At 35.5% G+C, this 60,948-nt stretch overlaps 1 protein-coding gene across 10 annotated transcripts; it reads left to right on the forward strand.

Annotated features, from left to right (window-relative positions):
* Positions 1-20,942: 20,942 nt before the first annotated feature.
* LOC148874738 (chromatin modification-related protein EAF1 B-like) lies at positions 20,943-56,097 on the forward strand. 10 transcript variants are annotated; one of them, XM_088964717.1, is made up of 24 exons: positions 20,943-21,147; positions 30,600-30,669; positions 31,335-31,549; positions 31,672-31,726; positions 31,828-31,925; positions 32,016-33,576; positions 33,656-33,775; positions 34,018-34,296; positions 37,213-37,404; positions 37,569-37,649; positions 38,549-38,609; positions 38,693-39,276; positions 39,357-39,410; positions 48,149-48,206; positions 48,328-48,524; positions 48,671-48,724; positions 48,815-48,895; positions 49,088-49,225; positions 49,382-49,498; positions 50,912-51,012; positions 51,181-51,396; positions 51,496-51,874; positions 53,623-55,520; positions 55,729-56,097. In XM_088964717.1, exons 3-23 carry the CDS (start codon positions 31,407-31,409, stop codon positions 55,435-55,437), a joined length of 6,384 nt encoding a protein of 2,127 aa, XP_088820843.1. In that variant the 5' UTR covers positions 20,943-21,147; positions 30,600-30,669; positions 31,335-31,406; the 3' UTR covers positions 55,438-55,520; positions 55,729-56,097. The 10 variants fall into 10 exon arrangements, with proteins under 10 accessions (XP_088820843.1, XP_088820839.1, XP_088820842.1 ...); XM_088964711.1 differs by having other exon boundaries at positions 21,014-21,147; positions 37,210-37,404; positions 51,481-51,874; XM_088964713.1 differs by lacking the exon at positions 30,600-30,669 and having other exon boundaries at positions 20,948-21,147; positions 51,481-51,874.
* Positions 56,098-60,948: the final 4,851 nt, after the last annotated feature.

The raw sequence follows: 60,948 nt of genomic DNA on the forward strand, positions 1-60,948 counted from the left end.
AGTCATCGATATCTTGGTGTTTAAATCATTACATAGATAAAATCAAGAAACTTTTCAAACAATTTCCATTTGTCAATTTTGTGATATATCTAAACATTTCACCAAAAGTAAAATAGTTTTCCATGCCCTCATTCATATTTTTAATAATTTAATTAAAGTTTGATCAAAATACAAATTTACCCCTTTGATAATTAAAGATGAAGGAGCAATTTTTTTTAGTGAAAACCATCCCCATTCACACTTTTATTAAAATAAATATAGAGTCTACACTAGGAACCTAATTTTCTATTTGGAATAGTTTCATCTTTTTGGTAGATACTGCTAACCCACCCTTATTAGTTATATCTAGGAAGATTCTTAAATGCTTCCAATGACTTTTTTATTGTGGAGAGAGAATATTAGGGCATCATCAAGGTATACAAGAATAAAGTTAGCATATGAGATGAATATTTCATTCATTGTCCTTCTTTTGGCGATGTTTTTTTCTGCCCAAATGGCATAATATTCTTCTCAAAATGTCCAAATGGAACAATGAAATTTGTTTTATATCTATCTTTTTTTGTGATTTGGATTTGCCAATATCCTAATTTCATATTAAACTTGGAAAATACTACTACATCATATAGTCTATTCAATAAATCATGTTTAAGTGGTATAGGGTGCCTTATCCATTTTAGTATCATGTTTAAAGGATTATAATTAATACTAATCTAAGGTCTCTTCTTTTTATCTCTACCAAAATTTCAATGTAAAATATTGCACAACTCGAGGGGATTTATTGGGTCGATTTAGGCTTTTACTTAATAATCTTTGAATTTCCTTTATACAAATCTCTAATTGCATGTCCGTCATCTAGAAAGGTCTAGCCTTGGTGAGCATTTGGCTTTCATTAAAGTTATTTTCATATGACAGGCATACTGAATGAGATTGCGTATACCAAAATGTGTTAGGGACTTTAATACATTTCTCTCTCTAACTTCTTTTGGAAATCTTATATTTCTTTCTTTACCTTGGATTCATTTAAGGTCCTTGATACTCATTCTAGTTGTATTTCTTTTTAAGAGTTCTAATATAAATTTGACCTTAGAGATGGAAATTTGACTTGTCCCTGTGGGGCTCTACCCAACCTCGCTTTAATCAGGGCGGTTTTAACCATTGATCGAGGTTCAGGGTGGATTTGAGGAAAACCTGAAACTCTGGGGTCGACGACAAGGCGGGGACGGTATCTGTCCACTCTGCCCCGATTATATAATATAATATAATATTGTATTGTATTGTATTGTATTGTATTGTATTGTATTATATGATATGATATTATATTATATTATATTATATTACATTACATTATATTATATTAATTATATTATAGTATTATATATTATATTAAATAATATAAAATAGTTCTAGGTAGGTTTCAAAAAAACTAAAAAAAAGAAATTAATAAGTATATAAGTAAGAATGATCAAGTCGGGCGGGGCGAAATCAGGGATCCCCGTTCCCTATGGGGATAGGGATAGGATTAGGAATTTAGCCCCTCCACGGTTCGAGCGGGTACGAAGTGGAAAATTTGAAGTTGGGGTCAGGTGTGGAGCAAGAAAAACCAAGCCCCACCCCGCCTCGTTGCCATTCCTATTTGACCTTATGTTTTATGTCTTATTTTAGCTAATTTAGTTCAAATACTTTGAATTTTTCACAAAATTCATATATCACTTATGTGCCTTCTATATAGGTATGTATTCCTTTGTTGGATGCATAAAAGGGTAGGATACATTGTATGAATGGTGTACTAGAATTACTTATTGTTTTAACCCTTTTTCCATAAAAGGGTAGGATACATTATTGATTACATACATGAGTAGAGGAGGTTTTATATTGAATGCTTAGTCTTCTACTATCTGCAATACTAACTTGTTGGTCTATTTTGCTAAAGTATTTTGTTGGAATTAGCCATTCTCTTATGTAGTTTATATCACCCCATAATCAATTAGACCAATAGATTTTTGAAAGAAAGGTATCCTTTTACGATATGAAATCAGATAAATTCTTGCATTTCAAATTTATAAGTTGTTATCTTATCTTTTATTTATATCCTTTGTTTAGTCTATGAAATGGTTGATTTTGTTTATGCACAACACCATGACAAAGTCTTCTAGGGTTTGTTTGTTTATTTGGGTAAGTTATGGCCAAATCCCACCATCCTCTAAATTGCCTTGTGCACGATGACACTACAATGGAAATTGTTGTTCTTTCAAAGTTTCTTATGATCTTACAAGCATTGGAGTACTGAACATATTGTTGATTAATTGTAGATTTTCTATTTGGTCATTCCATCTATATTCCATTGATATAGAGAGGCCCCATCATAATTATTGGCCTAGTATTGTGGTTCCTCAAATAATAAGTCTATAGGAGTGTGCCTAGGGTAATAAGACTTATATTTAAGCCTATGACTTTAGTGACTTTTATTCAATTGGAGAGATTCTCCTTCTATATCTATTTCTACAGAATCTTCATCTTAGCAATCTTTACTTTCTTCATTTAGAAAGTTGATTGAATTTACCAACTCAATTTTTTCATATTTAGATAGTAATGGTTTCCCCTTTTCTTATGTCCTTTCCTTCAAATTTAAATCAGCTAATCTAAAGTGAATTGGTCCACAAAGGTTTTATTTGAGATTCAAATTGTTCTTTTGAGAATTAAACATCTATTGGTATAGAGTGCGGAGATACTTGGGGTTTTTTCATCTTGCATTATTACAAGCTTTCCTGTTCCATTATTTCTTATTGTTAGCCTTTGAATTGGCTAATAAGGCTTCTATTCTACTTGCTTGTTTACCAATACTCTAGAGATAGATATTTGTATAGTTATTTTACTCAATTACTTAAGAAATGTACTTTGTTTTTATTACCTTCTCTACTTTAATTACGATAGAATTTTTTACTGGGATTGCTATCTTATCCTCTTTTCCTATTTTTAAGTGTTCCTTTAGTGAATGTATGGCTTCCATGATTTTTTTCTTGGGTAATCTATCTCCATGTTTTTGTTAATTTTTCGGTGGAATTAACCTCTAAGTCATTGTTTGGGATTTTAAGGCATCTAAAGATATTTTGATTGTAGAACCAATTCCAAAAGAATATGTTTTCTTATCCTTTCCACATGTCTCCATACCATTCTTCCCTCAACTTATCCCTTCCCTTTTCATCGAATTGTTCAAAAAACCATTTTTCCCTACTAACTCGAGAGTTGAAGTCTATTATATAAGGGTTTTGTCTACATTAAATTCTTTTTCTTCCTGTAATTTTAGAATATTTATTTCAGGTTCATCTTCTAAGGGTTCATAGGATCTAATTGATTGAATTCCTTTTTCTCCATGATGATCCAAGTTCTTCAAAAATGGCATATTTTACTCTAGATATCGCAAGATAGATAACCACTTATGATTGTGGTCTAGTTATCTCTACAAACCTTCTTGGCATTACATATATTTTTTGTGATGTCCTACTTTCACAAGTGTAACAAGTTCCACCATTTTCTTGGACAATAGATTTTAATTTTGTAGATTCTATAGGTGTTGGATTTTTCTTTGAATTTAGTGTCCATTATTCTAGTAGGACTACATACTTCCACATGATTGGCTTTGGTATGGTAACATTATTTTTTATGTTTGTTTGAAACAAAGTGGTTACTCCCTTTTTACTTTCATACTGAGTGTAAGGGCAAACTGTGGTCATTACCTTAAAATATGTCCTATACATTAAGTTTATATTCTCCAATACAGGTTTTATGTTGAAACCCTAGGTTTGTGTTCTTAAGGATAAGGTTGTATGTATGCTTGGGTCGATTCAGGATATTAAAATGTTAGGGAATGAATTAAAGTATATTGAGCCATCACTAAGAATTCCCTCTATTACTCCAATAGTTGCATCTTTAATGTTAATATGTTGATTTCCTTTTTGTATTAGCCTTGTTAAGGTTTAACTATTACTTGCAACAATCTAAGGTCTATGAAATTGCAACATTTCTTTCCCATATACCTTCCCAAGTTTTCTAGATCTAGGGGATAGAAGCATTCATCCCCTTTGGTGATTGCCACGGTCCGTTCTACCATTACATTATAGGCAGTTTTTAAGCTGAAATAACTAGTCCTATACCAAGGTTCAAAGTATCGATACGTATCATGTCAGTATCTTCCCGATATGCCCCTACAAGGGTTGCATCAAGACAACCACTGGTTCAGAGGTTAGTCGAGCCTTAAACCAGCCCCTCTGAATCAATTTCGAAAAAAAATTAAAACATAAAAAAAAAAAACACTATACCTTTATTTAGAACCTTGTCCTATACACTTCTCTATGTGGTGTTTTTGAAATTGACTAATTCTATAATGATCTCTCTAAATTTTTAAAATCAATCTCTTCTATATTTTTTAACATGGTTTTAGTAATGGAGTTCGAAGAGGTCATAGTATTATTGTCAAACTTATATAAGGATCTTAATAGTCTAGCCATTAGTTTTAATATCCCTGAAGGCAATCAACAAATCATTTCCCTTCAATCACTCAACTTGGGTTGTTAGAGCTTTTCCTAGTAGGAACAAGGGTTCTAACCTTGCTAAACCTAGCTAGAGAATTCTCCTTATCCAATAGGAATTTGGGCTCTGTGGATTGTGGCTCTCACAAGCAATAACTAGAACACTCTCTCCAAATGCATGCCCCTTCTAAGAGATTCTCTATTTATAGGAAGAGGGGGGATTCCTTCCCCTAGTCTTTAAGATAAGAGCAAATATATTCTCTCTACATTCTTTTGGCACTGATGTAGACTTTATGTCTTTCAATCAAAATCCTTTTATAACTTTCGAAGATAGTGTTGCCTTTATGTCTTTCAATCATAGTCCTTCGGGGACTTTTAGCGGTAGTGCTGCGCCTTTACAGCTTTATGTCAATAGTTTACCCTACTCAAGGTATTGTACTAAGTATTTTTCCATCTAGTTAAAGATGGATTAAGCATAAAATCAATTGGCTCACTAACATCATCACTAGACTCATTTGTTCTCACCCTACTTGGTATTCCTGTGCCAAATTAGGAATCACAATTAAAATGCAGTGTACCACTAGAAGTACACTTCAAATCGAACTGAATTTCTTTGCATTGATCCTCCCACCCTAGACCCCAATAGTTCTGTCAAGTGACACGAAAACCTTGGAATAATGCCCTACACTTATTAGCGCATTGGAGCCCTGAATGTCTACATTGTTTTGCAAAGGTATGGCTATATTTTTTGTATACAAGACAAGGAGTCAGAAGAAATGTTCAATGGGTTTTGAAATATAGAACATTTTGAATAATGAATGTCCATTACCTTCAATTAATCATCCCATTGTTCAGCAAACCAATTCATTGTACCGGTTATGGGGTCGAAACCTCCACTTGTCATAAATATCAAGGAAGACCATTCATGATACTGTTTCTTTAAATAAGCATATTGGTTCTTGAGTTGTCACTACTCTAAAACACCCTAATAAGCTCCTATATCTTTTGAGCTACGTGTGGTCAAAACTATGTCCTAAGTGACATACCTGATGGCCCTTAGCTAACTATTTGATGCAAGGTCCTAACTAAGAATACATTTACTAGTTCAGGGCCGTTATATTGGTTGACCTCATTTATACGAGCATCTAAGAATACCTTTACTAGTTCAACATCCTAACTTGCAAGTAGTTTATCATTTGATCCATTTATACACCCATGCAAGGAAATTCACTCACAACAATATATAACACAACTCAACTATCCATTTCAAATTTATACTATCCCTTATGATTTTTTTTTGAAAAGTTTCAATGACTAAGGTCATTGCATAGTTTCAAGTAATTATCATCCTAAGATCAACTAATTTCTAGGAATTTATTTTAATTTACTTTAACTTATTTTTATTAATTTTCATAAATATTGGTCATTTATGTTGAATAGTGGTAATTTACCATTGGTTATATTATATGATAATTCATGCTTTTTGATAATTATTGGTAATTTATGGTAAAAATGCTAATTTATTTTGGCTATATTATTTGAAGATTTAAGATTATTTATCAATAATTTTTGGACACTTATACCATTTCATGATAAATTTTGGTAAATAAGTGTAATTTATTTGGGTTTATATTATTTGATAATTTCAGGTAATTATCATCCTAAGTTATACTAATTTCGGCTAATTTATTGTATTTTATAGAAATTAGCGGTTAATTTTGGCTAAGTTCTATTAGTTTCTGGTAATTTCTATTATATATGCTTATTCTAGGTAAATATGCACAAATTTTTTAGAATTATTATATGATAGTTTATTGGTAAATTCTGGTAATTTATTGCATTTTATGAAATTTAGTATTTATTTTTGGACATTTCAACTAATTTATGATAACTTTGGCAAATTATTGTAATGTATTTAGGTTTATATTATTTGATAATTTCAAGTAATTATCATTCTAAGGTCTACTAAGTTGTGATAGATTTTTTTTTATTTTTTTTAGTAAGTTTATATATATATATATGCAATTTATGTTGAATAATGGTAATTTACTATTGGTTATATTATATGATAATTCGTGCTTTTTGATAATTATTGGTAATTTATTGTAAATAATAGTAATTTATTTTGGTTATATGATTTGAATGTTTAAGATTAATAAGTTTATTAATATTTTTGAATATTTCTACTGGCTACTTTTGGCTAAGTTCTACTAATTTCTGGTAATTTCTATTATATTATATCTATTATGTAATTTCTATTATATAATAATTTATGATAGTTATTGGTAAGTATACACTAATTCTTATAATTATTATATGATAGTGTATTGATAAATTCTGGTAATTTATCGCATTTCTTGGAATTTAGTGGTTATTTTTGCACATTTCTACTAATTTGTGATAATTTTTGGCAAATTATTGTAATGTATTTAGTTTTATATTATTTGATAATTTCAGGTAATTGTCATCCTAAGGTCTACTACTTTTTAATAGTTTTTTAATTTATTTTTAGTAAATTTTATAAATATTGGTAATTTATGTTGAATAATGGTAATTTCCGTTAATTTCTAATAATTTATTTTAATTATTTTTGATAACTTTTATGATTACATTACTTGACAATTTCAGGTGTAACAGTCATAAAATTAAAAAAAAAAAAATCAAATAACAATATTTTTAACTAACAATATGTAATAATCCTAAAAGCACAAAATCTATAAATTTAAACCATGGCAACTCATTAGGCAAAATTCAAATAACAACATTTTCAACTAACATTCCGTATCAAAGCAAAAACCCAGGAATTTAAACCAAAGCAATTCAATTTGCAAAACTCAAACATTATATTTGCTAATTTTTATTAACAATATTTACTAATAATAATACTATATTTAATTTTTCTATATAACATTAATTATTGAATTTATTAATAGAGTTTAAATTGTTAATTACCAAATAATGTTAATAAATTCTAATTACTCTCATATTAAAAAATTGTTAAATAGTTTACCAAAAATACTGTAATTATAAATCCAAATTGCTAATGATTAGTTTATTACTGATTATAAATCCTAACTAAATAATATTAAAGTTAATAATTTTTACATTAATAATAATGCTAATTGTAATTAACGACAATGATATAATAAAATGTTAATGAACACTAATAATGTTATAATCAATTAATTGATATTAATAATCTTATAACTAACACTAATAATTAGTAATTATTAATTATTGATATAAGTTTAATAGTTAATATTAATATTACTTAATTAGTAATTATTTATTCTAATAACAGTAATTAATATTTATTATCGTCATTAAAGAAACCAAACCGATGTAATAATTAAAACTGGTTTGGTTTAACCAAAACACAATTGAGTCGAGTCACCAGTACGTAAAAAATCATAACTTGGTCCTGGTATCAAAACCTGATCCAACCCGACCCGGTTACCCTCATCTTAACCCTACTACCCATACATCGTTCGCTCGACACAGCGATGACAATAGGGTAGCATTTTAGTTGCTTGAAATAGAGCAAAAAAAAAAAAGTCATTAAATCCATTGAACAATGATAGCGATTGGTGATAAAAGGGTGAAAAAATGTAAGTGTTATTGCTTGAAATAGAGCAAAAAAGAAAAAGAAAGAAAAACATTTTAGTTGCTTGAAATAGAGCAAAGGATTTGGAAGACAAAAACGGAGGATAAGCAATGTATGTGAGCCATATGAAAGAAAGAGGGAGGAGAAAAGTTATTTTGCTAAGTTTTGAAACCTTAAGATTTGGCTTGCTAATATGTTAGGTTTTGTTTGCAAATAGAGACCTTCCTTGAAAAGAAAAATCTCTTGCCACGTGGCCTAAAGAGCACCCACTTTTCTTTCATGAGCATTTGCCAACTACAAGAGTGCCACTATTTGTCAACTTGAATTCTTTACTGTCATGATACATTGTTCCAATTCTTTTATATATAGCAAGGAATCTCAAAGCATGGAACAAGGATAAGTTTGGAAATATCTTTTAGGAAAATCAAAACATTTTAAACCAATTAAAAATTTAAAATATATACAATAACAGCTATCAAAAGGTCATGATAAGACACTAGGTGTAAGACCATGGACATGAAGGTGGTCTATACCCTGAAATCTATGGAGTTGGCCAGTGGTTTCAACAATGGAATAAAGGAGAAGTGGTCGGACTCCTAAAGGGGCCACCTACATACCCTTTAGCAAGGGATTAGGCCAATGTAGTTCATCAAAGATGAAATTCCAAAAATGGAAGGTGAAGAAGGTTGTTGGCTGCAAAGGGAATGAAAGGAGGAAGAGAAGAGAGAGAGAGAGAGAGAGATAGAGAGAGAGAGAATGGGCCAACAAGGGAATAATGGATCAAAAAGGTCCAAAAGGTCCCCAAAATGGGCATGGAGACCCCTCCTCATGGAGTTTGGGTGGGTTGTAGTCTAGAAGATCTTTTCTCTCATTATTTTAGTATTTTCTAAATTTTCCTCTTCATCTAGAAAGTCCACAACTAACTTGGATGCGCACTTTCTCTCATGGAATGTCTACTTCTTTAATTAAGGCATATGCTGAATTTTAGTGTGCTAAAATATTCAACACTTAACTTTTAATTTATTTATGATTAAGTGGATCAGTCTCACCCAAGTTTACCCAAGCCAACCATGTCTACTTACTTTTCCAATTCCACCATCTTACACTAGGAAATAAGGAAAAGGCCCAAAGATTTGGAGTGAATTGAATTCTAAAATGGAGAAAAATAATACAAAATTCTTCCACATGACTTCAACCTTAGGAAATACAAAAATGAAATCACCAAAAATCCCTTCAAATTAAAAAGGTGTTGACACATGGAAAGAGACTAAAGGAATGATGTACACAAAATAAGGAATATTTCTTTGAGGTATTAGGTCCAACGTTTCAATGGAAGAAAATGAGAGATTAGGACACGGGATTTAAGAAGAGGAAATAAAGCAGTCCTAAAATCAATGGGAGACTTTAAAGCTCTAGGCCCATATGGATTAAACATAAACTTCTATAAAAATCATTAGGATGTAATTGGTAATAGTGTAAAAAAAAAATAATTCAAACATATTTTCACTCTAAAAAAAGCTTGGCATTTTGACCTATTAGTTTATTTAATGTAACTTACCAACTAATTGCAAAAATATTAGTAAATCAAATAAAACCTATTTTGGGTAATCTGGCTTCCCATTTCAAACTGGCCTTTGCCCATAGATATATTACAAATAATATATTGATTACCCATGAAAAACCTCATGCAATGAAGAACATGCAAGGAAATACGGGTCTAGTTGCTTGCAAAATAGATATTACAAAAACTATGATATGCAAGAATGGTCGTACATAAAGAAAATCAAAGGGTAGTTTGGGCCAAATCATAAATAGATAGATGTGGTATTGGAATGTATAACCTCGATAAGCTATCAAGTTCTAATCAGTGTTTTCAATTCGTCATCGACCTAGTCGGTTGAACCATTTGAATTGTCATCCATACAAGATCTTGAGTCCAGTTTGCAGGAAACCCATCATTTAGTTAAAAGTTGTACGACCAAGGCAGTTGAACTGTTAATCCATTCAACACTGAATCACGAGTTGCACACTTAATGTATGTGCAAACTTCCAAAGGCCATAGCTTTGAGCTTAGATGTCTGATTAGGGTGATCTTTTCTTTATTCTAGGTAACTTTTAGATATCTATGTGTCCCATCTTGCCTCACTATTTTTGCCAAAAACCATTTTTTGCCTCAAATCATAATTTTCACCATTGTTTTACAAATAGAAAATTTAAAAATTAAATTAAAAATATAAATTAAACATAAAATAATATTTTTTTCATACATATATTACATCTAAACAATAATTATACATTTTTATTGATAAAAATACATGTTTATATGCACCTACACACATGTTGATGTGGCATAGTCTATCCCCACTCAACCCAGACAGTCGAACCGGTAACCTGTAACCTAGACGCAAAAATAGTTTAGCCTCCAGGTTGGTTTTTAAAACACTTGCACCAAGGGGAATAAGGCAAGGAGATCCATTATCCCCTACTTATTAGTGCTTTGTAGTAAAGCTCTTACAAGACAAATGATCAAAGCTACTAGCAATAAAAAAAATTGGATATAGGTATCAAGATAACTAGAAATGCCCCCAATATGCTAATCTTGAAATTCACAAATGACTGTATGATTTTTTTTCAAGGGATTTCAATGACACCAGGCTAAAAGTTAAGGATATCCTAGATAACTATGCTAAGATATCCAATCATCTCTCGGTTACCAAAAATCTGTAGTGTACTTTTCTAGAAATATCCTTAAAAGATTAAAAAAAGTAATATTAGTATTAAAAAATCTCAAAAATGAATGGGGTGATATCTCGAAGAATAAGTGATTAATGAGAGTCATCAAAACTTCATTTAGTGAATGTGTAGAAAAGGTACAGTGGTGGAGAAGTATAACCTTATCGATTGGAGGAAGATTGGCCATGTTAAAGGAAATAATTGGAATATGGCACAATATGAAATGTGTTTGTTTCTCAAACAATCAATCAAAGAGATTGACAAGATGTCACGAGGGTAGTTCTACAGTGGAAAAAACCCATGTGGCGTTCAGGCCAAGGCAGGTCAGGACAAGCTTGATGTGTGTTTAGGGCTAGGGGTTACCCGATGAAATGGCTCCACCAAGGTCAGAAGCATTGGATCATGACCTCAAGGGTCATGGCTAGGGCACTGGCGCTTCTTACGTGTTAAAGGGGGAAGGCCATGATGTGAAGCGCTTGGCGCCGATGTGAAGGGTCTCCTGTATGCTGATGATGTAGGCACTCGATGTGCCGCTGATGATAGGCACCCGTTGGGTCGGAACACACCCGTGCGCTAGGGGCAACGGGATAGCTTGTTCAGCTTAGGCAAGGGGTTGGCATGGTGAAGGGTCATGCTTGAGCCAGGTCCGCATGCTAAGCCTCCCTTGAGTGTCGATGCTGCAGTGCTGGTCCATGCACTGTTCCCATGAGTATGTATGCGCCCATGAGGAACCCTGGTAGCCATGGTAGCCATTAACCAGGGCTGCCCTGCAAGCGATGTTGGTCTATGACTGCCAAGGTTAGGCACCCAAGGAGGTCAACCACCCCTCCTCAAAGAGTACATTAAGCTTTTGATGGTTTGCTTGAAGATGACATGAGATTTCCCAATAATCTTACTAGCAAAAATGACGGTGATGTCCCTTAATGTAATCCTACTAAGTGTAGGTAAGGCTAAGTCTATGTCAGACCGTGACAAAGATACAATGGAATTTTTTGTAAAGTAACAAAAAGATAAAAAAAAAAAAACATTATACTTAGAAAAATGAGGGAAAGTAACTATGCTTTAAGTCAAATGGAGGGCTTGGCATAAGAAACATGGAGTAGATAAACAATGCCAATCTAATGAAAGCAGGATAGAGAATTATGAGAAATGAGAACAACCTATAGATGGAGCTAGTTAAGAAAAAAATACTTTAAAAAAAAAGCTCAAATCTCCCTCAAGCAAATTTCCCAAAGAAAGCCTTATGGGCCAAGAGAGGATTTTTCAACCATAAAGAAAACTTAAGGAAAGGTCTAGCATGGAAAATTGGCAATGGGCGTAAATGTAGACTACAAATGGGCAATTGAGTCTGCAACCATCCAATCATGGAGGTTAAAACAAGACCTAATGGAATTTCCCTATATGAGAATGCAAAAGTTGAAGACATTATAGCATTGAATCTAAAACACAAACAAGCTAAGACAATTATTCTTGGAAGATCTAATTAATGAAAATAGTGTGAGGCTCAAGTCCTAATGGAAATTTTACTGTATGATAAGCCTATGTTTTACTAAATAAAGAAAAATAACCAAATGAACAAAAAAATGGCAATAAACTGCCTACAAAAGAAAAACTACATAATCGAGGATTCAATATTAACCTAGATTGCCAAATATGTGGTATAACAAAAAATGCACCCCCACTCCCACATTCTCCTCCACTATAAATTAGTAATTTAATATCTCAAGTATGAATGACAGCAAGGAACCAAACAAGGGCGTAGCCAAAAAATTTTCATAAGGGGGGGGGGGGGCGAAACCTACAAATGATTGGTGGAATAAATAAATATGAATGGCCATAGGGGGGCCAACTATTGGTGTGTGCAATAAATGGAGGGGGAATTTACAATCATAAGTAGGGATTTCTAAACCATAGGGGGGGCCATGGCTCCCCTAGCTCCACTCCTGTAACCAAATACTAATCCCTGCTAAAGACATATATCAAACCATTAGTGGTTGGTGTGAGGAGATTGTTTGTAAAATTTGTAAAGAGGTGGAATATTTATGTGAAAAGATGAGTTATATCCTATGGTAATTTTGGAAGAATAAGAACAAGAAAAAAAAAATCAATAACGAATGCTTTGGTCCCCGGTCTATCACAATCTTAGCTCTTCAATGTTGTCACGATTATATAGAAGCCCAAAATAAGTTGGGCATCAAAAGGGAAGGAAACTATTATGGGTAAAGTAGACTCCCTTAACATATGATGAAATCAAAGTAAATTTCAATGCTCTAGAAAGTCAAATAATCGGTGTGTTTTAGGTAATAATGTGAGGAATCAAAAGTAATGGGAGGTGATAATCGAGGAATGCAAAAGATTAGTTGAAGAGTTAAGAGCAAGAAGAGAACAAAGTTGTTGACTAGCTAGTTAATGAAGGTCATTGTGGATCCTTCTATGACTCAATAGTAGCCTTGTGGGAATTTTATTGTCTTCTATTAGCTAATGTGTTAGCCTGTTAGATTTTCTAGTTTTGCGCTTAGCGTAACTCCCCTATTTGCCAAGAAAAATCTTGAAAGGGCATTCTAGTAAATTAACTTTTCCATCAATCTAGTTAGCAAGGAGGGAGCAAAATGTTGGGATCTGAAAATTTAGGGGGATGTTTGTTGCAAGTGAAAGTTGAAGGGGTTAAATGTCACTACCCCCAAAGTATAGTGTGGTAATGTGTAATTTATCCTGAAATAATATAATAAAGTAATCATTTCATATGCAATAAGGCAAAATCAAGAACTCCAAATATTTATCTAGGACTCCTAATAAGAAATAATGAAATTTGGTAAATTAAATTATGCTTATTTCAAAATAAAAGATACAGTAAATTACAAAATAGCCACATGCTACTTAGAGGGTGGTAAAACTTAGCCCCTCTACCTTTGTTTTGTGACAAATACCCCCCAACTTCTAGATGTAACACTTTGCCCTTAACCCACTAATATGGTTCATAATGAAAGAAATTTACTAAATTGTCTAGTCCAGTGTTGAGAATCTATGGCCTCATGGTAACTAGTGTTAAAATGATGAAAATAACCATTCTTCAAACACAATTGATTAACTATTCATTCTTAGAGGTGGTAATTGAGTGGGTTAGGTTTAAGTTGAGTTTCAACCCAAATCAAATGGGTTGGGTTCAACCCAAACCCTTTAACCAAACCTCCACCAAAATTGTTATCTCTAAACCTATTATTCACTAAATGAAACATATATATGTTGTAAAAAAATACACAAGTTATAAAAACATAAAATTGTAGAAAAACAACATAAATTATAGAAAAAAGTAAAATGTAGAATGCTAACAAAAGTTTCAAAAAACAAAGAAAAACCGAATGTTACAAAAATAACAAAATTTGCAAAACAATATAACAAAAACCATATGAATGGAGAAAAACAATACATATTTCAAAGAAAACAACATTATAAAAATATAAAATTACAAAAAAAAACTATAGAATAATATAGCAAAAACTAAGGATAAATTTAGAATATGAAAATAGCTGAAATTACAAAAAAAAAGAACATAGAAAACCACGATTTACCCAAGTAACATAAATTGCAAAAAAAAAAAAAAAAGTTATAAAACACAAAAATGCAAGAAACAACAAAAAATAGGGAAAATAATTTATAGAAAAATCATAGCAAAACAAAAGCACTACAATTTTGTATTGGTATCACACTTCACATCCAACCATTCAACCTTGGAGAAAGATGTCAAGCAAATTGACTCTTAAATAAAGAAAAAAATGCAAGATTCCAAAATGAAATTGAATTCGGGGGTGAATTTCGATCATTCAAAATAGAAAAAACATAAGCAAGAGCTTCCAAATGAAATAGGAAACTTTCAATAGTCCCAAAACTGAAAAGTCGATGCAAGGGTGAAAATCGAGAGTGGCAACGAAAAAGAAAATCACATGAAGTTGAGAATAAATGTCAAGGCACTGACGAATGTGATACATTGTAATGAGCTAAGCTATACTTATCTCTTATCTAATACATTGTAATGAGCATTTCCTCTAAGTATCATTGACCATAGTTTTTGAAATTGATTATTACCTTTAGATTTCACCACTACAATTTTGCCATTAAAAGCCTATGGAAATTGCCATGAGAGAGAGAGAGAAAAAGAGGAGGGAAATGAATATGCAATGGCAAAGAGAGAAAGATGATTGAAAAGCACGAAATAGATACAGGGGGGAAATTAAAATATCAAAAGGTAATCAAGATGAACAAGAAATATTATAAAGTAGTTTTGGGGTTAAGAAAAAGTTCAATGGAATATTCTATGAATTAATTGACGTAATGGCAATAGAGGGGACAAATTGTTAGAATCCAAAAGTTCAAGGGGTCGTTATTACATAATAAAGTTTTAAGGGCAATTGTCACTACTTCATAAGTATAGGGTGGTTGTCTTAGGGGTACAAATGGATCGGATCATGTTCAGGTCTATTTTGTTGGATTTGGATTTGGATAACCCCTTAACAGATCAATTTTAAGATTGATTCAAATAATTGGATATGATTGAAACACACACACACATGTATATATTAATTATAAATATGTTCTACACTGTATTTTTTTATATTGTTTATCTTTAAAAAAAAATAAAAAAAAACATGTACATATATGATAAAAAATAGTTGAAATTGTTTATATTTTTATTTTCTTTATATAGACTACTATTTTTTTTCCTTTTTAATAGTTTGTCATGTTTTAAATAAATTAAATTGAATTAGAGTATATTCAAATATCCAACATCTTTAACAGATATGGATTCAAATCAACCTTTTTGAGATTCAATTATATCTTCATATAAGTTCATACATGAGATTTATATTATTGGCTCAGATTTAGATATATACCCTAATTCAAATCCGATATAATCAGTTAGCATCACTAGGCTATCTATAATTTGCCCTCAAAAGTATGTATTGTGGCATAGGCCCCACTTATTTTGAGATGGGCTTAAAAAACTTAATTTGAGATTGCTTTTCCCAATACAAACGAAAAAAACTAGCTATTGCATATCATTTAATAATAGATAACATCTAATTTAGTTTCCTAACTCAAATAAAACCGAAGAAAATGCTTCTAATATGCCACATTTGTATTGGTCCATTCTTCTAAATAAAAGTCTTTTTTTCTTCAATTGTAGATTTAACCTATTTTAGTTTCTTGAATTAAATAAAAAATCCACCTTAAATGTTTCAAGTGTAAATGAGGTGTATTATTACCCCATACTCCCTAGTCTAATGGCCCTTTGATAATTGTTGAAGCTGTTGATTTTAAAGACTTGTCACTTAATCTTCTAGCCATTAATGACCTATGAAGTTAGTTGTGAAGTTCCATTAAATTTCATTACTTTATACTCTATTTATTTTCCTTCTTGACCTAAAACAAAAATAATAAGCCATTCAATTCAAACAATTTGAGCCCTTGTCAAATAGATCCATTGAATTTTCACTGCTATATACTCTAATTTTCTAGTAAACAAGTTTCCCACTTGTTTTCCCACCAAAATGATAGGATTCCACATCCTAAAAATTGAGATGCATAATTCTACATTTTTTTTTCTATTCCATCTCATGACATCCCACAAGCCAAAACATGGGAGGGGAAGAATATTTGAGAATAATCCATATTTTCCCTTTCCATCTCACAAACAAAGCAAAGGCTTGAAGAAATATGTTAAGCAAGTTGATTCTTAAGAGAAAGAAAGATATTAATCAAGTTGACTCTTAGGAAAATAAAGAAGGAATGCAAGAATCCACATTGACATTTAATTTTGGGAAGCATTTCGATCACTTAAAATATGGAAAAAAAAAAACAAGAGCTCCCAAATTCAAATAGGAAACTTTCAATGGTCCCATTGCTCAAATAAAAGTCATTGCAAGAGTTAAAAGGAATAGTGAAAGAATAGTAAAGAAAATCACATAGGGTTGAAAATAAATTTCAATGCACCAATGAATCTAGCTATGGTGATACTTTCAAATAGCACTTTAAGATCATCTTTATCGGCAACTTTATACAACGCTAAGCTATACTTATCTCTTACCCAATACCTTGTAATGGACACTTCATCCGAGTATCACATACCAAAGTTTTTGAAATTGATTATATCCTCATATTTCATTATAGAATTTTTCATTTGAGAAAGAAGAGAATAGGGAGAATGAATATGTGATGACAGAGAGAGAGTGTGTGAGAGAGAGAGAGAGAGAATTGAAAAGCACGAACAAGAAAGAGGGGGGAATTGAAATATCAAATGGTAATTAATGGGTTAGCCATTAGATAACCATGAACCAATGCACACAATCCATTAAATGCCTCTTTATTAGGTTAAGCAACCCACTAATGACATAGGACGAAGGTGGTGTTCATTTACATGCTTTATCTCGTGGATGAGACCGTTTTGATCTGGTTCATAAGAGAATGAAGCATTTGATTCACTATGGGGTCACCACAACATCTCGTGGGTAAAGACCATCCACTGACCAATTTATCATCCCCACATTTATCTCATGGATGGGGACCAATCCGATTTTTTATGACTCAATGCATCACATTTTTGCCTTGAACCCCTTTTTTACTGCCATGAAGCCAATCTCCGCCGTTCTCTACTAAAACAGGGGACCTTCCTTTCTTCTCCACTGATCTTCCCTTGTTCTTTAGTGCCATCGTACCATTGTTAACAAACTCACCCTTCTGTCAAGTTCACCTACTAGTCAAATAAGGAATTATTTCATTACAAACACTTCTCACTAAAGAATGTTATAGAATGACACCTTGACATCTTTGTGGACAAATTTCTTATTTTGCTGAATATGCCACCATTCGATCTACAAATGCAATGATACATCATAATATCATGCTTTATCACGTATAGTTTTATTAGGAATTGGGTCATTCATGATAAAGACAATGGTAGATGATCAATGGAAGATATAATAAGTGAAGAGGGAAATGAAGCTAATGAGATTGATTATGATGAGAAGAATGAATAAGTAAAGATACAAATAGCTAGTCTTAGATTCAAAATAGCGAATAGCATGTGGGAGCAACACCCCTTGGAACAATTTGATTTTTTTTTTTAATTTTAATTTTAACCGCAAATAGTCATATTCTATAGTGAATGTATTAGGGATATTTCTAACATTTTGAACTTACTTATGGTGCATCAAAATTTTCTTTGTTTTTGTGAATTGATTGTTTCTCACACTTGCCTTTAAGCTAGTAAATTGATATATGGATGGCTAAACATATATGTACACCTATGTGCGTGTGGAGTAAGGGATTGGTGGAATTGGTCATGACAAGAACCAATGCCAATTATAGTGAGTGATTCTTTCATTGCCCATAATGAGAGAATCACCCAAGTTCATTTTACTAGGTAGATGAATTAACTAAATATAATGCTCAACTAGTCTCACGTAAGAATTATATGACCCATCATCAACACAAAGCATCATTTAGTACAAGTGCACATCAAATTACATAAATTAGACATTGCATTGCTCAGATGTTGTGGGTGCGATACAATTTACACCACTCTTCTTATCTACCTTACGATAGTAGTTTTGTTATTTTTGTTTGAATATTAGTTGTATTTTTGTTTTTATTTTCCGAATGGTTTTATCAATACATTGGAATGTATAGTTAATGAACCCAATATTTTGATGCTAAACTTATGTAAGTCCACCTTACTAGCTGATAATTAATATATTATTTTTTGGGTAGGTTTCATCATAGTTATTTTTTTTTTCTTTTTGATTTTATTTTATTTGCAAATTATTTTATATAAAGATTGCTTATTTTTTTCGTAAATGTTTTTAAAATTTTAAATTGTTTTTTAATAAATTTAAATTGATAAAATTATTTTTAATAAATTTATCAAGACAAAATTATTTTTCAAATTGTTTTTATTACCAATTTTTGTTAATAAAAATGATTTTTTATTACTAGATAAATTCATATTCCACACGTTTTATCCTCTAATATTTAACATATATATATATATATATATATATATTAGTAATTATATATTGGTGTTTAATTTATTTGTTGTTACTTCATATTATTTCTTTCCAATTTGCTTTGGATTTAAAATATAAGAATGTTTTATTCATGATCAATTGTATAGGTCATCTCACAAGTTGTATGTGAAATGTATGAAACCAAAAGGTGTGGTCCATACCACACCTCAAAACACCCAAAGAACCCCTTTGGGTGTAGATTGTTTCAATTCACATGTTTTGTTCATAGTTTAAAACAACTACAAGCAGTAGTGTGGTGTAGAGTACCTCACACCCACCAACTTCGCATCTACGTTATAAAACACCCCCTAAATGAATATAAAGCAATTCATCGACTAATGAGTGGGTTGGGTTGAAAAATTGCCACCCCTATTCATTCACAAGGCCTTATCAAAATGAACAAGAAACATGGTGGAGTAGTTTGGGGCTAAAACAAGTTTAACTAACATAATACCAATAAAGGGGCAATTTATTAGAATATGGGAGTTCAATGGAGTATTTGCCACAAAAAGCAGAGTTTTGAGGGCTAATTGTCACTACCTCATAAGTATAGGGTGGCTGTTTATAATTTACCCTAAAATTATGTATTGTGGCATGGTCCCACTCTAACTTAAGTATTCAAATCACAAAGCTACTAGCTATTTCACATCATTAATAACATATCGCATCTAATTTAATTTTTCAAGTAAAATAAAACCCAAACAAATGCCTCTAAGATGTCACATTTGTATTGGTGCATTATTTTGGTTAAAATCCCTTTTTCCTTAAGGCTTAGTTTGGAAGCAGTACAAATGCAAACACGTACAGCATAAATACATACAAAATAATACAAAGTATAAGGTTTTTAATTTCTTAAATTAAATAAAAAACCCAGCTTCAATGTTTCAAGTAGAACTGAGATATATTATTTTCCCATTTGTCTTTTAGCCAATAATGAGTTATAAAGTTAGTTGTGAAGTTCCATTGAATTTCATAACTATCTACTCTGTTTTATTATTCTGTGTGGCTGAAAACAAAACCATTAAGTCATTCAATTCTTGGCCAATTCAGCATATGCTATGCATTTTTCCCTTGCACCCGGAGTGGTCAGTTGGATGCCACTGCATCAAAATGTGAGAGAGATGCCCAATGTTTGGAATGGCTGAACAGTGGGATCCAAATGACTGAATTGGCTGAATTAAATTAATTAATATACTCAAAATGATATTTCATTATTTTTATACTTTCTTAGTGACAAAAAACAAAGTAATAAGTCATTTAGTTCAGTCAATTCAGGCTGAATGGTGGAATCCAAATATCTGAATTGGTTGAATTGAATTAATTAATATACTCAATTTTTTTTTTCATTATTTTTATATTTTTTTAGTCAAAAAAACAGAAAGCAATAAATCATTCAGTTCAGTTAATTCATCCATTACCACATGGGCTTTGAAAAAGTATGGTTCCATTGCATATAGAATGGTCTGTTGGATTCCATTTCATAAAATAAAAAACCATCAAAACGTGAGAGAAATGCCCGATATCTAAAATGATTGAATTGTGGGACCCAAATGCCTGAAATGGCTGAACTGAATTGATTATTTTATTATATTAAAAATATTTAACTGTAAAAAGAAAAACAAAGCAATAAGTGGTCCAGTTCAGACAATTCAGCCATGATCGAACCGGGTCTCTGAAAAAGTATGCTTCCGTTGTATATGAATGGGTCTGTTGGATTCCACTGCATCGATAAATCAAACCCCTTAGGAAGAACATGAGAGAGAGAGAGAGAGCTGTCCGATGTCTGAAATGGCTGAACTGTGGGACCCATTTCTTGGTGATGCAAGAACAAGAGACAGCGGGAGAGTGAGAGTGAGAGAGAGAGAGAGAGGAGGTAACGGTTTACACGAATATAAAGCCGACAAATGTCGCTGCTGCGGGGGGAGGGGGGGTTGTGTGTTTTCACGGAGGGCATAATTGTCCAACTATTTATATCAGTGCAATTTCCCTATAAATGAGAGTGGAGCAGCATTTTATGGTGCTACCCGTTATATGCTATCATCGTAAAGGAAAGGGCAAAGTCGAGTGAAACGAAGCCCTCGGCCCGTCATTCGCAAAAGAACATCGAACGAAAGAACGAAGAGGGGCTAGGGTTTGCAATTTCACCGCGAGGGAAGAAGAAGAAGGAGTGCAGAAGAGAACAATTCGACGCTTCCGAGAGTGGATCTCCGTCTGCTTCTCACAGGCACGTTATTTATTTATTTAATTGTTTCCGTATTGGTCTGTATTTCGGTTTTGGCCTCTTTCTCGTGGGTTGTTCTCTCTCGGGAAGACAGGGTCTATGCCCCCCTTTTCTTCATTTTTCTTCTTAGGGTTTCCTCGGTCTCTTATGAAAAATAGTGGGGCGGGGTTCTGCCCCTCCTTCTCTTTCATTTGGTCTTCGGTTTTTCTTTTGGAAAAACAGGGGGCTCCTCCATTTCTGCTCTTCCTTCTCTTCGTCGTGTTTCGTCTCAGAATACAGGGGCTCTGCCCATTCTTTCTCTTCATATTCGTCTCATTTATTTCCTCGGGAAGACATGGGGTCTTCTGCTTCTTTACCTGCAAGTAGTAAACAGCTAAAATCAGTATTTATTAGTTAGTACTTCATCTGAGGTGCAAAGAAAGCAATGTTTGCTTTTAATTGCTTCGAAACGAATTTGATAATTGCTTCCATTGCTTTCAGTGCTTTATATTTTATTAAGCATGGTGTTGAACGTTCGTATTGTATGTCAGTGTCATACAATTTATGTGAATTATGACTTATAATCTACTGTTAGTCAATAAGCTTATAATATGTTTGTATTTTTTTCATAAATCTTGGAGAAATGATGCTCATGTGACTTGGGAATTGTAATTTGTGTGTTGACAAGTTGAGCATTGACGATTTGGCATAGTGCTCACATAAGTTACGTAACTTTGTTGATAGAGTATTAGAGTTCTTCAACGTACTGCTAGTAATATAGTGGATGAGATTCCTGGTGAGTTGTTTGAACATACTGTTGGTAAAGTTCATCGTTATGATTCCACAGTTCAATGTCGCCAATTCAAGAACTGTAAGTAAGTGGAGCATCAACACACTTCACAGAAAATCTATATCGTGTCCCATGCCTCATCATGATTTCCTATACGTCCAACCCATTTTCAACCTCATCTTGATTTTTGGACTTTGACATTTGATACACCCATTCAGAAGTTTTGACTTCATGTTCTCCAATAGGATCTTCATGATACTTTTAGAGATCAATGTCAGCCACATGGCCCACATTAAACACTAGAGAAAGCTGGAGTCGTAGCAAATCGATCAAATGAACCATGTATGCAATTTCGGTATCCCTTATCCTTTTTAATATCATAAATGAACTTTTTTTGAATTGTGATTTGTGATATGTCTCCATGGGAAATCTTTCCTTCCTTAAAACCATCACTTAATCTGTTGCCTTCTAGAATCAGCTGCTAAGTTATGGTAAGCGTTCTTTATCCGACTCTCCATTGGACTTCCTATTGGGTTTCTTGAATTCTTTCAACATAGGTTTCTGATCATTCTTAGTAACTTTTTTTGGTCCAACAGCTGTTTAAAGTGCTAAATCAACAGTGTCTGTCATGGTGTTTACACACAAATAATCATGAACGGAGACTTTCCCATTGAATGGTTGAAACCGTTTTTTTAGGAAGGTTCTGCTTGTGATATGATTTCCTCCAACGTCATGGGACATCAAACATCTTAACACATACATCAAAATTAACCATCTGTCTAAGAATAACATGTATTGTTGAATTGAAGAGTTGAACATAAAGAATTCCACAGGACATTTCAAAATGATTCGTGAACATGGTATTTTTATATGAAACAGTAGTTCTAGGCATTCCATGATTTTTTTGATCAATAATTCCATGAATCTTAAAAATCTTTTAGAAGAATCATTATAATTATCTAAGCCCTGTTCCAACTATATGGGGTTGGGTACATGCATTTTGTTTACCGTTTTATTCTGTTCAGTGCCATATCCGTAGTCAAATTATGGGGACAATGATTTCTTACTACTTCCACCCATGTCCTTTTCGTTTTGCCCATATCTCTTCTAGCCCCTTCAACTTGTAAAAGATCACTTCTTCTTATGGGTGTTGTAGATGGTCTTCTATGCTTGTGACTAAACCACTTCAGTCTACTTTCTCTCATTTTATCACCTATTTCTTCATATGACTTATTTCTAACCATATCCTATCTAGTGTTACTGGTTATTCATCTGGGGATACACGTTTTTTTGATCAATCATCCAAGCATAGATATTTTTACTACACTCATTTTTTGGACATGCTGTTTGTAAACTGCCCAACACTCTGCTCCATATGACATAGCTGGCTTTACAACAGGTTTTTAGAAATTTCCTTTTGGATGAAGTGTTACTTGCCTACCACATAAGTCTCCAGATGTACCCTCCCTTTTGCTCGTCCTACTTTAATTCTATAAGTATATCCTGGTTTGCACTCTTATTATTCTTATTAAATTTACAATGCATATATTCTATTTTAATCTTACTTATTTTAAAGCATCTTCTTTCCAATATACCTGTCCATAAATCTTATTTTGCATTTAATCCTTCGCTAGTTTCTTCAAATGATACAATGTTATCAACAAACGTCTAGCACCACAGGACGTCCTCTTCAATATCTTTAGTAAATTCATCTATGACTAGTGAAAATAAATAAGGACCAAGTGTTGATCCTAGGTGAAGACCCATTGTAACTGCAAAATCTGATGTCTCTGTCACATTTGTTCTAATGTTGGTTTGTGCACCCTCATGCATATCCTTAATTAGCTTCACATACCTAGTTGGAACTCCTTTCTTTTCTAGAACCCACCATATTACCTCTCTAGGGACTCGGTGAAAAACATATGAAGATCTCTTTTCTCTAAAGTTTCTATCAATTATTTAAATAGAAAGATAACATCCACGATTTACCTCCTTGGCATAAACTCAAATTGTTTTTTTGATATGCTTTTTACATGCAATATTTTAAAAATCGATCCGGACACTGAACCGTTTTTGCCTTCGGGGTGCAGATCACCGGTTTGATTGTCCGGGTCAAATGGGTTAGATCATGCCATGTCAGCATATGTATATATATTACAGCTAAAAAAGAAGTGGAAAATTCATTTTCCTTGAAATGAACTATAGTTGATAGACATTGCACTATGCCATTAACCACTCTCTCCACAGTATTACTTTTCTGCTCATAAGGCCTTGAGTTCCTTGCCAGGGGAATGGTGGACCTAAAGCATCTCTTTTACCTGTCCATTTCAGCAACCTTCCATCCATGTAAAAGAGCCCGAACAGAGGATGGCAAACACCCCTGATAAGATATAGCCTTGTAAAAGTGCATCCATATCTTTGTATGTGAATCTGCAATTCTGTAGTGAAGAAAATGTTATTGGAAGGCTCTTCCTCTATGCACGAGGCAGAGGGAGTCCGGTAAATTTACGCCCTTCCTTGATAGCATTAACTTGGTTAGGCATTTCTCCCAAGACATAATCCAAGTGAAGAGCTTCACTTCCAACATTTCAAACATAATAATTTGATATATTAATTTCTAATTAATTTTCCACTTTGCTGTAATTCCTTCTTTTTGAAGTTTAATAAATTTTGTCCTTACTGATAAAAAATAGACTAATTAATTTCATCAGTACTTCAATTCCAGATAAAAAAGTACTTGCATGCCAAACAGTCCCTAAGATGAATTTTCACATAAATTATCTTCTAATGCTCTGCTAATGCTTATATCACATAGTATTAACTAAAAGATAAAGCAATAACCATAAGCCAATAAACCATTTGGTTCATCTATTTCATCAGCCTTTATTAAACAGCCCCTAAGATAAGTTTTGACACACAAAAATTAAATCATTCACCTAATCTGTTTGCACGATCTTAATTTAGATTTTAGAGTACAACAATATACTTTATTCTTTTTCAAAAAAAAAAGAGAAAAAATTTAGAGTATAACAATTCCCTTAAAGAGAAAACAAAACATTCAAGTGAAAAGCAGGAATGGATGCATAATATATGAGAGCTCAAAGTTGTTAATAATCATTCAGTTATCATGTTTGTTTTATTAGAATATGTCAGCTATGCTTATCAAAAAAATAGGATGAGTCAACTAATTAAAATATGTTGAAAATTTTTAAAGCGCCACCTATAAAAAAACATGTTTTAAAGCGCAAGCTTAACATCTTTAGATGCCTAGGAGTGGGCATTGTGGGCCAAGCAAGTGCCTTCTCTAGAATACCTTAGACGATGCATTTTTTTGGTGGAGATTTAGACGATGCAATTAGGTCACCCCCAAAACGACCTATTTGCCTAGAGGTTGCCTTGACAACTATCTGCCAGGCCCATCCTCTAGTGTCTAGAGCTTGTCATATATCATTACGGAAAAGGCAATCTCTTTGCATTGGTCGGTTGGCAGTGTTTGTGCAAGAGAAGAGAGAAAGAATTGAAAAGGCTAGGGTTTTGTTCAGCATTGAAATAAAACAAGTTCAACTTTTAGAAGTAACGAGTTATAAAACATATGCAGTTTGCTATTCATATGAATTTGGGATAGATGTAGTTGACTGATTGGGTTTATTGAGTTTACAAAAGATCCTGACTTGAAGAGAAAGTGAAATTTAACCTTTTTTTGATCAGCAACACAAAGAAGAATTTTAATAATAGAAGAATAAGGAACATATTACAACAAGGTGTTGTGAAAGGACAGTCCGAAACAGGACTAGCCCCCCTAAAAAATTACAAATGTGCCCAGTGCAAATTGTTTCCTTGAACCCCTTGCCTAGCTAAGCTGGTAGTGAACTTTAACCTTTGAATATACTCTTAAAGAAATCCCTTCTTGTATGGCTCTAGAGAATGTATTGGTATAGATCCTTTGTGATTTCTGAGTACACCTCCAAATAGACTGAGGTTACCTAGTGAGTAAAGGGTGAAGTTAAATTTGAGGAGCATGTGTAGCAACAGAATTCTAGCCCTTCACGGTGATCTCAAAACTGGAGAGCTAGTTGGCTATTCCAATAGCAATGGGGTCAATCGTGATGGCTACTTCTTGTTATTTATTATAAAATTGTTTAATTAGTTTCATTCCAACACTGCAAAGAGTAGTCACCCCAGTGTGACTCCAAGTAGTCTTCTCTCTCTTAGTAAAAAGAAGAATAAAATTAGGCTTGAGCAGAAAACTTCAGAAATTAAAGGGGGAGATCAAGAGGGCCATTACCTGATGTTAGTTCTAGCTATCTGGTGTTGCATGAGGGGTGGACTGTGTAGGACTTCACCTTTGGCATTTTCTTGCTTAAATTGGACACTGTCAAACTTAAAACAGTTAATAAGATTTTAAAATTGCACCAAGCAATGGCCCTCTGAAGGAAGGGGTAGTGCAGAAAGCATCAAAAAGAAGGGGGAAAATGGACACAAACAACTGATTTATAGGAAATAAGAATGGAAAAGGAATAATAAATGATTGACATGCTCACCATCCTGAATGTGCACAATGGAGTAGAGAGGCGCCAAATGTTTTTTTTTTTTTTGTGTGTTGGAGTGATGCCATTATTGATAATCTTCAAAACAACCACCAAGCAAGATGTTTGATTTTTGGTGTAGTAGGGCTGTTCCAAAGTGTTTTAAGGGATAGAGCAGTGATTTAAAAGACGTTCTCCTATGTGCATAGGAGAGGCACATTTTAGGGTAGGCGCCTTGCCCAAGTCCTAGGCACAATACTTTCAAAAGGCACATGCCTGGTGCGCCTAGGTGTGCACCTGATGCGCCTTGTGCCTTAGCGTAGGCATGCACCTTTTGATTTTCTTTTTTGCTTTTTTGCTTTTTGAACCAAGGCAAGCCCAAACAAGTCCATGTTAGGGTCTTAAATTCTTGATCTTCACACAAAAAATAATGATTTATAATTTTAATTGCCTTTTAAGACAATATTTTATTAAGATGAGTGAATGAACAACATTAGAAAATAGGGGGTTCTCGGTGCTACGGTGAGCTGAGTGATGTGAAAATCCAGAATTTAAGACCCTAACATGGACTTGTTAGGCTTGCCTTGAGGGGCGTGGCACAAAGGCGGCTTGTAGAATCAGGAATGTAATATGTTTTACATCACATTAGTTACTTGAAATAATGCAATTGAGGAAAAAATAGATTTTAGGTTTTACATGCTTGAAAATGTTTTATATGTTTGACTTTTATTTTTAATTTTTTATTTGAATATGCTTTACATGTTATGTTTATGTATTTTAATTTTAGATAATATGTTTTTTTAAAACATTTATTTTAAAATTTATGTTTATATGTTTTATTAATATTAATTATGTTTATTTTTTTATTTTTTGGTATTTTATTTTGAAATTTCTGACTTTTTTAGTTTTAGCATTTTTTTTTGTATTTTTGCGCCTCACTTCAAAAAGGTGCATGGCTTGCCTTGCGCCTCAGGTGCAAATTGGCCCTTGCACCTTGCACTTTTAAAACACTGGGATAGAGGGAGCAGACTCTTCTTGCACTGTAAATTTTCTGTTTCTCTTTGGAAGGCGGTCTTAAAGTGTTTTTGGGTGGTAGGATGCTTTCAAGAATCTGTGCAGTCCCTATTCTGCAGTTGGTACCTTGGTGGGTTAAGTAAAAGGAACAAATTATTATGGTAAATGTGTCCAACTGCTATTGCCTGGACTCTCTAAGAACTAAAAAAATCTTTGAAGGCGTATTCAAATCTGAAGGAAGTATTGATTAGGTTTACGGGTACCCTTTGCTCTTGGCTTGGAATCCTCTTACCTTTCCAAGGGATACCTTATACCTCTTTTGTTTTGATAAAAATTCTCTTCTGTACATTAATGAAATACTACGCTTTCTCAAAAAAAAGCATATACACTATTTTACACATAAGTAACTCTTATGAGCTGGGATAAGATATTGTCATGGTTTCTGTTGTTATTTTGTTTATATGTAATTTGGCAATATACTTTGTTGAATTGCTACTATCTTGATTCTTTAATAGTTGTTGTTGAACTTCTATGTTCCTTTATTTATAAAAATACTTGGATATTGGCATTAAAATACATTGTATTTCATACATAAATAGCTGTAGTTATTATATTTGCACTACCTATCCATCAATTTGTTTCTTAAGGTTGATTTCTAGATGGTTGCCTTGGTACAAAATTTTAACCATTATTTTTTTTGATGAATGATAATAAATTTATTAATTCATAAGCAGATTTAGAGTGGGTTCATATAACATCCCAGGGAGAGGCGCGAGCTGCAGCCCCTCCTTGAATCTTACAAGTAAACTAGGAAAGAAAAGCAAGAATCACAACTGAGCCCAAAACAATTCTTCCCTATTTACCCCTTGCTTAGCTAACACATCTGACAAAGTATTTGCTGATCTCCCCACCACTGTACAGTGACCAACATATTCCTTGCCAACCAACCAAATTTCTTCATTTCATTCTTGTAACGCCACATAGCCTCTTCAGGATTTTTCAACCAACCCACCACCACTTTGGAATCCCCCTCGATTGTTAGGTGTTGTACCCTCAGCTGGTTTGCAAATTGCACCCCTTGTACAATAGCTAAAAGTTCTGCCCTGATGGAATCCCCAATTCCCAAGGGATCTGAGTAGAGCAACATAATCTCTCCCTTCTCATTTCTCAAAGCACCCCCCATTCCGGATAATCCTGGATTACCCATGCTACTTCCATCAAAGTTCAACTTTAGTGAGCCTTCGGATGGAGGAGACCAGCTTGTAATTGATTTGTCCTTTAGAGATGAACACCTCGCTACTGCTGACTAATTTCTCCAAAGGTCATTAAAGGAGAATTGATGAAAGATTTCCAATGTCTTCAGCCAAGGTATTGCCCTATTTAACACACAGTCTTTCAATTCCTGACTGCTCCTTTCCTTTTCTTGAAAATTTCTAATATTCCTTTCTTCCCAAAGAGTCCAAATCAAGGCAGCATGAGCACATCTCCACATAATTCTCCCTATTGTTGTAGGCCAATAAAAGGTAGAATGGTTGAAGAACATTTTGTTATTGTTATTGTTGTTGGTCAGCAGAAGTTCAAATTTTAACCATTATTGTTATTGTTGTTGTCGTTGTTATTGTTATTATGAAGTTTTAAGTAATATAATGGGAGTTATTCCCTGGTATTCATAATGTGAAAACAACCTAGATTCAGCCATATCATCAGTAAAAGATAAGATCTAGGTAGCCAGTGAAATGAGCTGCTCAAGCTGTTTGCTGTTGTGGAAGATTTTCTAATTTCAAGGCAAAGACTCCAACTCTACTAGGATTCTCCTTTAATTTTGATTGTCTCCACTCTAGAAGTATGAAAAGGCTCAAGGCATTGAATTAACAAAATCCTCTCATCCATGGCTGAATCAGTAATTCCATTATTGGTAACTATATAACTTAGTATCGTTGCTTTTGAAAACGAAACCATGGTTTAAAATGTCCCTAAATTCCTTATTATTTCCATTTCCATGGGTAGCGGCATAGAATTTTACTGGAATCGGCATATTCCCTAATGAATACTACCAGCACTTTGTGGAGTACAAGAGATGGTTTCCATGACATATTTCCATTTCCACTTCTATGAGTAGCGGCATGAAATTTTACTGGAATAGGCATATTCCTTGTGAACACTACCAGCATTATGTGGAGTATAAGAGATAGTACTATAACATAAGTTGGTGACAATATTGTAGATGTGTGGAGTAACAATACGCCGGTAGGGGGCATATCAGCCCTCGCTACTCTCTCTCTCTCTCTCTCTTTGTGAACCTGGTTCAGAGGGGTTGGTCTAAGGCCCTTCTACCCCCTGAACGAGGTTAAACCCTGAAACACCCCCTGTAGAGGCGTATCGAGAGGCTCTTGATACAATAAGTATCGCCGATACGGTCCGATGTGTGTCGAAATTTCGAACCTTGATTATTACCACTTTGAGCTAGCTCAATATTCATTTCAAACATGGATTTAAATATTAGTTTTTGTTTGTGTAATAGATTATTTAGTGATCTAATACAACCATTTACATTTTCTTTGAATTTAAAATTTTCTTTAACTCATTCTATCATGAAGCTCTAAATCTCATCCTTTACAAGGCAACTTCAAAATGCATTCCTTTATCTATAACCTTAGTTTCTTAGCTATGTTTAATGATTCGTAATGAGATAATAATTTAAAACGGTGTGCCTGTGCTTCTTTTATCATTTCATAAAATATGATTATATATTTTGCATATTTTAAAATGTTTCCACCATGTCTATAATTTCTACAATATTTTTTTTGATAGATAAAAATTCATTAGATTTCATTAGACGCAAAGAATAAAGAGTCTGTTACAAGCATCCTAATATGAGGCGCAAGGTGCAGCACACTCATTAATACAGAAATTGTCAACATGTTTCTTATATTTGGACGACTGACATTTCTACGGACACTAACATTTTAAACCTTGAGCGAATTTGGAACATGAAAGTTTAAGATTTTATGGGAGGGGGGGAGTAGGTGGTCTGTTTTATCCTTTTTTTTATTGGTTAAGGTATGCGTCTCTCAAAGGTTTCTTTTTTTTTAAAATTTTTTTTCCAATTGTTCCTAAAAGGTGTTTTTTCTTTATGTGGGTTGCAGTTCTAGCCATGATTTTGACAATTAATCACCTTGCAGTAAGAGGAATGGAGCTTGGGAATATTTGCATACTGTGAGTGCTTTGGAGGAATTGGTTCCTCAATGAAAAATTTCTACCAGGCCTGGTCTTGTTAATACTTTAATTTACATTGGTTCATCTCAAGACATGCTCATGATGATCTATTTTAGGTGTGTTTTAGGTTTCTGTCCTCGTGGTGTATATAAATATCATAGTTTTCAATGTGCCAAGGCGAGGCTAGGCGACAGGGGGGTGCCTTGTTGCCTAGTCGCCTAGGCGATGAGTTTTTTTAGTTGAAAACATAGATCCTAGGGTAGTTCCCTAGGTACCATAACCACATTTCCTTAATAATTATTCATAATTTTCATAAGAAAAGTATAAAGTTCATATTAAAGTATATAAAATCAACATATTCATGAGAAGAAAAAGAAGGAAAATAAAATTCAAAAAATATAGGAGATGAACTCTTATTTTTGTTATAGGAAAAGAAGAAAAGAAAAAGTAATGGTAGTAGTAGTTGTAGTGGGCGCCTTGTTCCCTTGTTATCATTGTTTTCATGCGTTGTTATACTCATTGATCCTGTATTAATACTTGGGTGATTGGTTTCATCTGATCTTGAGACATTGAGTCAAAGTGTTTGTTCTGCATTAGAGGTCATATTTTGTCTTTTTCTGCTTCCTCATTTTTGTTTTGTTGTTCTTTTTACTCTTGGCATTTAGAGGTTCAATGGAATTGTTGAATCCATGGGTTGGGAAGATGTTCTATAGGGATTGAAGGTCGGCATAAAAGGAATGCATGGACATAGCCCGGGTTCTGCTATCTTAGTAAATGCAGAGGTTGACTCCATGGGAGGAGTCATTGATGGTGGAGTTGGTATTGATAACAAAACCTCTCCACGCCAAGCAGCAATTGAAAAAGCTCAAGCGGAGCTGAGGTAACATTAATTTACTTTGTGTTTTTTCTTCTTCTTCATCGTTTGAGTGGTCATTTGATAAAAAAGTTTACAATTTGTTACTTTTTTTATTCTCTTTTTTTTTTTTGGTGGGGGGATCACAGACAGGAGTATGATGTTCGTGAGGAGCGAAGAAGAGAGCTAGAATTTCTTGAGAAGGTAAAACTGTGTGGTGTCTGTGCTACTTTTCTAATTTAAACATACATAATTGGTTCTAAATCTGCACAACTTATATTGTTAAAAGCTTTCTTCTTTTGCAGGGGGGCAATCCATTGGATTTCAAGCTTGGTCCTGCAACTTCTTTTAGTGTTCAGTCAACATCCTTTACTGATCAACTTGCAGAACAGTTTGTGACCAGGTAAATTGTTAGTCTTGTGTTAATTAGGTTGTTGGATCACTAGTTCTGCTGGTAGTTTCTTGATTCTAATAGCTTGCTATGGTCTTACAGTGAAGCAAAAGGTAGCTTTGCATTGGCTGCTTCACCACATGGAGATTCTGTTGAAAGTAGTGGCAGGCCAGGGGCTCCATCAGGTCACGAGCAGAATAGTGCCGATAATCTCTTGCTGTTTGATGGTGAAAATGACTTAGTTGAGAGTGAGAGAAACCCAGTAAATCCTAGCAGAAGGAACAATGTTGCTCCATCAGAACAGTCTTCTCAATTGGATGGGAACCATAATGCAAAGGAATCTGAAGACTCTTCGATATTACGCTTTGTGGTGAAGAGTCAGGCATATGCTCGAAGGAACAGGTCCAAAACAAGTCGTGATGCTTCTCGAGCTTGCTCAACAGATTTAGTTCAAGGTGGTGATGGTAATGTGTCTTCAAGTTTACCTTCTCGCCATGGTTCAAGAGATGCAAAGGTGTCAATATGTGAAACAAAGAGTCAAAAGGACCACAACTCTGCATCATCCATTTGTAACTCAAAATCCACAAATCCAAATGGTAATGGGGTTTTTAAGACTCTTGCTTCTGATAATCAGTTGGATATGGAATTGGATCCTGTGAAGGTTAATAAAACTGCGACTAAAACTTGTCTAGCTGATGGTGGGCATGATGTTAAAGCTTTGAAAGACTTGCTGGATGGCAGGCATAATCAAAACCTGCTAGTTGACAATGAGAAGGTTCCTAACACCATGGTTTTGAAGACATCTGATTTGGTTGGAGATAAGGATGGTGCATCAGCTGCTCCTGATTGTATACCTAGTGAAGCTGCAGGAAAGACCGAGAAATTTACTAGCACTGGTGAACTTAATGGGTTTAGTGTTCCAAATATGGATGGAAAAGACATGCAAAATGAAGGTCAAAATGGTTCTGCAGCCTTGGGTACAAAGGCTCTAGACTCAGAATCCTCTTGCTCTCAGATTAGCCCTAGCTTAAATGGGGATACTACTACTGACCAGAGCCTAAATTTAAAGGTCAATTCTAGTGGAAATTCTAAAGAGCAGACATTAGTGGCTCAATGTCCTGGCATAGCGGATGTTGATTTGGTGAAACAAAATAATGAAACCAATGCAGTTGATGCTTCTGCTGTTTCCAATGGTGAACTTAATTGTGTTCACAAAAACTTAAGCAGCAATGGTTCTCAAGTAAAACTTGCGGAGGGAATGTCTATTTGTAGATCTGTTTTGGAGAATGAGGAGAAACTTGCCAATCAAAAAAGCGAGGAGAAACTTGTTAGCCAAAAAACTGAGGAGAAACTTATCAACCAAAAAAATGATGAGAAACTTCTTACGAATGTTGAGGGCTTGGAACCCAATGACCAAAACCATTTGAAAACAGATAGAAAGAATCAATCAATTGATAATTCCTATTCCAAGAAAACAGGCTCATACCCTCAGGGTAGACCTTCAAGCACCAAAGCTTCCTCAAGTTATGAGCCTCCTGATGCTACTTTTTCTGGAAGGGGCTCTTCAGCTGCTTCTGAGCTTCAAACATTCACAGGGAATCATTTAAAACTAGCAACCAAGGCTCATGAAGATTCTATTTTGGAAGAAGCCCGTACTATAGAGGTTATCTCTAAGGCTTTTTGTGTCTGATTTATATGCACACATGTTTCTTTTTGAAGGTCTGACACATTCCTGTAAGCAGGCTAAGCGCAAAAGGATTGCTGAGCTTTCTGTTGGTAATGTACCTTTGGAGAACCGAAGAAAGTCTCACTGGGATTTTGTCCTTGAGGAAATGGCATGGCTGGCAAATGACTTCATGCAGGTATGTTTTGAGTACATGTTTGTGTGTTCATTTCTTTTCCTTTTTCTGTTAAGGATAGCTGAGCTTTTTTTGTTTTGATTTTATAATTAACAGTATGTTTTATTAATTCTTTTTTTTTTTGAACATTTTTAATCAGCTTATTATGTTTTCTAGGGTATCCATTTTTGGAGGTGTGTTTTAAGCTTGCTACTTTTTCATTGATCTTTTTTTGTAAGTACTTTTTTCATTGGTCTTGTCGATAGGAACGTCTTTGGAAGACAACGGTAGCAGCTCAGATAGGCCATTGGGTTGCTGTTAGTGGTCGCCTGAGGTTTGGCGAAAAAGTTCTGTGTCAGAAGCAAAGAAAACTAGCTAATATTTTGGCAAAAGCCATCTTGCAGTTCTGGCATTCAGCTATGGTGATACTAAATGGTGAAGACTCAAAAGTTGACCTTAAGGAAGGCAAAGAAGTTTTGGTTGGCTCACAGGAGGTTAATGCTGATGAAGCTGTAATGGATAAAACTGGACAGCCCAATAAAATGGTGATTCTTTGATTATTTTGGTTCTTTTTCCAATAGTGCCACTATTCCTATTATGGTTTTGCTTGTTCCTAATTTACATTTAATGTTATATGCAATATAATTAATTGTTGATGCTTTCCTTCTTTGGATGTCATTTACAATTTTAGGTCTAAATTTAGTTTGGAATTTATTCACTTGTATAATTACACTATGATCAAACTGTCAAAAAGACATTTATAACTACACTGATCAATATTTTATTTACCTGGTCTGACTTGTATTTCTGGCTTGACCTTCATAGTCTCCAGAACTATATGTTTGAAGTGATTTAAAACTAATTAGTAATTAAAACAAAATTACTTTATAACTGTTATATAACAGAATTATTTATTTGTTTGCATGTTCTTTTCCCTCTAAATGATATGTGAAATATATCCATACACACATGCACACATACTGTGAAATCCTTAGGCATCTTTAAGACTAAATCAAAATTATTGATCCATGGTAACTGGTCATAGTAACCAAATTGGCACTTATAAGAGTGAGTTTAGAAGACATTACCATTATTTGTGATTTCTGAAATTTGGTTGAACCGTATCTCTATGGTCCTGAAGCTTTGTCAAATGGTGAGGCTAGGGAACTGTTATATAACAGTTATAAGAGTGATATGTGAAATATATCCATACACACATGCACACATACTGTGAAATCCTTAGGCATCTTTAAGACTAAATGAAAATTATTGATCCATGGTAACTGATCATAGTAACCAAATTGGCACTTATAAGAGTGACTTTAGAAGACATTACCATTATTTGTTATTTCTAAAACTTGGTTGAACTGTATCTCTATGGTCCTGAAGCTTTGTCAAATGGTGAGGCTAGGGAACTTTAGGAACTTCATTTGACTAGAAGAAAGCTAGAACCTGAATCTTACTTGAATATTTGGAGCCAACTAATGTCAGTGCTCTTTAAGCAATTACCTTTTATTTTAATTGACTTTTGACTATGTCTCCACAGCCTTCATTCAGGATTTGGTAAATGAGCACCCTTGAAAATCAACTTGTTCATAGGGGTTCTATGTTCTGGGCTCATTTGTAACTGTTTTTGCTTTTTTTTTTGAATGTTTTTCTGCTCCCTTGGGGAGTTAAGATAGTATATCTCCCCTCCTTTGTATTTTAACCTCTTATATTAATGAAGTGTTCCTCTTATTGATAAAAAAAGTCAACTTGGTAATTTTTGGCCTTCTTTTTCAATCAATTGGTACTGTATGGTTTATGTTTCATTTTTTTGATCAATATCTGAATGAGATTCATTAAATAAAAATCAAGAAATTACAAAGAGACCCCCCCCCCCCAAAAAAAAAGGTGGAAACGAAATTTACAATATGGCCCAGAACAAATTGTTTCTGCCCACCCCTTGCTTGGCCAAAACATCAGCCAAACAATTAGCATCTCTCTTAGTCCAGTGTAACTGAATTTCCATTTCTTGAGTTAGGAACCTGAATTTCCTTTATCCATTTATGTAGTCCCAGAAGCCTGTCTCCTCCTTTTGAAGCCATCCAATAACGAGCTTTGAGTCCCCTTCAATTATTAGCTTGGAAATATTTAATTCCTTGGCCTTCTGAATTCCTTCCATTACAGCATAGATTTCAGTTCTCAACGAGCCTGAGAAATGAGCCCTAATGAGACCATCCTCATCTTTGAAAATACTTCCAATACCTGAAGGTCCTGGATTACACTCTCTTCTACCGTCAAAATTCAGTTTGAAAAAATCATTAGTAGGAGGCATCCAAGAAGGTCTAAGAACAATTTTCAATGGAGCAGAATCAGCCACTTCCCTCCACTTCCTAACAGATCCGCAGGTGATAGACCTTCAAATATTTTCATATCGTTACCCAATGAATCACCCTAGATGAAATTGCTTCAATTAACAAAGTCCTTCCTTCAAGCACAATTACCTCTGCTTGACAAAATCCTTCCTTCAAGCACATTATATCCATTGCAATGAGCTAAAGCGTTGAGGGGTCCAAGAAGGTCTAAGAACAATTTTCAATGGAGCAGAATCAGCCTCTTCCCTCCACTTCCTAACAGATCCGCAGGTGATAGACCTTCAAATATTTTCATATTGTTACCCAATGAATCACACTAGATGAAATTACTTCAATTAGGTCTGTTTGACAAAATTCTTCCTTCAAGCACAATTACCTCTGCTTGACAAAATCCTTCCTTCAAGCACATTATATCCATTGCAATGAGCTAAAGTGTTGCCTAGGCATCAACCGAGTGACCATTCAAGTGATAAGGGAGACCTCTCTCACCTAGGCAACCAGCTAAACCATTTTTTTTAGAAAACTAAACATGTGGTGTGGATATAAACTTCTCAATGCGAGAATATGGTTAACTGTGCTCTATTCTTATACTGACGTGTTTGCATAAATCATGTTGATAGGAATATTTATTGATTTAAAAAGGTTTGCGTTTTGTTATGAAAAACAGGTGTAACTCATCCTTTTACTGATTTAATTTATGGTTTAATAATTTGTCATGAAGATGCAATAAATAAGGTTTCTGGATGGCTATATACATAATTTATAAAACATGTGTTCATATTTGTTAATTTTTTTATGGCATAAGCACCAACTTGCCCTGTAGGCCAAGATACATAAGCATCGTCCAGCTGCTTTGACTTCACAATTTAGCCCCATTTAACTATTTTAAAATGGAAATTCACCCTAGAATTTTGTGTTTGTCCACATCTACATATAGCCCATAAAATTCTCTTCGAGCACATATACTAAATCTTCTTGTGATACAAATGCTCATTTTGTCACCCATTTTCTTGTGTCAGTGGATTTAGTTTATTCTCTTCTAGAAATGGCTAATCATTTATCTTATCTGAACAAGTTAAGACTAATAGTTGGCGGTTTTAGCAGGATACTGACAACCAATTGGAAGAAAAAAATCCTGGACAAGATCTCCAACTTCCAGTTCAGGGATATGCAGTGAGATTTTTGAAATATAATGACTCCCTCAATCATCAGTTCCAAGCTGAAGCACCAGCGACTCCTGACAGGATATCTGATTTGGGTATTCAGGAAATGTCATGGGAAGATCAATTTTCAGAAGTATGGGTCATGTTTTTAATAATTTTTTATCATGCATTGAAGCCTGTAGTGATTGCTGTTGGATTCTTTGTGTGCTTGTGTTCTGCATTTTCTTGCTTCTGCCTGTCTGTTATTTTATGGTGGCTTCATGCGGACCATTATAAATTGAGCTTTTCTCTTTGTAGGAAAGCCTTTTCTATACAGTTCCCCCTGGTGCAATGGAGAACTATAGAAAATCTGTAGAATCTTACTGGGCTGAATATGAGGTATGTTTGCTAGAATGTTCTCTATGTAATAATTTTTATTTATTGGAAAAGTAACATTTTTCTACATATTTTTTCTTCACCCTTTCATCACATTCATATTGTTTATCACAAAAAAAATATTGGCTATGGAAGCTGAAAAAAGAGGAAAGTTCACACACACACAGCACTCCTTTTCTCAAAAAAAAAAAAGGAATATTGAGGTGGAAGACAATCTCGGAATGATAGTAAACTGGTTTCAAAGTAATAGCTCAGGCACATGGCATTACAGATTCATAATAAGAGATGAAGCATTTAGGTAGGCATGTAAGTGTGGCATATATCTGGGTGCAGATATCAGCAAACCTTGACTGATGCATTGAGTTGACAAGGAGTGCAGAGAAACTGATTTTTTTTTGGTTCTATTTGTCTTTCAGTAGCTGTTTCTAAAAATGTAAATAAAGGAACATATAATTGGTTAGGTAGTGGGGCTGGCCCGAATTTAAGGGGCTTTAGGTACACATTTAATTTGTAAATCATTCTTTTTTTTGACAGATGAATAAAATTCTAAAAATCGCCAATAAAACACACACACACCAACAATTAACAAAACATTTCTGATGAGTGAAATTCATATTGATTGCAGAAATTATGTCTAACACAATTCTCCTCACACCCCAAATAAAGAAAAAGATAATAAAAGAAAAGACAAACAATAAAACATTTATGATGAGTTATGAGTGGAACTGACTCTGTTATTGGGCATTAAATTTATTGATTTTTGCATACATACTTTGGGTTGAACATTTGCAGCTATTGGGCATTAAAGTTATTATTGATTATCCTGGTCATCCTGATTTTTTTCTTTCTTTTATTCTTCTCAATGTTTCCCTAACTAATGTTTAATATGGTTTGCTTTTCAGAAAACTGGTAGTGGGGCGCAACAAGAGGAAATTGGGGCACCTACAGATGATGGTGTATCAGGTATCGTTGGGTGCACTGTGGTCTGTTTTTGTGCATGTTTCACGTTTGATTTTACTCTCTTGACAAGCTTTGTTTTGATTCAGAGTTTGGATCTCGAGATAATGCATATGAAGAGGATGAAGGAGAGACAGGTGCATATTACTTGCCTTGTGCTTTTGAAGGTAGCAAGTCATCAAAGTTTGCCCAAAAGAGACACAAAAGCTTGCAGAAATCATATAGTGCAAGATCCTATGATTTGGGAGCTGATTTGTCTTATGGGCAATGCATGGAAAACAAACCAGCTACTCAGTCATCCTTGCTAACAGGGAAAAGACCAACCAATAGCTTAAATGTTGGCTCAATTCCCATAAAACGTATGCGTACTGCTTCAAGACAGCGGGTTGTATGTCCTTTTGGTGGTGGAGCTACTGGGAGTGCACAGGCTGCCAATAAAACGGATGTTTCAAGTGGTGATACTAGTTCTTTTCAGGATGACCAGAGCACTCTGCATGGTGGATCCCAATTCAGGAAAACTTCAGAGGTTGAGTCCACTGGAGATTTTGGAAAGCCATTGTCATATGATTGTACAGAAATATCAAAACCAAAAAAGAAGAAGAAGACCAAGCATCTGTTATATAAGAGTTCATTGAATTCTACTGACACTGGGAGCTTTGTTATGCCTGGAAAAGTATGGATATTTCCATTGTCTTTATATTTTGTATTCTTACCAGCTAGATCGTCCTAATTTTAAATATTTGCACTTTTCAGGGCGCTGCTTATGAACAGAGGTGGCAGTTGGACTCCATTGTTCAAAATGAGCAGGTAAACTTTTATATTTCAGTTACTTAATATAAGTTGCTTGTTACATACCACTATTGATCATCAAATTTGAAAAGGGAGATAAATATCGAAAGCATTACTTGATATGTGACATATTTAATTTTCTGGGCAATCTAATTCCTTGACAATAGCAATGTAGGACATGAAATATAAAAGTTCTAGTGTGTGCATGGTGTTTTAAAGTGAGAACCACAATTATGGCACCTAAGAATCCTAGTAGTGATATATGACATTTGTTTTATCATACAGTCTAACTGGTCCCTTCTACAAGCCCCTCACTTTAGCTAGGTCCTCCCGAAAAAGTTCCCCATCTCCATATGAATTAGGGCCATACACATTCTTTAAGACCCATCCCCTCGATCACTCACTTTTTTTTTAATCTTTTATTGAGTTCGAAAATTGTCCTATCAGTTCTGCCTGAGCTCCAACTCATTCTTCCAAATCGTAAGTATTCCACAAGATGCACTCCAAGAAGGGGCAAAAGACTAGCACAACCCTCTACTGCAGATACTCCTTATCTATCTTCTGTCCTGTTCTGAAAGCTTCATTACTTATCATCTCTCTTTTGCACCTTCATCTGGTTCTTTTTTTTTAATCAGCAACACATAAATGATTTCATTAAATAAAAAAAAACATATACTGATATACAAGAAGTTGTGGGCAGAAAAAAGGGTCCAAAAGAAAATCCCACTAATTACAACACAGCCCCAAACATAGCTCAAAGGAAATCCCACTAACTACAACACAAGCCCAAAACATAGATTGTCTTTGAACTCCTTGCTTAGCTAGACCATCAGCCATTGCTGTTAGCTTATCTCCTAATTCATCTTATTTGAATCAACATGTCTTTAGAAATTTGCTTGAAGCACCTGAGCTCATTCCTTCTCTTCCATTTTACTCCTCCCCCCTTCTTAAGCCAGTTTACAACAATTTTTGAGTCCCCTTCGATAATCAGCCTGTGAATCCCCAGTTCTTTAGCTTTTTCAACACCATACATTGCGGTCATCAATTCTGATTTCACATCACCATGCTGAATAGGACCTTAGAACATAGCTAACATATTTCCACTCTTTTCCCTTATTACCCCACCAATACCCAATGGGCCAGGATTTCCCAAACAGCTGCTATCAAAATTTAGTTTCTTCTACCCAGCATCCGGAGGGGACTAGATTTCATTTACAATAGATCTTCTAGATGCAGTGTTTGCAGTTGTTCCCCATGATCTGAAGAACCACTCCCAGATATAGTTAGCAAAAGGACAGGAGATTAAAAGATGAAAGACAGTCTCACCGTGCAACTTACATAAGGAGCACCAGTTTGGAGACAAGCACCAAGTTGGTCTTTTTCTTTGATGCAAATCACAGGTATTAATGGAGGCATGGAGAACTTCCCAACAGAAAGCATTGGCTTTAGGAGGGGTGGAATGAAACCAAAACTCCTTGACAGGGAGAGAAGGAGAGAAGGAGGTGACAACAAGAGAATTCAAAAAGAATTTGCAAGAAAAAGATCTTGACTGATTGAGTACCCAAACTCTAGAGTCTGAACCACTATCCCCCAAGACCACTGAATTCAGCAAATTAACCAGAGCAGTGACACTAGAAATTTCAGATTCTCTCAGATTTCTACTAAGACCCAGATTCCAACTCAAGTTTAACTGTGAAGAGGAAGAACTGATAAAGTCATTAATAGGTTTTACCTTGAGACTAGAAAGAGCAAAGAGGGAAGGGAAAACCTCAGAAAGGGGGGGCATCCCCAAAGCAAGTGTCCTCACAAAATCTAATTTTTTGACCTAAAGCCAAATCATACCTTATGTGGGGAAGAAACAAAGGAAGAAAATGTCATGGATGGCCTTCCATGGAGCAGTCAACGTAGCTCTATGCAAGCAGCCCGCATACCAACCATTGCTTGACAGCCCATGGATACTTGATATAACTCTAGTCCACAATTTCTCATTTTCTTTTGGGAACCTCCAAAGCCATTTACTCAACAAAGCCACATTCTTCAACATTACATTTCCAATTCCAAGTCCTCCTTCACCTTTCAACTGCCTAACCTTTTCCCACCTAACCAAATGATCGTTTTTTCCTTTTCCCGGGCTCCCACAGAAAGTCCCTCATGATTTTCTCAACTCTCCTTATCACAACTTGGGGCATCCTAAAAACTGACATGTAATAGACAATCACTCATCTGGTTCCAATCCTTGTCATAAGACACTCAATACACTAATTTTTCCACTTCACTTATCTATCTCCTCCTACATCCTTCCTAAGATAGACTTTCAGTTTAGTGGGTGATTGGGCACTCTTCTAGAACTCTTTGGTTCCTTATCTTTCTTTTTTGATGGATCATTGTTTCCTCCCTCTTTTTCTTGATCTGGACCAACTTCCCCTTTTCTTTCTATCGATTCTGAATTGAGCTCCTGTACCTCCACACTTTTCTCATTCTGCTCCTCCAATGCAACTATAATTGCTAAATTTCCTAGGACCAGGTCCATAATCTCCTTCTCCAATGTCATTCCTTCACCTCCTTCCTTTTCTAATGTACTTTAGTCATTTTCTGTAGCTGGATTTGCAATGCTAATAGGAGGATTTGTAAAGATTAGGGGTGACAAAAGCAAAAGAAGTGCCAGAGCAGGGGATAAAAGGGGGAAGAGACTCCTTGAACCAGACGAACACTATCCTTCCTTGAGTCTGGCTTTAAAGGGTCAGATTCCTTTTCACACCACCTATTAGAAGCCTTTTGGTCCGTTGGATTAAATTCAAAAAATTTCAAAAATTTAACCCACAAAGGAAAGAAATCCGTTCCTAAATAGTTTCAACTTTTCAGTTTCAAAAACTTGACATCTTTTTGACCCTTTGGGTGATCAGCTTCTTCCACATGATAGCCAGCTGTCCACTTCAGCATCGTCTTCTACCTTCATTCTGGGGAACTGGAGTGTCGCTTCAGCCTTTGATTTCAACCAGATTGTTCTCCGGCAATCATTGGCAAAAATCTCCAGCTGCTTGCAGGTCTTGCAGACAGTGCACCTCACACCACTGCATACTACTGGTCTACTGCAATCTTGTGGAAAATATGCTGCCACTGCCAGTGGTTGAATGGCAGACCAAGAAGCTTAATGACATGGCTACCTTATGGGAAAGTATTCTGTTTGAATCTCCCCTAAATCTAGGATTGCTTTCTGTTTATCAAACAGAAATACAATCTCTCCATGACTGCTTCCAGAATTTCTCTCCAATCCTCAAACTTTATTTTTTTCTGTAACTACCTTTCTCTTGACCCAATCTCTCCCACATTACTTTTGGAAAAATTGCAGAAATGGTATCAATTTTCTTCTTGTATTGCAATTATTGCTATTTGTTCTTGTTTAGTATCTAACCTCTCCTCTCTGGTGCCTAACTGTTCCTCTTCTCCCAAATTAATGGTATTTTCAGTTTTCAAATGCTCCCCATACTTTAAAACAAGCTCTGCTAATGCCGCAGCCAACATAAACCATCCCTGTTTTCCTCTGCCTTCTGGTAAGTGGTAAGCAAATCATATGTTTCTTCCCCTGGCAAAGAATTCTGTTAAGGTAAAACCAGCTATGATTATTTCTTCTGTTCTCTACTAAGAATCTCTTTCTGTTTCTGACCAGCCCGTTCCTCCATCCTTGCTTCACTGAAAAGATTAAAGTGTCCACAAAACCTTTGAACCAGTTTAATACCTCCATGTCCAGTATAACCATTGCCCTCCTATCTTTGGTTTTCAGATTTGGTCTTCCTATCTTTTTCAGCTTAAGTTCTTTTTCTTTTTTTTTTCTCCATCTAGTGACCTGCTTTATGTTCTCCATCTCCCATGCATGCCTAGTTGTTATCCAGCTTAAACATTCTTCCCTTTGAAATGACCAAGCTAATCTCAATCGGCTTTGCCAGATACATTTCCACATTTTTCATTGAACATGATCCTATTTTATTGTTCTCTTCCTTGACTTTTATTTCCTTTGTGGTGTTATTGGGGTTGGGAATGTGGGCAAGCTCCAGTAGTTTGTACATCAATAATTGGTTTGGTATTTTAGAAAGGACAGAGGTAGTTGACGAAGGTAGATGACAGGGGCAGTTTTTGTATTTTAAGAAAAATTGAGGGGGTTTCGAGGGGCTTTAATGATGGAGGTGGCTGGCAGAACTCGAGAAATGGAAAAGGGGGTCGGGCCTAGATGAAGGTGGTTGAAAGAGATAGAAAGGATTCAATTATTGCAGAAGACAATAGAGTCGGTGAGAAGATTGGGGAGGTGGGATATGTGGACAACTTTAAGAACAAAGTAACAATGGTGGAAGCTGAAAATTCAAATATGAAGAATAGACCCTTTGAAGAAACAGGTGGGGTCCAAACCTTGACTTTCAATTTCATCTTTAGGTTTCAAGAGGCCGAAATTTAAAAGGCCTAGGATGTTGGGAAGGAGAGGTTTGACGGACAAGAAAAAAAAGGAAAGGGGGGTTTGCGTGGTTACCAAATTTGACAAAAATGGAACTAAAAAGCCAAATGGACGAACAAAGGAGGATCACGTCAGAAATCAGGCCTCTTTTGATGTTGGGAAGGATATGTTACGCCCCATATCGGGCGTATCATATCGTATCATATCTTTTAGTGTTGATACACCTATTACATGTGTTTCGGGACTCCTCGTTTATTTCAATAAAAAAACTTAAAAAATATATCTAAACATCAAAATTTGAAAAAAGAAACTAAAAAAAACATTGAGTGCTTGGTTTTAGTATTGGTATGCCCTTGCCGATACACAGGGGCGTAGCGGTACTTTGAACCTTGGGTTGGAGGAGAGGGTTTGTGCAATTAGGTTGAAAAAATACTGCGGTAGCCCGGATTACACCAGAAATTGAGGTTGATGAGTCGACTCTCCAAGAAACAAGGAATGGTTTGGTTTTAGTAGACCTGGCTTCTGAGAAGTTTATCCCCAACAAGAGTGGGGGGTTGAAAGAGGGGACTGAGGAAGTTGAGGAAATCATTGTGGATTTTGAGATCGGCGAAGCGATGGGAGGAATAGGGCCGAGAGAAGATGGAGATGAGTGTGCTTAGGAGTCAGGATGAGAATCATGTTGGAGATGCCTTTTGTTTTAAGGAGGTGAAGGTCGGAAGGTTGGGTGTAGACTTGGGTCGAAGAAGCAAGAGTAAAGAGAAAAATGTGAGGTTCAATGAAGTGAATGGTAAGAAATCGTGCAGCCTAAGGAACGCTAATGTGCATGTGACGAAAATCTTCTCTAGGTTAAATCTTGGTCTGGTAGGGGCAAGACCAAGGTTCAAAGTATCGATATGCTCGATACGCCGGTATGGGCGTATCGTGTGAACTGATATTGTTTTCTTTTAGTTTTTTTTTTTTAATTTTTTTTGAAACCGGTTCAGGGGGTTGGTTTAGGGCTCCTCCATTCCCTGAACCGGTTAGACCCTCAATACACCCACTATAGGGGTGTATCGGAGGGCTCCCAGAATGATACGTATCGGCTGATACGGGCCGATATGTGTTAATATTTTGAACCTTAGGCAAGACCCATAAAAACTACAAATGGGTATACAAGAGAAGGAGAGACAATTTGTATCCTGGAGCTACACCTAAAGGAACAATGATGGAGGGGCAATCACTGGATTCTCATTCGGGGAAGGATGTGCAAGCCATCATGGAGGGCGATGAGGGTTTTGTGTCTAGTACAAGCATGAAGGTGTAGAGTTGAGTTTAAGGGTAATGTTTTGGGCGGTGTGACTCTTCAAAAGTTGGTAGACAGAGAGGTGGCGATCGGAAAAAGTTTGGGTCTCTTTTTTTGTGGTGGTGTAGTAGGGTCTTGAGGAATTTGAAAGGAGAAAAAGGGAAGAGAAGTTAAAGAAAAAAGCTCTGTTGAAAGGAGGTGAAGTTTGGGACGGGGACGCTTTAGATCAGGAGGATAAGATCCATAGTTGTCAAGGTGGTGCCTTGGCGGGCGCCTTGAGGCTTGCCTTGCCTAATCGCCAAGCAGTTTTCCATAGTGTGTTAGAAAAAAAACTTATATTCTTAATTTTTTGAGGTTATAATTTTAAAGTAGACATTTTTTAAACTAAAATATTCATTTTGTGTATTTATATATTAATTCTTTTTATTATTTTCTTATTTGTTAGGGTTTAATCAACACAAAAATTGCCAAATGCTGTATTGAACCCTGAAAGACTTAAAAACCTAAACCAAAGTAAGGAAGAACCTAAAATGTTGTCCAATCAACACATTTACTTCTTTTTCTTTGCTAATATTGTGTGTCTATATACCAACTTTCTTCTTCCACCTTTTCTTTTCTTCTTTTCCTATAACAGAAATAGGGGTTCAGCCCCTATATTTTTTGAAATTTCTTTTCTTTCTTTCTTTTTCCTCATATGTTGATTTTCTATACTTAAACGTGAAGTTCATACTTGTCTTATGATAATTATGGATAACTATTAAGGAAATATGATTATGGAACCTAGGGAACTACCCTAGGATACATACTTTTACTTGAAAAAATCCATCGCCTAGGCGCCCACCTAGGTGAGTAGGCGACAAGGCGCCCTACTGTTGCCTAGCCTCACCTTGGTGCCTCGAAAACTATGATGAGATTGTGGATGAAGATTAAGCCTCTCTACCAGGTTTTACAAGGTTTATAGCTCGAGTCCAGTTAGTATGAGACTATGAGTCTTTGGTATGTAAGTTGTGTGTTTGTTCTTTAGGTGTTAAGTGGTCTTGTCGTTTGTTTGTTGGGTCATTTGGTTGTTTTTTTTGATGAATGAAGAAATTTATTAATTCAGAAAAAACACCACTGAAGAGGCACGAGCTGTTACCTCTTCAGAAAATTATTACATCAAAATAAAACAGAATTAACCATAAATAAAATTACAAAGCAGCCCAAAATAGCTGCTCCCTTGTAGCCCCCTGCTTAGCTAACCCATCCTCTAAGGTGCTTGCTTTTCTTCCCACCCATAGAGAGGTAACAGTCATATTTCTTGTAAGCCAGTTTACTCTCCTTAATAAATCTCTGTGTTGCCACATGGCTGAAGCTGGGTCTTTCAACCATCCCACTACAATTCGAGAGTCTCCTTCAACTACCAAGTGCTGAACCCCTAATTGTTCTGCAATCTGAATACCTTGTACCACCGCTAAAACCTCAGCTCTATTAGTCTCCTATTCCCACGGGGCCTGAGAACAAGGCTAATATGTTGCTCTCCATGCCTTTCAGTACCCCTCCTATCCTCGATGGGCCTGGGTTTCCTTGGCTGCTGCCATCAAAGTTCAGCTTTACCCATCCTTCAGGCGGAGGGGTCCACACTACAGATTCCCTGTATCTCTTTTCAGATGATATCTTATCATCTTCCTGCTGTATCTCTTTTTTCCTTTTATTCTTAAAGAAATTGGTTTACCTATTAATGATGATCTGCTAAGGAATTGGGGTGTAACAGTGTAATAGTAGCTATTCCCTTCCAAAGAGATGTGATATCATTGAGTTGGTCCCCTCAAGTGGCTAGTGCAGTTAAGTTAAACTTTCATGGATGCTGCTTGGGTAAACCAGGAGAATTGGGTATAGGTGGGGCCATTTAAGATCTTGATGGGAGTGTCATGGCATGAAATTCAATAAGGGCAGAGCTTTTAGCTGTCTTGCATGGTCTAAGAATGTCAAGGACTCTAAACCTGAGAAATGTTGCAGTAAAGGGGGATTCGATGGTGCAATGGCTGCAACACAAAGCCCTTGGCAATATTGGTATCATTTCAAGGAGCCATGAAAGCTGGCAGTTGAAGTAAATGGACTAATAAATGGGTGTGCTGGAATAATTATTCAGAAAAAAGGCCATGCTCAAATGATAATAATTACCGTCGCAGCTCACTCTAAAGACTGAAAATGGGTGTAAATTGTATGCGTGGTTCAAAGTGTCTATACTTTTTGTATCGAAAGCAAGATACAATATGATACACCTGATACGGGGGGGGGCATATTGTTTTGATACTTTGAACCTTATACATCAATGAAAAAATTTAGATGATTCATGGAGAGGAAAGACAAGAACTTGGACTTTTTTTTAAGAGTTTACATAAAATCTAATTAAAATCCTAAAGGACATACTACCATGGCCACACAGAAGTAAAGGATAATTTGGCAGATATTTGCTTCCGAAAAATACAGAAAAAGGAAATATTATTTAGCTTATCACATCATTTGCTGCAGTTGTTTGCCTTACCCATGGGTTCTGGTTTTAGATAAACTACTGCTACTAGAACTAATCTTGATCTGTAATTGGTTTTGGAAAGTTTAGATGAAATAACCCTTACGATGATCAAATAAATGATTATAAATGGAATTCCTGAGCTGCCCCTGATGCAATCCCAAAGAGGTGAGGTTTATAGATGAAACGACCCTCATGCTTAAAGAAGGGTGTTGTTGGAGCTGGTCCTTGTAATTGATTCAAAAGGAATTATAAGAAGCAAGGAAGTGAAATTGGTAGCTATGAACTATCTTAAGTTCTATTCTTCTATATAGAATTTTCTTAATTGTCTGCTTACATCTCTAACTCTCACTTTCTTAATTGTTTGCCTGGATCTCTATCTCACTCATTCTGTCTCCGCTCTCTCTTCCCTTCTCAACACCCCCCCCCCCCAAAAAAAAAAAAATCATTATAGTTTGCATGGCATATTTTGTTTTGTGCTAAAGCATTCAGATCTATTGTCATATCCTTTTTCTTTGCAGAGGGATACATCAAAGAAGAGATTGGAGGGTCATCATTTTGAACCTAATGGAAACAGTGGTAAAATTTTTCCTTTTTTGCTTATTTTGTGTCTATTTAGTTATAAACAGCCACTTTAACAATTACATTAATGCTTCTATTCTTTTTATATTTATGTTTTACACAAATGCTGGTTTTGAAGGTCTATTTGGTCAACCTGCTGTGAAGAAACCTAAGATCATGAAACAATTAACAGATACTTCACCTGAAAGCTTTACTCCTATGTCTGGGTCAATCCCTTCACCAGTGGCTTCCCAAATGAGTAATATGTCCAACCCCAATAAACTAATAAAAATGATTGCTGGCCGGGATCGGGGAAGGAAAACTAAAGCACTAAAGGTATGCTATATGGTAATGGGTTTTTGCCATCTTTGTTAAGTCCATTTTCTTAGGTACAGGCTGTTATTTGGGTCGGAGGTTCACTCTGACCATTTATTGGTATTGGTTGTATTTTACACACTTAAAAACCTTTATCATGTTTGCAGACACCTACTGGGCAATCAGGCTCTGGGAGTCCTTGGTCTCTATTTGAAGATCAGGTATTCTGTTCCATTCAACTTCATTATAACCATGGGTGCTTTTGAGAACTAGAAACAAGTTTCTAAAATACTTTTTATGTGCTGCCTCAGGCACTTGTTGTTCTTGTACATGATATGGGTCCAAACTGGGAGCTTGTTAGTGATGCTATCAACAGTACTTTGCAATTCAAGGTATAATAGTGCTCAAATTTGTTTGTCATGCACAGAGAAAAGGCTGCTCAGTTGTATTCATTTATATGGGTTTTAGGACTTTATTAGGTTGAATTCTAGTCCTTGCCATTTCTTGATGTTTAGCACACACAAAAAAACACTATTACCTCTTATATGAGGATTGAAGATGCTTCTTCACTTGTGCAACTTCAGTGCATCTATCGAAAACCTAAAGAATGCAAGGAGCGCCACAAAATTTTAATGGACAGAAATGCTGGTGATGGAGCTGATAGTGCTGAAGATTCGGGGTCTTCTCAACCTTACCCATCCACGTTACCTGGCATTCCAAAGGCAAGATTCTTTTTTCTTTTTTATTTTTCCTAATTAAACCATATTTTTCACTTTTAGTTTCTAGTTATTAGTTATGTAAGAATATATACTTATACAGTTTAAATGTTAAATTAAATTTTAAAGCTGATTTGTTGATGATGCTGCATATGGAAACAGGGAAGTGCCAGACAGTTGTTTCAACGTTTGCAGGGCCCAATGGAAGAGGATACCCTTAAGGCTCACTTTGAGAAAATTATTGCACTTGGTCAACAACTACATTCTCATAGGAGCCAGGTTTATTTCTTGATTGTGTTTTGAAGTCAATGATCAATATCTTTTAGATCTAGTTACATTTCTATAGTGGAGAAGCATCACTGAAAAGTACATGCCTAGATGATCACCATAATCTTCAATGCCAATGTGGCTAGTCGTGTTCCTAGGTGCAGAAGTGTCAATTAGAGGCATGCAGTGGATGGTTTTATCGTCTACCTTGGGTTTCATTTTCGGTATTCTTGATCTCCTTGAAGTCTGTCAGAAAACATAGGTGACAGTTGAGTGTACCTATGGTTTTTCTTATTGGCTTGAAGTTGCAGAAAGTTTGAATAAATTATTAGGTAATGCATGATACATTTGTTGTGAAATGGAAAAGTTAGTATTTACGATTACATTTATTATTTTCTATTTTTAGTGCAAATTGGTAATTTCGTATAATATTTTTATATACTTTCCCAGGAGGTGCTGCCTTGCTACAGTGCACTGGTTTAGAATATGTGTAAAAGCAGTGCAATTGAAGTCATTTCTATAAAGTGCATACATATTCTGTATAATCTGTGTAATACGTGCAGATTTTTTCCATTAATAGAATTTTTTTGAGGGAAAACCAGTGATTTAAAAGGTGCGCTTCAGGCGTGCCTAGGCTCACAGGCGAGGCACATTTTGGGGTATGCGCCTCGCCCAGGTCCTAGGTGCACCCTTTTCAAAGGGTGCATGCCTGGTGCGCCTAGGCTACTTGAAGCAATGCAAATAAAGAGAAAAAGAGATTGTGGGTTTTACATGCTTGAAAATGCTTTATATGTTTGCTTTTATTTTTAAATTTTCATTTAAATATGCTTTACATGTTATGGTTATGTATTTTAACTTAATAATAGTTTTTTTAAAACATTTATTTTAAAATTTAAGTTTATATTTTTTATTATCATTATGTTTAATATTTTTTTTATTTTTTTTTTGCATTTTTTGACATTTTGATTTTTTTGAATTTTTGAAAATTTATTAACATTAACATTATGTTTAATTTTTTTTTGAATTTTTGAATTTTTTAGCTTTCTTTTTTTTGTAGTTTTGCGCCTTGCTTAAAAAGGTGTGTGCATCCTTGCGCCTTGCACCTCAGGCGCAATTTGGCCCTTGCGCTTTTTTTGTGCCTTGCGCTTTTAAAACACTGGGGAAAACGGTAGGTCTAGATCATTCAGTCCATGTTATTTGGTCTACATTTGTTTATGTCATGCAGTATTCTTTTTAACAATAAAAAAACAGCATGCTTTTTTAGTCGCACAAAGTCTAATTTTGAAAGGTGGGAAGTATGAAATATTAGACTTTGCTAATTGTTGGTCCAAAACAATATAAATATTGGTTCTTGAGATGGTTAATATTTGCTTGCTTTTCTTTAAACTAGTTTCTGACTGAGTTTTGTTTTTTGTTTTTGTGAAGAATGATAACCAGGATTTGAAACAAATTGCACCGGTCCACAATTCTCATGTTATTGCACTTTCCCAAGTGTGCCCAAATAACTTAAATGGAAGCCCTCTGACGTAAGTTTTGGTGCTTATATGTAATTGAAATATAGTGTTACTATAGGTTTGAACCAGTGAAGAAGCTATTACTGTAGATTTTGACTTCTTACCTTTCATTCATCTTCATTAGAGTTTTCTGACACTTGAAAAAATAATGCTAACGTGTTTTTACTTGATATAATGAAGGCCTCTTGATCTTTGTAATGAGAGTACATCTAGCGCAGATGTTCTTTCCCTTGGTTATCAAGGGTCTCATACAAGTGGTTTATCAATTCCAAACCAAGGTTCTGTGGCACCAGGACTTCCTTCTTCAAGTGGAAATACCATTCTACAAGGATCTTCTGGTATGGTCCTTGGCAATGGCTTGCCATCACCATCTGCCGGCCTTAATGTTCCTTCTAGGTATTTCGTCCTTCAAGTGCAAATTTCATCTGCATATTGTTAGTTTGTTACTATGTGTTCTAGCTTCTCATATTAAAATGTCAGTTGTTTTTCTCTCAGGGATGGTCAAAGATATGGCACTTCCAGACCAGGATCATTAAGTATTGATGAACAGCAAAGAATGCAACAGTATAATCAGATGCTTTCTGGTAGAAACATTCAGCAGTCTGGCTTATCAGTTGCCGGGACTTTGCCTGGAACTGATCGTGGTGTTCGTATGCTTCCTGGTGGAAATGGAATGGGCATGATGGTGAATAGAGGCATGCAGGTGCCTCGACCAGGATTCCAGGGAATGGGGTCTCCAGCAATGCTGAACTCTGGTAATATGCTTCCATCCAGTGGGGTAGGGATGCCAAGCCCTGTAAATATGCATACTGGAGCTGTTTCCAGTCAGGGTAGCTCAATGTTGAGACCACGTGATGCTATGCATTTGATGCGGGTGAGTATTTATATTTTCTGCGAGGACTATGATTACTTCCATATTCAATTTGTGCTTAATCTTTCTTATTATATGTATGTGTTTCTCTGATTTGGTGAGTAAAAATGTTTCGGCAGGAAGTTGGGAATGGCCAAACAATTATCTTAGACTTTTGAGAAACTACTCTTTTCCTGGGATGTATTATGGCAGAGACCATTTCTGCAGTTATTAGTTATTTCGTTTATCTTGGAAGTGGTAATTATGCTAACATCCACGAGCATGTGATGGAGTTTTCAAAAAGTTCATGTGTATGTATACATATCATAGGGATCTGTTTTGCTAATCAGGTTATTTGCAACACCTAATTGACTAAGAATTGTTCTACATAGTTGAGTAGTTTGGACTCTACTTCCACTGTTCCTTTGCCCACCTTATTTATTCATGGTACAAAATTTGATCAAATAGGCCTTGCCAAAATGTTCTGTGGGCATGTTTTGTATGAAAACTTGATTCTTCGGCTAGTTTGTTGGGAAAACTATTCAATAGAAGGTTGGTACAGGGCTGTGGTTTGGGGGATAAAAATGTTGCCAACCTATACTCCAGTTGGTCCCCTGCTTGTTGGATGGTTTGGAATTTGGATCAGCCACATCATCCACCGACATGGTAGAAATCCAGTACCTGATTAGGAAACCTTTTAACTTTATGTAGGTAATGTAGGCAAGCATTTCCTAGAGTTACTTGCTTTGGTCTTTGGTGGGTCTACTTTCAATGATTGCACTTGTCATTGTGTGTAATTATGCATCAGCTATGTTCGTAGTTTTAGAAGGCGCTGAGGTGAGGTGAGCCAAAACGCCTGGCCTTGGGTACCTTGCTCAGGCTACCCCGCCTCTGCTCACTCCTTGTGCCTCAAATCGGTGATGCGTAAGCCTCATACTAAAAACACTAAAACTGAAAAAAAATATTAAAATTTAGTTATACTACTTGGAATTTAAGAAAATTGTTTTTTAGTTGTTTATAAATAAACGAACATGATTTAATAAAAAATAAAATATATAAAGTGACTATGTAAGAAAAAGTATATTTGAAAAATATATAAATAAATGAATAGTTTTATTTATGTAAATTATTGCCATAAATCATATGATTAATTTTAAGACAAAAGATGAGTGTAAATATTGCAAATAATTTTAGTATGCATGTATATATTAGTTAACTAATTTAGATAAACGAAGCTATAGTCATAAAATAAATTAGAAAATAAAAGTTTAAAAAACATAAAGCTCATTAAAAAGAAAAAAAAATATATATATATATGTAAAAAAAGAGAATATGTAAGTTCACAATAAAATGAAATAAATTCTGTGTAGATACGTATATATGTACATACATTATATTTATATACATAAAAGTTAAAAAATCATGTTACTTTGAGGTTCACTCCTCAAACCGCCTGGAGGCTTATGCCTTGCCTCTTTGGCACCCAACTACCTCGCCTCCACCTTTAGCCTTTAAACCTTGTCTCTAACTAATGTTTGAGTTTCAATTTTTTATTTTTTTAATGTTCTACATAAAAAAATTCATGTATGTTTGTTTTCCACTATGTCACAAACTTTTTACTGATGGTTGGTGTCTCGAAGAGTATTTTGGTGTCATAGACTGAAATAAGTTTTATTCTAATGTTGAAAGTTGGTGTTTTAGTGGATATCATTGCATTGACTGCATGTATTAGCTTCATTTTCTTGATAGTTGCATTTCTTTTGTTGTTGTAGCCTGGTCAAAATCCAGAGGATCAGAGGCAGATGATGATGCAAGAGCTTCAAATGCAGGTCTCCCAAGGAAACAGCCAAGGGGTTCCTCCCTTCAGTGGGATGAGCACTACATTCTCCAACCAGACGGTTCCTCCACCAGTTCAATCATTTCCAGTCCAACACCAGCAGCAACACCAGATGCCACAACAATCTCATATGCTCAGCAATCCTCACCACTCTCATCTTCAAGGGACTAATCATGCGACTAGCCCACAACAACAGGCCTACATGCTTCGTGTTGCCAAAGAAAGGCAACTTCAGCAACGTTTCTTGCAGCAACAACAGCAACAGCAGCAACAGCAGCATCCACATCAACACCAGTTTTCTGCCTCCAATAATTTGATCCCTCATGCTCAATCACAGTCTCAACATCCCATATCATCTCCCATGCAAAATAATTCCCAAATTCAGCAACAAGTATCTTCTCAGCCAGTACCACTGCCCACTTCAAACTCCCAGCACCCCCTAACACCATCTTCTCCAATGAATCCCATGCCTTCTCAACCCCAACAGAAACAACATCACCTACAATCCCATGGGCAGAGCCGAAATCCTCAAGCTAGTGGTGGAAACCTTCAAGGTCAGATGCTCAAGCAGCGGCAGCAGCGGCAGCAGCAGCTTCAGCAGGCTGGTAGGCACCATCCTCAACAACGGCAACAGTCCCAGGCACAACCACAAGCTAAACTAATGAAGGGATTGGGCAGAGGGAATATGATGATGCATCATAACCTTGCTATTGATCCCTCCCACATAAATGGTCTTTCAACACCTCCAGGAAGTCATGTTGGTGAAAAGGAGCAGGTCATGCATCTGATGCAGGCCCAGGGCTTATTTCCTAATTCGGGTTCTAACTCCATTCAATCAGGCAAGCCATTATTACCTTCCCAATCCTCAAACCAATGCCAGCCACAGCAAAAGCTCTTTTCTCGTCCATCACCCTCTTTCTCGAAGCAGCTATCACCAATGCCTTCCCTTCCAGATAATAGTAATCAAAGCCAGGTCCCGGGAGTACCTTCTGGCCATATTTTGGGATCTCAACAAGCAGTTCCTCAGTTGGCTATGACCTCTCCTCACCAGCAGCAACAGCCACAAGCACAAACGCAGCAAAGACAGGCAGGCCAATCACCACATTCTCAGAGAATGCTTCCACCAACTCGTCCTGTTAACTCTGATCCTCCTATGCAGTCTCTGGGTGATCATGTTCAAGTTGGTCAGCAGCCTCTCAGCGGTTCCTTCCATATGGGAATTAACACGACAGTGCCCCAGTCTTGTGCTGAATCAACCAGTGGAATTCCTGTTGTTTCTTCTGCAAATGCTGCTCAGTGGAAAGCACCAGAGCCATCGTATGATTCAGCTACGACAAATCAAGCCACAAACTTGGCTGCCATAGGGAACCCATCCCTGCAGAATCCAGTAGGAACTGAGCCAATCCCATCAGCTAGCCCAGGGTTGGCCCAAAGGCAATTCTCAGGCAGTATTCCAATTCCTGGTCACAATGGTGGGACACAGTGGCAGCCACAGCCGCAGTCACAGCAACTGTCATCCTCACCCTCACCACCGCCACCACCTCAACAACAAACACAACAGCAGCGGCAGCAACAGTCACAACATCAACAGCAGCCACAGCCGCAGTCACAACATCAACAGCAGCAGCAACCACCACCACCACCACAGCAGCAACAAGTACAACAGCAACAGCCACCCCAGCAGCAACAGCATCTTCAAGCAGGGCAAGCTGGTCTGTATCCCAGGCCCACCGACTCTGGACCAGGATAAAGTGCCAGAGTGGGTTGACAGTCATTAGTGCGGTCAGTCCGGTGAGGCTTTGCTCCGTATGCCCATGTAACAGCAGTGTACAGGTAAGACATGGTTCTGGTGCTGCTCAAATTCTATTTACAGTAGGCAGACATGTCTAGATATTATATAGTGGAAGATTTTTCTATTACAAGACATTTTGTTCTATACATCCCATCATTCAATTTTGGCATTGGTTGACGGATATGGAACTTCTTTTCTGAGGTTTGTTTCATCAAAATTAATTAATTCAAGCATGTTGGTGTGTAACAGATGGAAGCTGGTCACTCCCCATCGGCTTTCTGCGGATTGAGGTACAAGGTCCTAAGAGCATGTTCCATTGTTGATGGAGGGGTGTCAGTTGGAGGGCATTGTTTTTGTGGGGTCTTGTTCTTTCTTGTACATTACTTTGATTCAAGCCCTGGAAGAGAGAGAGGGATATGTGTACAGGGGTCTCATTCCTCTCTTTTGTTTTTTCCTTACTTTTTTTGTCCTTTGCGCCCCCAGTTGAATGTGTACAGGGGGGGCTCTCATTCCTTTTTGCCCCTTTTAGTGGCGCAATGTATTATTATGCTTTTGGATTAAGCTGGTAACCATTGGCAAGGCCTTTGCATTCTGGAAGCATTTACATTTATGCAGCAAGATTGGTTGTGAATTGTGATGGGGGGTCATGGGCGTTGCAGCTCTATGAAGCGGCATTGGCTTTAGTAAATCTTCAAAAAATATGATTCTGGAACCCGGAGGCGTTCTTGTATAATTTGGAACTCGGGGCAAGAATGCGTCCAGAAAATTTTGTCATGTAAATGTTACAGCGTTCTGATTTTGAAGTATTGATACTCGCGGCAAAAGAAATTTTCGGTAACATTTGAACCGAAGTGCCAAGGTTACACAGACAGGTATGGCGGAAGGGGTCTATCAGAACTTCGAACCGTTCCTTTGGTTTTTTTTTTTTTCCCAAATCAAGGGATTTGAGGATTTTAGCCTTATAAGAAGGTATATTGACACCTTGCTGATATGATAGGATGATAGACCTGATACGGGGCGTATTGCGTCTGTCATACTTTGAACTCTCGAATGCCCAAACTTTAAACAAGGTAAAGGACCGGCCAAATACATAACCAAAATCATTAACCCTGTAACATGGTTGATTTTAACTTTATTTACTTTGCAAGTAACGTCCCAACATAGCACATTCCGACAACGTACCAACATGATCTGACACCACATATATCACTTTGAGAATGGGATCCACCATTAAAGTGGGGCCCACCATAAAAAAGAGAGTAAGATTTGGAATGAAGTGAGTGGACCAAATGGTTTGGGTAGAGGTGTAAAATGGGTCATCGTGGGCCGTGCCACCCTCCATGTGATAACTTGGGGGTTGGTTTGGCATGGCTCAAGTCCGTGTGGGCCTTGGGTCTGGATTAAGTCAAAGTTATTTATTTAAAAAAAATCTAAAATTTTAATTTTATATGAATTTTGATGTATACAATTGCTTATATATACAATAATTAAATAAAATAAAAATAATTGTTTATTTAATTAATATATTATATATTATATATTATTATATAATTATAATTTATATAACATTAATATATTATGTATTATATCTAAATATCTAAATATATAAAATATATAAATATTATATATAATATAAATAATATATATGGGTTGTGCTTGCACGAGGGCCTCGAGCGTCATGGTTGCAGACCTAAAACCCTGAGCCTAGCATGACACAAACCATTGTGTCGGGCTTGGCATGACTTGTGTGCCATGTTGTGCCAGATTAGTCCAAAGTCCAGTCGAGCCGTGTCGAGCCACGGGCAACACAATTCGATTTACACCTCTAGGTTGGCACATGCATAGAAGACCACCAACTATGCTAGTTAGAAAAAGTGATTATTACACATCGAAGGGGATAGAAGAGCTTAGGGTAGACCAAAAAGGATATGGGTGGAATTAGTATGAAATGATTTAAATGCTAATAATTTAACAATGCAGAGAAACCTTTAAATATAACAGATTAGCAAAACAGGATTTATGTAACCAACCCCATATAATTGAGAGAAGGAATGAACAATTATTATTATTATTATTAAGTATTTAGGAATTCAGTATATGTGTACTAGTAATTAAGCACATGTGTTGCATGTGAGAAAATTTTCTTCATATTAATTACTTGAGTTTTAGATATATCATAGTTAAAATATAAATTGAAAATGAACAAAAGTAATAATATGATTAAAAATAAACTTAAGTGACTGTAGCAAATAACAATTATTATTATTATTATTAAATTTTGTATTCTATTTCTATCATAAATAAACATAACTTTTATTTTAACAACTATTTTTATTTAATATGATGAATACATAACATTAGAAATCTTCTCAAATGATCTCTACAAAATTTGTACAATTTTATTTTGGTGTTCTATCATTTTTAAAATATTTATTATTAAATTATGACATTATGGGTTTCTTTGAAAAGTTGGATTATTGACCCACTATCTAGATAAGAAAATAGTTTTGCTTCCGGATTAGTTTTATATTAGGGAAAAAACATTTAAAATTAGGCTATAGGTTGGTCCTAAAACCGATAAAACTTTGACAACTGGATCTACATTTCAAATTATAGAAACCCCACCATGTCATTGGAGGCTTACATGGTTGTTGCCAACATGGGACTCTTAATCCATGATGGGCCCAACAAAAATCTTATAGCAAAATTGCCCTTTAATGCTAAGTGATTGGAAAATAAAAAATGGGTTTTAGTTTCTCTTCCTCTCTCTCTCTCTCTCTCTCTCTCTCTCTCTCTCCCTCCCATTCTCTCACTCTCACAGTCATCTTTCTGCTCAACGATTGTGTGATTTGAAAATATATAAAAATGGTTTTCGGTTTCGGTATTTACGTTCTCTCTATCAATTTCTCTCATTCTTTCTCTATCTAATTTTTCCTCAATCTCTCTCATTCTCTTTCTTGATCGATCTCTCATTCTCCCTTAATTCTGTTGTTCTCCCTCAAATTTTCTCTTGCTCCCTCTCTCATTTTTATTTATTTTTTATTTTCTTACACACTTATCATACCATATAAAAGAACATGAGACCAACTTGGTATGGTTCAAAAATAATTACACCAATTTGATAAAAATTCACAAGAAACTCTTGACTATGAAATTTACACCAACTTGACAGAAATTTATAACTTGATTGTACAAGTGGTTGGTCCCTTTTGTTTTTTTTTTTATACCATTTGATTAGTATTGTATAAGTTTGTAAGAAAAATAAAAAAGAACGATAGAGGGAGTGGGAGAAAGACTAAGGGAGAAGGAAATATTGATTGAGAGGTAGAAGAATGAGAGAGAGAGAGAGAGAGAGAGATTTCGCTACAGACCAAAGTTGAGAGAGTGGGAGACCAAGTGTTGATTGTGAGAGTGAGAGAGAAGGGAGGGAGATTGAGAGAGAGGGAGCATGAGATAAACTAAAAACTTATTTTCAATATAGGCTTTTTGTTGTGTCCAACATGGATTAAGAGTCCCGTGCTGGTAATAACTGGATAAGCCTCTAATGACATGGCGGGGGTTTTTATTTTATAGTTTGAAATGTATAGCTGGTTGTCAGAGTTTTGTTGGTTTCTAAACCAACTGGCAACATAAATTTAAATGTACAATCGGCTTTAACTATAATTTTTCCTTTAAATTATATGCTTCATATACATTAGATAAACAATTTTTACTTATCACACTTAATTTTTGTTTGTCTATGATAGTTTGGTTTCTAGGTTGACATTAAATTTGGTATTACATTTACATTATTGATAAAATTATTTCTTATCTATAATACTTGTTTTTATAATGAATGTATAATGTTAGGGATGTACCCAATACTTTATTTTTATAAATATAAAACATTAGATATGTGCCCAAAATTTTCTCTATCCTTTTTTTTAATTTTGTGATTATTTGAATTTCCTAATTTTTAAAATTTTATTATTTGACTATGACATCTAGGGGTACTCACGATTCAGTTTGTGAGGTTTTTTTTGAACCGAACCAACTTGGTCCATTTCTTAATAACTCGAACCAAAACCAAACTATTTTTTTGTTTTTTTTTTTTATTTGTGCAGTAACCTTGGACAATGAACAAGCTAATGCTAGAAGGCCTATATATTTATGCAAAAAAAAAATTGCTATAAATAAAATCTATGCAAAAAAATAAAAAATACCTTAAACAAGTTGAAGGCCTGAAGTCGAACTTGGACAATGAACATTGAAGTGGTGGCCGATTTGCTAGTGCTAGACTGGTTGCTATCGCATGAACCTGAAGTGAGAGGTGGCAGAGATGATAGGTGTTGCAGGAGAGGGAGTAGCTAGCGCTTGGCTTTGGTGGTTTGGTGCTTGCCGGTGACTGGCATTGCCGCTTGGAGGTTGGCACAGAGCGATAGAGGAGATGACTGGTATATATACCGGTCAGTTTGGTTAACTACCATTTTTTTTAAAAGGTTAACCGAAACCGATTTGAAACTTGTGTTTTTTTAAGAATAGCGAACCAAAACCGAATCGATCGGTTTAGTTAACCATATTTTCGGTTTGGTTTTTGGGCTTTTTTGCTCACCCCTAATGACATCATTTCATTTTTAGGTAGATTTTAAATTTGGCATTCCATTTTCATCATTAATAAAAATACTTCTTACATTCTATACTTTTTTATTTTATTTTTTATCATTTAATTATGATATTATTTATTACTCCATTTGACCTCAAATGGCCGAATTACTTGCCCACCATGAGGGGGGGGGGGGAGAAAATGGTTTTGTTTTCAAATTACATTTCAAAATATTTATTTTATACTATTAAAATTAATATTGTGGATTTCATTACAAGAATTTAATGATGAGAAAAATATATCTTAAATATAGGATTTAATGAGAGAGAATTAGAAAATATTTTTATTTCCAATTAAATTTTACATTTCATTTCTGATGGAGGATGATTTGACCCAACCTACTGAGACGATGACACGTGGATCTGACTCAGCATGAGCAACAACTCAGCGTCATGGCCTGACCACAGCTAAGTAACGAGCCTGTAGAGCAACTTGCTACGTCATAGCTCGCTATAGGGGGAGCTCGCTACAACGCGAGCTCCAAGTCCCCCGAGCTATCGAGAAGAAGGGAATACTCCAAGACTATTTCAGTTCGTGAGCTAGGGAAACCAACTCGCTCCAGCAAGAACTACCCCAAAGACGAACCTTGATGAGGGCCACCTCGAAATATTCCTAAGAGCTTGCTACAAAGTAGCTCGCGACTAAGTAGCGCGACGCTCTCAGGAAGCTTCTATTTGACAAGACCGTACTCGTCAAACTGCACCACGTCTCTCGACTGACGGCGCAGTCCCTGTCCATTTGACAGTTTGCACCCACGTCTCTCGACAGATGGTGGCATGCCTGTCCCTTTAAAATGTGTCACTCATCCAGGCGGGTAGTACATTGTA

The sequence above is a fragment of the Nelumbo lutea genome, chromosome 1, assembly GCF_056320005.1.
Source record: "Nelumbo lutea isolate HS-2025 chromosome 1, American lotus-T2T, whole genome shotgun sequence".
NCBI classification, from domain to species: Eukaryota; Viridiplantae; Streptophyta; class Magnoliopsida; order Proteales; family Nelumbonaceae; genus Nelumbo; species Nelumbo lutea.

Excerpts from the sequence above, each read along its gene's own strand:
- LOC148874738 (XM_088964710.1), top strand. The coding sequence starts at position 31,407 with ATGCATGGACATAGCCCGGGTTCTGCTATCTTAGTAAATGCAGAGGTT. Across the intron at positions 33,776-34,017 it reads TGGCAAATGACTTCATGCAG|GAACGTCTTTGGAAGACAAC; the intron begins GTATGTTTTGAG and ends TCTTGTCGATAG. Across the intron at positions 37,405-37,568 it reads GGGAAGATCAATTTTCAGAA|GAAAGCCTTTTCTATACAGT; the intron begins GTATGGGTCATG and ends TTCTCTTTGTAG.